This window comes from Thalassophryne amazonica, chromosome 9 (assembly GCF_902500255.1).
Source record: "Thalassophryne amazonica chromosome 9, fThaAma1.1, whole genome shotgun sequence".
In the NCBI taxonomy this organism is placed as follows: domain Eukaryota; kingdom Metazoa; phylum Chordata; class Actinopteri; order Batrachoidiformes; family Batrachoididae; genus Thalassophryne; species Thalassophryne amazonica.
The window spans coordinates 79,992,583-80,064,671 of NC_047111.1; the positions used below are offsets into that span (position 1 = coordinate 79,992,583).

The 72,089-nt window shown below is 41.1% G+C and overlaps 1 long non-coding RNA gene across 1 annotated transcript; it reads right to left on the minus strand.

Annotated features, from left to right (window-relative positions):
- Positions 1-5,565: 5,565 nt before the first annotated feature.
- On the minus strand, positions 5,566-22,232 carry LOC117517489. The gene is made up of 3 exons (XR_004562740.1): positions 22,222-22,232; positions 13,457-13,467; positions 5,566-5,662 (listed from the first exon to the last, which is right to left on the minus strand). It is a non-coding gene; the product is annotated as an uncharacterized LOC117517489 (long non-coding RNA).
- Positions 22,233-72,089: the final 49,857 nt, after the last annotated feature.

Below are 72,089 nucleotides of genomic sequence, written 5' to 3' on the forward strand. Positions count from 1 at the left end.
GCTGTGCTGGCTGACCTGAGTGGATGTAGTGAAAGCCGCCACTGTGGGGCTTTGTGTCATGCCAGAGCTGCAGAATCTGTCAGGGAGAAGACCAGGAGAGGCCACTCCGCATGCTAATTTCTGCTTCCCTCTTTTGTCTTAACCCCGATTGTTGCTTCAGGACACATCTGCTTTCTGTCCTCGTGGGCACCATCTCAGAGTCTTGGTTGGCTCACACTTTTAGGTTGTGTCAGAAGGTGAAATATGTGTGTATTTGTGTTAAGATTTTATGACAAAATACAGGGGGAAAGAAGCCAAACATTAAAATGATTGTAATCACTAAAGTTTTGTAGTGAGTACAATTCCAAACTTTGCTTCCATCTTCTTCACTCTGGAGATTAGCTTCTATAGCTTATATATCACATTTGACTCAGAAATTACAAAATAATTCCTTTTATAGACTGTGACTAAACATTGGAGCAGGTATACTTTCTGAAAAAAAAAAAAAAAATTCCTGTGAGCAGTCTTACACAAACCCAAACCTAATCCTAACCACAGAGTCTTCAGGGGCCTTCAGTGCCTTATGTTGGTCACGATTCTTTCTTCTATAAAAGTTGTTTCCTTGCTGCTTCCACACAAATTAATATAAGGTTGTTTTTTTTACTTCAGAAAAAAAAAGGCTATATATTTCATCAGTTGACAAAAGATTAAGGTGTCTGTACTGCATTAAATTAAGCACTTCAAAAAGCAAGGAAAAGAAAAAAGGTTCCACTAGAATTTGAAGTGAGGTTGTTGAGTTCAGATTAGTCGTTACACCACAGAACCACTATGTCAGAGGACAAAACTTTGTCTTTGGTAAATTTAAAGCTGTGTTCACATTCTAGTCATCTTGTGGTCTGTGCATCACTTTGGTCTGTGGACATTTTTTTTAGTGGCCCCACACTTGTCACTTGATTGCTAGACATTGCTGGCATTAGCCATTTCATGAGCTCAGCTACATTGTCTGGACCTATTTCAGTCTTCATCTGCTTTTTAGAGCAAACCCGACAGCTTCATTTGAAAGCTGTTTCCACAATTTTTTGTTGTTGTTTGTTTTTACATTTTATTTTGTCATTGTTGCACAATTCTGGAAATTTGGACATATACATTATTAGCATTATTCTCTTCTCTAATGTGACAAGCAGCGATTTTATAGATCTACTCCAGTGACCGTAAATTGATCTACATTTCTGTCAAAATGGTGTAGGTGAGCAGTTTAAGCAGACTTGATCTGTGATAACCAGTGTGAGCATGGAGAACAGAAATTCCATATGGAGTTCTTGCTAGCAAATCAATTTTCACCTGGATTAACGTTAGCTGACATGGCTGAATTAGCTGATTTGGCTGATGTAACAATTAGCCGATTGAGCTCTAAAAATGTAATTAAAAATTATAAAAATGTTGAAAATCCATGTGTCCTGTCCAAGAATAAGGGCTAAGGATTAGGCTCAGGGCTAGGGTTAGAGTAAGGTTTAGGGTTACAGGTCATTATAGGTTAAGGGCTAGGGTTAAGGTATGGGTAAGGTTTAGGGTTACAGCTCATTAAGGTTTAGAAATATGCCATTTTTGGCCAAACAATCCACATTATTGCTTGTTTGTTTGTTTTTGTTTTGCCAAAATGTACCAGTACGGAGTATCTAACACCAGATGGTTGTAGTCTGAAATGTACATGGCCGAAAAGTCCTACACGTGCAAAATAATGTATGTTCTGCTGCAATAATGTGAACACATCTTGAGTAGGAGGAAATACAAGGCGGGAAATGTGCGTAGCTTCTGACGTTTCTAACTACACTAGTCAACACAATTTTTCTAGCATGGATTTTTTCATCAGATTTTGGGTGATTTGGGGACTCTGAATTCAAATGTGGTGTTAGTTTTTGCCAATCACATCACATTTTTGAGATATGAAAAGAAAACATTTTAAAAATTGATATTTTTTGATGAAAGTTTAAAAAATTAGGTTGCTTTTAAGCACCCATATATGGAATAATGTTTGTAATGGAAGGCAGCTACTCCTTTAAGAATGCATTTCTAAAACTACGTTTATGCTTGCACCATTTTTTGAGCTTTATAGACCACAGTATACAAATACTAAATAAGTAAATATATATTGAAAAAATACAATCTGAAGCATTATGCTCATCACAGGTAAGGCACCACTGAAAAGCTTTTTTTTTTTCTTAGTTTTAGTGTCTTTCTCAAAGAATAAAAGTTGCAGCTTTAAACCAAAAGCATGCAAAAAAAACACAAAAAGGTAACCCTGTTAGTTTAAAATGATCAGCAGTAAGACTGACTATACAGAGTAACTCAATCTGCATCACATGTCTCATGCACTATATCCTCTTCTTCTTCATCATCATAAGTGAATGAAGACGTGGAAGAAGTAAACTCGCCCTTATCAATTTCTGGGAGCTTGGTGAAAATGGGTACTAATATTTCATCACTGTGGGGAACCGGTTGTATACCAGATGGTGCACTGGGGTATTGCAAGTGTTGTTTGTTTTTCTTATTAAATCCCTTAATGTTTACAAGGCAGAAGTATCGGTCATCTAAGTGGTTTTTCAGTTCTCCCCAAACCTTTGGCACATCAAATTTGAGCTTAGCATTCTTTCTTTGAGACCAGGATCTCAAGGTTTCGACACAAGTTGTGCAAACTTGATGAGACACCCAATTTTTGTCCTGGTCACCAAGTGGTACTCTGAAATAAACAAGGTACACTTTTTTGATAAAAGTATTGATGTTACGTCTTTGAGGTGGTAAAGTGAAGCAACCACAGATATAACAGTGCAACACTTCCTTCGCTTGGAAGTCGTAGACATGTTAGCTACCTTAGCGCAAAGAAGAATCATGGCAAGGTCTTCGCAAAACTGTAAATTGCCAAACCTATCACACAATAACAAACATTCCTGTTAAGAAACTAATGCTGTTACAGTCAAACATACGCGTATGTTTAAAAATGACATGTCTTAACCTTACTGCTTTGTCTGGAAACAGCCATTTTTCTTACTTCGTGGCTACGTCTCGTATCAATCATTGAAGTAAAAGCTGCAGTCTTGCATACCTTTACGACTCTTTGTTCACAATTTGCAAACCTGGTTTAAAAACTATGCCTTTGAAGCTGCTTTTGTGCATGATTAGTGGCGTCAAGCCCATGAGTGAATGCGCAACTTTTGTGTAATCCATCAATTAGATTAGATTAGATAGAACTTTATTGATCCCTTGGGAAGACTCCCTCAGGGAAATTGAGGTTCCAGCAGCATAGTGTAGCAGCACACAGGGTAAGAAGCACACCAAGTATCAAAAGTGAAGAAACCGTACAGGTCATGCAGATTGCAAAAAAAAAAAAAAAAAAAAAAAAAAAAAAAAAAAGTGATGTGATGTGATAGAGGAAATCGGAGCTCAGATCCAGATTCAGCACCCCAAAATTGCTCTAAATCAGTTCTCAAATCCACATATATATATATATATATATATATATATATATATATATATATATATATATATATATATATATATATATATATATATATATGTGTGTGTGTGTGTGTGTGTGTGTGTGTGTGTGTGTGTATAAAATCAGTGCTATTGTACCTTCACAACCATATTTTGAGGTCATAGAACATCTCATAAGACACTTAATAGAAGAACCCGTTCATTGTGCACCCAGATTCCATGCTTCACTTCAGTTTGCTGAATGAAATATTTCTCACAAGTTCCACACAAAAATGATTCATTATTAAACTTTCCAATAATGAACCAGTAAGCTCTCACACAGAAGAACCGTACAGAAGTGATTGAAGATGTGTCTGTGTGGAAAAAGTGTTTGGGACTTGTGTGAGAGCTGAAGTGAGGGTTCACTTGGCCTTTTTGAATGTATTACATAAATTTGTGATTAACTGTGGCACAGTACATTCATTTGCTTATCAACCTCTCAGTTTCCTTGGTAACAGAGCTCATTGGTCAGGAAAAAGAACCACAGATAAATATGTGCAGTCAGATGAGCAGTGAGACTGCATTTAACGCTGTGGAGGATTTTCATTAAAATGTATATCGATTTTGTTGTTATACAAGGGTGGATCACAGATAGCGGCCTCTGTTTTTATAAATTTTTCTTAATTAATGAAAGTGTTGAAACTACGATACATGTTCTTTAGATGGTTTTGTTCATTGTGTTATGCTTCAGTTGTTGTTGTGGTTGACGTTTTGCCTACGCATGGAATCCAAATCGAACAATTTGAAATTACATTTTTTTCTTACCAACCCATATTGTGCTGTACTACAAAGAAATCATGTTTTTTGCTCCTCCCCTCACCCCACCAACAAAAAGTGCCCTATATTTTGGTGTCTTCTTTGCTAATGGTCATATCTTATGTATGTATCACTGTTCATATTAACTGCCTGGACATCAAAGTTTTTATTTCTTCTAAACCACATTCAAATTTCATTTTTCTTTCTATTTTGTGCAAAGAGACGGCTCAGTTGGCTAGTTCAAAAATGGATGCTAGTACAACCCCAATTCCAATGAAGTTGGGACGTTGTGTAAAATGTAAATAAAACAGAACACAATGATTTGCAAATCCTCTTCAACCTCTATTCAGTTGAATACACCTCAAAGACAAGATATTTAATGTTCAAACTGATAAACTTTATTGTTTTTGTGCAAATATTTGCTCATTTTGAAATGGATGCCTGCAACACGTTTCAAAAAAGTTGGGACAGTGGTATGTTTGCCACCGTGTTACATCACCTTTGCTTCTAACAACACTCAATAAGCATTTAGGAACTGAGGACACTAATTGTTGAAGCTTTGTAGGTGGAATTCTTTCCCATTCTTGCTTGATGTACAACTTTAGTTGTTTAACAGTCCAGGGTTTCCGTTGCGCCACACATTTTCAATGGGTGACAGGTCTGGACTGCAGGCAGGCCAGTCCAGTACCCGCACTCTTTGTTGTAACACGTGCAGAATGTGGCTTGGCATTGTCTTGCTGAAATAAGCAGCGATGTCCCTGAAAAAGACGTGGCTTGGATGGCAGCATGTGTTACTCCAAAACCTGGATGTACCTTTCAGCATTGATGGTGCCATCACAGATGTGTAAGCAGAAGCATGTGTGGCAGACATGAGGTCTTACTTAGCAGGGGGGTCTTACAACTCCACATTACATGGAGAAATGTGGCAGGGGTGGGATTTGAACCCGGAACCTTCTGCACTGAAACCACACGCATTAACCACTTGGCCACCACCCCTTCCTACAAGCACACAGTTGGTAACAGTGGATATTTTACCAAACTTGTTCCAGATTTCTGCAGCACCCTCAAAGTGAGAAAAGACTTACTGTAAAGATAGCACAGCCAACATAACTTTATCCAAGAGACTACAAGGTAGATGGGTATTTTATTTTATGATTATCATTGTTTTTTTAATTAAAGTGAAGCAGACATTGTTCATAAAATGGGGTGTTGCAAAGCAAGTCAGATCATTGTTCAAATTATTCCTTTGATACTAGATGCAAGCCGTCTTTATGTGTGTTGGCTTTATGGGTGTTTTTAAGCACAAACGGAAAACAGCATTTAGAACCATCTGTTCATGAGGGTATAATTATCTGCAACAACAAATTGATGTGTTTTCTTATGCTTAGAATGAGCCCTTGATAACTACAAGCAGGAAGTACCTGTATCTCACCAGATTTACGATACGATACACTTTATTGTCCCCTTAGGGAAATTTGTCTTGGACTCATGCTAAGTGCCTTTACAAAAGGAAAACAAACAGATACAAGTAAAAACACAACCACATCTATAACAAATTAACATGACAGGAAGTCAGGAGAAACACCGTAAGTATTGCACAAGTAAAAACCATTAAATGTTTAGCACTAAATTTGTTTGACACTGAAATTATGTATTTGATTTTTTTTATATTAAAATGATATATCTGAATTTTTTTGAAATTGAAAAAATGTATCTGAGTTTTTTTTAACGCTGAACTTTTGACAATGAAATTATGGATCAGAATTTCTCAGCACTCAATTTTATGGCATAGAAAAGACATATCTCTTTTTTGAGTATTCAATTTTTATCTGAATGTTTTTGAAACTGAAATTATATATGTGAATTTTTACCACTGAACTGAACCCAAAGAGCTCTGTTTAATATATTAAGATCTCATATAGCATCTATACTCAAGGTCCCCAAATTCAATGTAAAAAAAAAATTACACCCCAAATTTCACTTTAAAAATTTGCATACATATTTAAGATACTAAAAAAGCAGCAAAGATGTGTCAAACTGAACCAGCATCCAACCAATGAAGTTACATTCCACCGGTCATGTGATGCTAATGACCTACCAAATGATGAATTAATACACTTATCAAAGTACCACGTTTTGTGTGTGCAGTTCAAACCATTAGTATCACATACGTCTCTCTGCAAAATAATTATGTGCTGTAAATTTATACAATTCAATTTCAGACACATAATTTCAATGTAAAAAAATTCAAACAAAAAAAATCTTAAATATAATTTTAATGTTGAAAAATTTTAGAAAAAAAATCCTAAACATACTTTCAATGTAAAAAAAAAAAAAAAAGAACAAAAAAATTCATAAAGATAATTTCAATGTTGAAAAATTCAGTGCTAAAAGATTAATGACTTTTGAATTTCAAAATCTGGTGATATGATTTGTTTACCTGTGGAGGCTGCCATGGTGCATCACCATGTTGATACAGTAGAACAAAACGTACATGCTTAGTCTGTATTTCATATTGTGCAATGTGGCTAGAAGACTGGAGAAAATGAAGAGAAATCATTGGTTGCTCCTGTTTACACTGTCCACTGGTTGCTAGTGCAGGTTGACAAGTTTGAGAACCCACATTTTTGTGAAAATGTAGGATTATACATATTGCTTATCACATGTGAAGGCAAAAGAGCAAGAATCACTGAAGTCAAAGAAGCAAAAACATGAAGGGAAGTAAAATCAATACTGGTGACAGCATAATGTAACCTACAACATCACCGCTAGATGACATTATATAACGGCTGAGTGGATCCTTGTCATTTGATTGGTGGGTTGTATGTCACGTGACATGGATTATCTGTACCATTTGCCATTGTGTTTCATTTACCGTGCAATAGTTCTTTTTAGCGTGCAATTTTGGTACTATATGAAATGTGCTATTGCACCCCCTGACCAACGCGCGTGCTCACACTACTGAGGACAGCGTTTAGCTAAACATGGCGGGGTTTGTTTTGCTGACAGACGATGATTTGAAGGAGCTAACTGACTGTGCTAATTCTTCTAACACACACACACACACACACACACAAAACAAATCCAATACACTGTAAGCCATCTGGAGGCAGGAAGAGCTGTTAGGATGAAGCTAGGATGAAAAGCTGGACACATTTCTGACACGATTCGGTGGAGTGGGGAAAGCAGAGTGCACGGCGTCACAGACTACATCGTCAAAATTTTTTTTTTTTTTTTTACAAGTGACTGAGAACAATTTTGGACTCATGTTGGACTGCTGACGTCAACGCATCAGTGACAAACACCAAAATGTAAGTCCATTTTCTGTTGTTTATAAATTAATAAAATATTAAATGACAAGGATCTGTTTTAGTTGTAATATAAAACATATTTCACCTCATGAAATTTTCGTATCATTGAACTCATAAACATTCATTATTTATACTCAACAAAAATATAAACGCAACGCTTTTGGTTTTGCTCCCATTTTGTATGAGATGAACTCAAAGATCTAAAACGTTTTCCACATACACAATATCACCATTTCCCTCAAATATTGTTCACAAACCAGTCGAAATCTGTGATAGTGAGCACTTCTCCTTTGCTGAAATAATCCATCCCACCTCACAGGTGTGCCATACCAAGATGCTGATTAGACACCATGATTAGTGCACAGGTGTGCCTTAGACTGCCCACAATAAAAGGCCACTCTGAAAGGTGCAGTTTTGTTTTATTGGGGGGGGGGGGTACCAGTCAGTATCTGGTGTGACCATTTGCCTCACGCAGTGCAACACATCTCCTTCACATCATTCGTGAAGAGAACACCTCTCCAACATGCCAAACGCCAGCGAATGTGAGCATTTGCCCACTCAAGTCGGTTACGACGACAAACTGGAGTCAGGTCGAGACCCCGATGAGGACGACGAGCATGCAGATGAGCTTCCCTGAGACGGTTTCTGACAGTTTGTGCAGAAATTCTTTGGTTATGCAAACTGATTGTTTCAGCAGCTGTCCGAGTGGATGGTCTCAGACGATCTTGGAGGTGAACATGCTGGATGTGGAGGTCCTGGGCTGGTGTGGTTACACGTGGTCTGCGGTTGTGAGGCTGGTTGGATGTACTGTCAAATTCTCTGAAACGCCTTTGGAGACGGCTTATGGTAGAGAAATGAACATTCAATACACGAGCAACAGCTCTGGTTGACATTCCTGCTGTCAGCATGCCAATTGCACGCTCCCTCAAATCTTGCGACATCTGTGGCATTGTGCTGTGTGATAAAACTGCACCTTTCAGAGTGGCCTTTTATTGTGGGCAGTCTAAGGCACACCTGTGCACTAATCATGGTGTCTAATCAGCATCTTGGTATGGCGCACCTGTGAGGTGGGATGGATTATCTCAGCAAAGGAGAAGTGCTCACTATCACAGATTTAGACTGGTTTGTGAACAATGTTTGAGGGAAATGGTGATATTGTGTATGTGGAAAAAGTTTTAGATCTTTGAGTTCATCTCATACAAAATGGGAGCAAAACCAAAAGTGTTGCGTTTATATAATGGCTGAGTGGATCCTTGTCATTTGATTGGTGCTTTGTATGTCATGTGACATGGATTATTCATACCCATTTGTGTTGCATTGCATTTAGAGTGCAATTTGGTTCCATTTAGAGTGCAGATTTGGTTGCATATGTGTGATACCATTGCACTCTGCACACACACGCATGCACGCACACATACAGGCACGTGCACATGTACACACATGCACACAATGCGCACGCGCGGGCACATACACGTGCGCGCACATACACACATGCATGCACGCAATGTGTGCACACACACAAAACAAATCCACTGTGCCTAAGCCGTCTGACATAATTTTTATTTTTTTATTTTTTTTGCTGCATTGAGGAAATAAACAAGCACACACAAGCACCTTCCCGCTTGTGTGAGCACACACCGGCTTTTGTTTCTACTGTTGTTTATAAATTAATATAAAATGACAAGGATCTATTTTAGCCGTTATATAAAACAAATAATGAATGTTTTTACATTCTTTCAGTGGAACGAATATTTAATTTGGTGAAAGCTGGAACATACCATTCAACCAGGCATGGTATGTTCCAGCTTTCACCAAATTAAATATTTGTGCCATTGAACTCATAAACATTCTTTATTTGTATACTAAATTATGCACACTGTAGCTTTAAGGATATGCAAAATCTACTAAAGACTTGCCATTTACAACACAAACAAAAGACATAATTAAGGCATTTTTCAAAAACACATTTTAAAAAAACCCGGTATATTCCTTTAAATGTGACTTATTAATCATTCATGGGGGTTGGCTGCATTGCAGGTGAGCGTGGCGTGCTGCTATGTAACAGATGACAGCTAAGCTGTTCCCTAACACCCACCTAATGTATAAGCAGTTATGTGAACAATTCTGTTCCCTCATGGAGGCCCGTGCACTAACTTGTGTTGCATGTGGGTGAAGCCGCCGAATGGCAGTGAGCAACACATAGCTGAAACCAAACTGAACTTTGGCACCCATTGTGTGCACACGGCTGCCGTTAGTTTGAAGAGCAGCAGTTATCTGAATATGGTGTGCCAACACTGCTCTTCTCAGCTACCTCCAGATCTTGAATAGGTTCCCAAATGAGCCACTGTGCTCAAGCGGTGAGTTCATCTGGATTGCGTGTGTTTGAAAAGGAGAGTACTATTTTGTAATAGCAGCTGTGGCAGAATTTGTGCAACTCTGACAACAAGGAGTAATAAAAGCAGCTTTTTGTATTTGAAACAGATATGAAATAAAGTGGCTTTCTTGTCACTGTAGAAATTTATGCAAAAGAATACAATTCCTTCTCTTTTATGAAACAACAGTTATTGCTGTTTATTTGTAAAGTGACATTCACTGAGTGGTAACACGTCTTCTCAGCTGGCATACAGCGGTGGATCAGGAGGTTTTTTTCTTGGTGGCAGTAATTGAAGGTCATTCAACACAAACAGTGAAGTGGCAGTTTTGTAGTTATCATACAAATATGCCTTTTAAAGTAAGCAACTAGGCAGCACGGTGGCTTAGTGGTTGGTATGGTTGCCTCACAGCAAGAATGTCATGGGATTGATTCCCACCTGTGGCCTTTCTGTGTGGCGTTTTGGTGTTCTCCCCGTGTTTGCGTGGGTTCCTCCCGGGTGCTCCGGCATATATATATATATATATATATATATATATATATATATATATATATATATATATATATATATGTATATATATATATGTATGTATATATATATATATATATATATATATATATATACGAGGTCTATTAGAAAAGTATCCGACCTTATTATTTTTTTCAAAAACCATATGGATTTGAATCACGTGTCATTACATCAAACATGCTTGAACCCTCGTGGGCATGCGAGAGTTTTTTCACGCCTGTCGGTTACGTCATTCGCCTGTGGGCAGTCTTTGAGTGAGGAGTCGTCCACCCGCTCGTCGATTTTTTTCATTGTTTAGGAATGGCTCAGAGACTGTTGCTTTGTTTGATAAAAAATTTTTCAAAACTGTAAGGCACAACTGAGTGGACACCATTCAATAAATTCAGCTGGTTTTCGGTAAAAATTTTAACGGCTGATGAGAGATTTTGGTCTGGTAGTGTCGCTTTAAGGACGGTCCACGGCGCCTGACGGCGATCTGCGCTTCGAGGCGGCAGCGTCTCGCCGTTTCAAGTTGAAAACTTCCACATTTCAGGCTCTGTTGACGCAGTAAGTCATCAGAGAACAGAGAACTTTCAGAAGAAGTCGGCATGAGGAGTTTATTCGGACATTCCATTGTTAACGGTCATTTTGTAATGAAAGAACGTGCGGGCAGAGTCGCATGTCGGGCTGGACCCGACCGCGGGGGGCCGCGGCAGGAAAAACACCTCCGTGCTGGAAATCTTAACGGGCAAGTTGGAACATGCCCAAGCTGTTAAACAATTTCTCAGTTACTCACTTGTTGAAAGCCATTAAAAGCCGCCTGAATTCTACAAATGGTTTTCAACACGGAGGTGTTTTTCCTGTCGCGGCGCACACAGATTTGCCGAGTCATCACGGAAACGACTCGGCGAATTTGCGCGTACGTCCGCATAAATTCCTCATGCCGGCCTCTTCTGAATCTTCTCTGTTCTCTCACGATGTCCTGGGTGAATTAAGCCTTAAATTAGGATGTTTTCAGCTCGAAACAGGCCGACGACAGCGCCTGGAAGCGCTGCAGGACGTCCCGCTCCGTGGGAAGTCCTTACACCGACAGAAACACCCCATAATCTCTCATCAGCCGTTAAACTTTTCACAGAAAACCAGCTTAATTTCTCGAATAATGTCCACTCGGATATTCCTCACAGGTCCAGAAAAATTTTTGATAAAGCAACGCGCGCCGTCTCGAGCAGCGTGTGAAACAAAGGAATTCAGCCGAGAGGGCGGGACCACATCTCACTCAAGGCCTGCCCACAGGGAAATGACGTCACCGACACGCGTGAAAAAACTCACGCATGCGCACGAGGGTTCAAGCATGATTGGTGTAATCGCATGTCATTCAAATCCATATAGTTAAAAAAAAAAATAAAAGGGTCGGTTTATTATCTAAGAGACCTTGTATATATATATATATATATATATATATATATATTCATTCATTCATTCATCTTCTACCGCTTAGTCCAATTAAGGGTTGCGGGGGGCTGGAGCCTATCCCAGCAGTCATAGAGCGTGAGGCGGGGTACACCCAGGACAGGACGCCAGTCTGTCACAGGGCCACAAATAGACAAACACAGACACACCCACACACACACCTATGGACAATTTTAAAGAGTCCAATCCACCTAACCCGCATGTCTTTGGATGTGGGAGGAAACCGGAGCACCCGGAGGAAACCCACGCAAACACGGGGAGAACATGGAAACTCCACACAGAAAGGCCATGGGAAATGAACCCACGACCTTCTCGCTGTGAGGCAACAGTGCTAACCACTAAGCCACCGTGCTGCCCTATATATATATATATATATATATATATATATATATATATATATATATATATATATATATATATATATATATATATATAAAATGTTATCTTCTCCACACAGATTGCAATAGCCAATCACAGCTTAGCCTTTCTGTCCATCATTTACCTGTATTTTCGCATGCTTGGAGCCAGAAAGTTATGTTGGATCCAAAAGGATCCAAAAAGGCTAGGACCAAAAGTTGTATTGGAACGGTTCCCACTGACCATTAGCATTAGAGCTTACTGCCAATCAGAGCGCGGCATATGAAGGTCAGGAACTAGCTGACAGACGCTGGTTGAAAAAATGGCAACAAACATGTCAACAACACCAGAAAATTGTCTGCCAGCGAGGTTTGCTGAGTTCACAGAGGAGTAACTGGTGGAAATATTGAACTCCAAGGATGCTAAAAACACTAAGAAGGTAGACAAGCACGCTACTGATGTTTTAGAAGCATTCATCTGAATCAGTGATATGCTGTTCACAACAAAATTAATTGATCTAATTTACTTGACTCTTTGTTGTTTGCTTAATTTTGGAGGGGGAGTGGAGAACATAACAACTGATGGATCGCAAGTCGTCCAATATAGAGAAATATTGGATGAAGAAAAGTTATATTGGACGAGGCATAGCCAAGACATCCAGGATGTCTCTGTGTATGTGTGTGTGTATATATATATATATATATATATATATATATATATATATATATATATATATGAGAGAGAAAGAAGATCCACCACATGTGCGTGCACACACACGCACACACAGTAACAGTGAAGCAGGTGAATTGAAGATGAAATGTTCCTCAAGGTTCGTAGATATTTTTCCCAATGAATGCATAGAGTAGTTCCAGCTAGAAGATTTTGAAGAATGAGTCCTCATGAGAGTAGCACGGTGGCTTAGTGGTTAGTACTGTTGCCTCACAGCAAGAGGAGTGTGGAGCTTGCATGTTCTCCCGTGTTTGCGTGGGCTTCCTCCGGGTGCTCCGGTTTCCTCCCACATCCAAAGACATGCGGTTAGGTGGATTGGAATCTTTAAATTGTCCGTAGGTGTGCGTGCGGGTGTGAATGTGTTTGTTTGTCTGTTTGTGGCCCTGTGACAGACTGGCATCCTGTCCAGGGTGTACCCCTCTATAGGCTCCAGCTGCCCGTGACCCTTAATTGGACTAAGTGGTTGAAGATGAGTGTGTGTGTGAGTCCTCATGATTTTGGTTTCTAAGCCGCATTCTGCAGCTCTGGTGTGAAAACATTTTGTTTTTAATCCAAATTAGAGAGGTGAGTCAATGAACGTGAATGTGCTGGTCTGTTAAGTTTTTATAAAGGCCTTTTGTGCATTTTTGTTTCCATTGAAAGCCCCCCCGAGTCCATATTATTGAGTTCTTTAATTTGTTTTATTTGGTTTTATTTATTTCTTGTAGTTCTTTTATTTTTACTTTCAAATTCAAGGATGTACTTGCATTATGAGTGGCATAAAAAGTCTTAAAATGACAGTAGTATTGTTTTTAGCAGTTAATTCTGGGACTATATTTTGGCCATCAAAAGTAGTTATCATGACAGGGCTGCATATACAACGACATCTCTCCTCCACCCCGAACTCTGGCACTCCTTTACCGTCACAATAATCAAATCATTCACGATATCAGCTGTAATATTTCATTTTATAGGGACACTAGTGCATTGAGTCTGAACCCAAAAAGTCATTCTCAGAGGAAAACGAACTCCAGAACACAGTGGCTTATGATATTCTTTAATCTGCTAGAATGGTAGCAAGAAATGATCCATCAAAGAAGTCACTTAAAAATAAACCATCACATTGGAATTGCAGTTCTCCTCTCATCTGTCGAATTAGCTGTTTTTAAAAGCTTATGTAATTTTCTCTTTCTTCCTACACTTTGACAAAAACTTAATGAAAACTGCAACATATAACAGCATTACTGTTATGTGCAGACGCGAGTTGAGGAGCGCGACCAGCGTCTGACTGAACCCAGCGCTAAAATAACCAGAAAGCGGTTCCAAAAACAAAACAAATTTATTTTCCTTCTGTGCAATAACTGTGTACAACATAAATGTGCGGTTATCTGGTGAGGTGAAGGACGGCGCGCTCTCCAGCGCCCAAATGGATCGAAGCCCGACGCTTCTGGACCCAGACTCACCGCTGAACACCCCCCAGGTGGACACGACAAACTGACTCTGTGAAGGATGGAAAAGGTGAGGTAAGTCAACAGCTACAACAAATATCCTTCACAGGCACACACTATCAGCAACACATTCAGGTCTGAATTTAAGCTTTATGTAAATGAGCAGCTTCTCACAACAGGTGGAGGATCATCAGTCCGTACGCCACGGCAGTGAGAAGCAAACTGCACAATTCTCATCAATGTTCAAATATACTGCGTAACAAAATGCCAAATTACTATTAACGATCATTCAGACAATAATCACCGCTGATGTGTGCTGACAGCATGTGTCCCTCACCCGTCCTCCTTCACAGGCACGATGTGTCAAACCCTGGCGCGGTCCTCAGCGTCTCACAAACGAACGTCACAAGGTCGAGTTCCCGGCAGTTCTGCTTGAACCACTCATGGCTTAAATGCAGAACGCCATCTCATTATCTGCTTCAGCTGAAAGTCTTTAAGTTTACACGTGAACATCATCCACAGGTGCAGCTAATAATGCTGATGAGGATGAAGGACTCTTCTGCCAGCACCTTCTCCACAGACAAAAACCAGTTTGCATACCACCTGGAGAGCAAAGAAAAGAAAACAACACCAAAATGTCCAGCCAAACCCCCAACACACAGCAATTACATCACACAGAAGCATCATTACATAACATTTAAAGCAGAATATTAGGGCGTATGGAGTTGTTTAGACGCGGTTGGATTTATATTTGGTGGCGATTCTGAGTGTAAATGACGCTCAGAATCCGGTTCGCACTGAGTCACAGCGATGGCTTGACGTTTGTGAGAGAAGCAATAAAGATGTGCAGTAAAAGCGATTTGAGCTCTTCAAGTGACTAATCTTCCTGCTGCTGTGATGTAAGCGAGCGTAACTGAAAAACTATTGCAATAAGAAAATAAGACATCTTAACACTGAGCATATTATTTTTTGTTGCTTGGCATCTTTTGGTTATCCACTCGAGTGCTGTTGTTTCCATTTATTGTCCTCTGTTTTTTCCTTCTCCATCCTATTCTGTCACTCTTCTTGACTTACTCTCTCTACCTTTCTGCCCTTCTTCTCACCACATACCATGTCTCCCTCATCAGTGCATCTTCAAATAAATTATACATTTGACATAATGTAGTCAGCAGCTCAACATGCACATCACCAGCTTTGTGCACGTGGCTGCATAATCTCCAATATGAACATTTTTAACGTTTCAGCACCAACATTTGTGATTAGATTCTGCTTCAAGATGGTTTATATGAATATTTATATGTCACACGTGTGCAGACGTGGCTGATGACCACCGCATTGTGCTTCAAGGTGGAGTTAAGCTCCACTCGCCCCCTGTGAAACGAAATAGATCCTCCTCAGGTTTCATTCAGCTCCACGACTCTGCTCTATTCGACAAGTGTCCATTCGCTGTACCGTGGGGAGTCTGGATGCTGTGAGTTGGGATTAGTGAGCTGAGGCTCAGATGATCTTTGCTCAAGGGCGCATACAGCCTTTCACCCAGAAGGCCTTTGTATGCAGTCACAGAAACACTGATCTCGCCAAGTTGCTCCCTGACCATGAGTGAAGTGGGGTTTGCCCTGGTGAAAGCATGATGTCATAATGCCAAAGATCTGATGGTCTTGACAAACAAAATCAACATCTCGTGCGGTGCATTTGCAAAAGGTCACTTAAAAGCTTCCGCCCACAGGTCATTTGATGTAAGCTTTGTTGCCAAGCAAGACAGGAGGAGAGAAACGCAGATGTAACTAGAAGCACTCAGCGAGTGCAAACCTTCGCCAAGGCCATGGGGTCACTGACGCCATAACATTTACACGCTGTGGAATCATTGAACCTAAAAAAGTCTAACAATGATGTTTGCTCAGTAGTAAAAAAAAGTTTCATTTATTCATTATTCAACTAAACTGCAAATATATGAATTTTTTTAACATTTATGGAACACTTCTCTAAACAAGGCCATAAGGTCACTGACCCTAAAGAGATTCCCTCCTTGGCACAGTGATCTGTTTCTTTTTGTCTCTTTCTCTAAAATTGTATATAATAATCATTAGATTATTAACATATAAACAAAAATAAATTTAAGAAATATTACAATTTGAAAACAAATGCACCCGAACGTGATGACAGCTGCAACTGCTTAATGTTAACTTTTAACATTGAAAATGCCATAGACATGCTAACGCATTAGCATCGGGATCCGGCTCGTGATCCGGATCACCACTAAAATTTAATCACTTGTTCTTCTTGTCATTTCCAACCACTCCACAAAATTTCATGAAATTCTGTTCAAACCTTTGAGTTATCCTGCTGACAGACAGACAAACAAACAAACGCGACCAAAAACATAACCTCTTTGGCGCAGGTAAAAATGGCTATATGCTATGTGTAACGGAGGCCAGCAGGTGTCGCTGTGCAGATGTAGTTAGTAAATCTCACTCCCAACAGCTCAAAAGGATTCTCTGGTCACAAGGCCAGAGCCCTGGGTTTTAGCCTTCTGGTTAGAGAGCCCGACTTCCATGCCGGAACTCGTGAGTTCGCGTCCCGAGGGGAGTGAATGGGCGGAGTCATAACACAACGCAGAAGTGCAGCCGCTACATATGTAACTGTTGATCTAACACAGGTTGAGGTTGTGATTTTACACTTGTGTCCAGAATAAAATTAGTCTTTATGCAAAAGTCAAATTGTGCATTTTCCGGTGTTTATCTTATGAAGCTCATATGGGGTGTGCAGCCAGTATACCCTGAGTGCTGGTCCCAAGACCGGGGAAATGAGGAGGGTTGCGTCAGGAAGGACATCCGGTGTAATACAAGTCTACAAAACCATGCAGAGTACAAATTGTATTTCCATACCGGATTGGTCGAGGTTAGGGCCCCGTCACACTACAGCACGAATGACATACGAACAGTGATGCCGGTAATGCGTTATTCTAATCTAACCACCTTTTTTTAGTAACGAGAAATCTAACGCGTTAATCTTTCCAGATCAGTAATCAGATTAAAGTTACTTCTCCAAGTCACTGTGCGTTACTATTATTTTTGCATTGTAGGTCAATAGCAGCATTAAACTTGGTGCGTGGGCAGGAGGTCGGGGTTCGACTGAACTGCCCACTTTAAGCGAGCTGTGCGCTTTTCATCCACGGTTTTCTGCAGCAGCTACGACTCGTCGTCACCTCTTCAAGCACAGTGACAACAACACACCTGCACTGAGCTTTACAAAGACATTTTTATGCTTTTCCCCTCCTTTATTTAGAATTCTGAGCTGAGCCACTCCGTATCTGCTCGCTAAAAACAGCTGATCCTCAGCTCATCCTTAGTCAACAACTAACACTATTTTCCACTCAAATGCACCTAAACTGTTGCGAAAGTGTAGGTACACGGACCCACAACAGGGGGCGCAAATGAACGGACAATGGAGTAGGTCAAATAACAACACTTTACTGTTGTGAATGCGCACAACAAATACAACAGATTACAACAATGGTCAAAAGTCAATTCTCAAAGGTGTCGTGTGGGCAGGCTCGAAGATAGGAGACGCCTCTCCAAAGTAGAACCGGAACCACACGGTTTCCTCCGCCACCAGACCCCGGGAATACTGGAGCCGCCAAGTCCCGAACTCCCAGGTGGCCACTGCCTCCGCGTGTCGGACCTGGTACTGCTGGCGAGGAACAAAGAACAATTAAAGGAGGGCGCGTTTGCACCCAGGAATCCGAACGGTAGGAAAGCTACCTCCACCTCTCGTTGGAAAAGTAATCTCCGGAACAATGCACAAAATCCAAAAGGATACAATCCGTCAGCTGAGATACGTTACCTTCTAGGTAGAAACGATATCTCGGCAAAGAGGTGGAGACGTCGTTCTGCTGATATACTCCTGCCGATCAGATGATTGGTAACAGCTGTTGCAGGTGATGTGTGACAGCTGTCACCCTGGCTGCTCCTGTGAGGCGGCTGCGCCCTCTGGTGCCGGGAGCCCGCACTCCAGACAGGGCGCCTTCTGGTGGTGGGCCAGCAGTACCTCCTCTTCTGGCGCCCCACACAACATAAACTCTCTTTCTGAGGACCACATGATGTGAAAACGCAAGAAAACTTTCTTACCTGTAAATCTGGTCATGTTTACTGCATAAATAAACGTTATCCATTCTTTGTGATCAAACACCAAAGCAGGGGCGAATCCAGATGGAATGGGGGCATTGGGCAAGGATGTGCCCCCCCCCACAACACCCCTAGATTAAAGGTCCAGTTTTGAAGCCTTTTTTTTTACTACAACTACTAATACTACTTAAAATAATAATAATTTTGACAACTAATATGTTTAGAGAGAATTTAAATGTTAGAAAAATGTTAGAAAGAATTTAACAGTTACATTTATAAACAATATAGGTTAGAAATAGCAAGTTTTACTGTTACAGTGCTGTCAACAGTTAAATATGAGGTCAAGAAAGAGGTCTTTATTTTACTTTTTATAAAACAAGTATTTATTTTCATTGAAGTCAAGAAAGGGTGACTATAAAGTGAGTTTTGGCAAAACAAGTATAATTGTCATCCCTGGTTCTCAAGACCAGGCACCTAAGTGGCTCTACTCTACTCTTTTCTACTCTCCTGTTTTACTCTTCCTTTTTAGATATTTAGATATACCTTTGTATACTGGCATAGTTCCACCTTAGAATTGGAATATAATATACCTTACTGAATTTTCATGTTGAGGTGGTAGAGGGTTGTTGTCGGCAGCTGGGGAAAGTAACTAAAAACGTAACTAGTAATCTAACTTAGTTACTTTTACAATTGGGTAATCAGTAAAGTAAGGATTCAAGGATTCAAGGAACTTTATTGTCATACCAACTCACATTTCCATGTTAGCGGTACGAAATTTGTACTCAGGTCCCGGTTATTTAAAAACAGAAATAATAATTAAATATAACCTGTTAAAATGAATCAGAATAATAACCAATATTATGACATTTAATACCAAGTATAGATACATAACTATGATATTGTACTGGGAATGAATAAAAACCAATATTGCACATGTGTTGCACACAGGAAGTTTTTGCATATGGACAATTAAAGTGGTTTAGTGCAGTCTATATATATGAAGATGTAATTCTTATAGAGCACAGCTCGAGTTCAACAGCCTTACAGCCTCAGGGAAGAACCTGTTTCTGAGCCTAGTAGTTCTGCTCTGAATGCTCCTGAACCTCCTGCCTGAGGGAAGGAGCTGAAACAAACTGTGTGTGGGATGGGAGGAGTCCCTTAGAATGTGGAGAGCCCTTCCCCTACACCGTAATAAGTAGAGATCCGAGGTGGTGGGAAGGCTGCCCCCTACAATCCTCTGTGCAGCCTTTACCAACCTCTGCAGAGCCCCCCTCTCAACAGCTGTGCAGCTGCCATGCCACACAGTAGTACAGGTGCAGAGGATGCTCTCCACTGCACAGTAATAGAAGCTCCTCAAAATGGAGCTCCCAAGTCCAGCTCTCTGCAGCTTCCTAAGGAAATAGAGGCTTTGATGGGTTTTCCTGACCAAACGAGAAGTATTGGCACCCCAGGTGAGATCACTAGATATGTGCACACCCAGGTACCTAAAGCTGGAGACCACTTCCACAGCTGCTCCTCCAATATACAAAGGAGAAGGAGGGCCCTTGTTCCTCCTAAAATCCACTACCATTTCCTTGGTTTTCTTCACATTGATGCAGAGATTGTTATCTCTGCACCACTGCACCAGATGTTCCACCTCCTCTCTGTATATGGACTCATCATTGTCCTTGATGCATCCCACTACTGCTGTGTCGTCCGCAAACTTCACTATATGACAGCTAGGATGTCTTGCTGAGCAATCATATGTTAGCAGAGTGAACAGAAGGGGACTCAGCACACAGCCCTGAGGTGAGCCAGTGCTGAGGGTGATAGAAGAGGAGATGGTATTGTGGATCCTTACAGTCTGTGGACGATTGGTCAGGAAGTCCAAAACCCAATTCCCCAGTGTGGAGCTCAGACCAAGGGAGCAGAGCTTCTGCACCAGGGTCTGTGGGATGATGGTGTTAAAAGCGGAAGAAAAGTCCAGAAAGAGCAGGCGGACATATGAATTCCTGCTCTCCAAATGGGTGAGGGCTGACTAAATCAACAATGAAATGGCATCATCAGTGGAGCGGTTCCTCTTGTAGGCATACTGGTGAGGCTCTACAGTGACATCAATGGAGTCTTTGATATGGGCCATGACCAACCTCTTGAAGCACTTCATAACTACCGGAGTTAAAGCTATAGGTCGATAGTCATTCAGGCTTCTCACTGTAGAACATTTGGGGACGGGGACAATTGTGGCAGTCTTTAAGCAGGTGGGGACGGCTGCCAAAGTCAGTGACGTGTTAAAAATGTCTGTCAGCACCTCAGACAGCTGGTATGCACAGTCCCTCAATACCCGCCCCGGAATATTGTCAGGACCTGCAGCTTTCTGGGGGTTAATCCTCTGAAGGGTCTTCCTTACAACTGCTGTGGACACACTGAGGGGCAAAGGGAAAGGGAAAAAGTAACTAAGTTATTTTTTCGAAGGAGTAATCAGTAATCAGTAATTGGATTACTTTTTCAAAGTAACTGTGGCAACACTGCGTACAAATCACACGATTTGGAAAAAATAAACAGAATTCAAGCTGCATTTGGACAGGACAGACATTCGTACAGCCGTGTACAAATACCCAGAATGTAATACGAAGCCAGCTCGAATGATTTGCTCAGTTCGGAGTGCAGCAGCACCTCAGTCCAGGTCGACTACACAGAGTGCAGGTTGAATAAACCTTCCCCCATGAAAAAGTAAAAACAGAATAAAATAAAAAAGACAATGAATATAAACAACACAGCACGAAACTACACAATGCCAGCGACACCTGAGACAGACGAACAGACAGACATGCTAATCACTATGTCCCCCTGTATTTCATACCGGGGAGATAAAAAGGAAGGCACTCAGGGTGACAAATAAGAATAGAGGAAGGTGCACACAGGTGGACTAGGTGGTGGCAGGAGAGAGTGTAGCTAGACAGCATGGGATGGTGGTTTGTAGGATGACTTCAGAAGTGGACAAGAGGAAGAGAGTCAGAGCTCAACAATGGATCAGATGGTGGAAGCTGAAGGAGGAAGAATTTATGTGGAATTCAGTGAGCAGGTGAGAGAGGACAACTGGAAAAGAACTGAAGATGTGGTGAGGGAGGCAGCTAGGAAGGTACTGAGTGTGACATTTGGATAGTGGAAGGAAGACAAGGAGACTTGATGGCGAAACGAAGCTGTTCAGGAAACCATAAGGAGAAAGAAGATGGTGACAAAGCATTAGGATAGTCAGAGATGAAGAAAATAGATAGGAGCACAAAAAGATGCAGCGTGAGGTGAAAAGAGAAGTGCCAAAAGCTAAGGAAAAGGCATATTGCAAGCTGTACATGAAATTGAACAGTCAGGAAGGAGAACATGACTTATTCAGATGGTAAGGTGCTGACAAGCAAGGATAGTGTTTTGAGAAGGTGGAGGGAATATTTTGAGGAGCTGATGAATAAAGAAAATGAAAGAGAGAAAAGGATGGATGATGTGGAGAGAGCAAATCAGGAAGTGCAAGAGATTAGTAAGGATGAAGTGAGGAGCAGCTATGAAAAGGATGAAGAGTCGAAAGGCAGTTGGTCCAGATGACATTCCCAGAGCTCTCAAGTTGAGATACGCTTGTCTTGGATTAGGAATAGGTATGGTTGGGCCTACGTCACTTCCGCGTAGTTACGGCTGCCATTTGTGTCACCGTTGAAAACAAACTATACGCGCACTCACAACTATTGTTGATATAGTCGTCTTTACCGCTGTTTATTCGCAAAGGCCTGGTGATTTGGTCATGCCAAATGGCGTAGGTACAGTCGGACATCCGGGTCCCTGATGTGCGCGCACATAGCAACACACATATTAAGGTATTAAGGGCACTGCGCTGCGGTGGTTTGAATCATATTTGTCTAATAGATTACAGTTTGTTCATGTAAATGGGGAATCTTCTTCACAGACTAAAGTTAATTATGGAGTTCCACAAGGTTCTGTGCTAGGACCAATTTTATTCACTTTATACATGCTTCCCTTAGGCAGTATTATTAGACGGTATTGCTTAAATTTTCATTGTTACGCAGATGATACCCAGCTTTATCTATCCATGAAGCCAGAGGATACACACCAATTAGCTAAACTGCAGGATTGTCTTACAGACATAAAGACATGGATGACCTCTAATTTCCTGCTTTTAAACTCAGATAAAACTGAAGTTATTGTACTTGGCCCCACAAATCTTAGAAGCATGGTGTCTAACCAGATCGTTACTCTGGATGGCATTTCCCTGATCTCTAGTAATACTGTGAGAAATCTTGGAGTCATTTTTGATCAGGATATGTCATTCAAAGCGCATATTAAACAAATATGTAGGACTGCCTTTTTGCATTTACGCAATATCTCTAAAATCAGAAAGGTCTTGTCTCAGAGTGATGCTGAAAAACTAATTCATGCATTTATTTCCTCTAGGCTGGACTATTGTAATTCATTATTATCAGGTTGTCCTAAAAGTTCCCTAAAAAGCCTTCAGTTGGTTCAGAATGCTGCAGCTAGAGTACTGACGGGGACTAGCAGGAGAGAGCATATCTCACCCGTGTTGGCCTCTCTTCATTGGCTTCCTGTTAATTCTAGAATAGAATTTAAAATTCTTCTTCTTACTTATAAGGTTTTGAATAATCAGGTCCCATCTTATCTTAGGGACCTCGTAGTACCATATTACCCCATTAGAGCGCTTCGCTCTCAGACTGCGGGCTTACTTGTGGTTCCTAGGGTTTGTAAGAGTAGAATGGGAGGCAGAGCCTTCAGCTTTCAGGCTCCTCTCCTGTGGAACCAGCTCCCAATTCAGATCAGGGAGACAGATACCCTCTCTACTTTTAAGATTAGGCTTAAAACTTTCCTTTTCGCTAAGGCTTATAGTTAGGGCTGGATCGGGTGACCCTGGACCATCCCTTGGTTATGTTGCTTTAGACGTAGACTGTGGGGGGGTTCCCATGATGCACTGTTTCTTTCTCTTTTTGCTCCGTATGCATCACTCTGCATTTAATCATTAGTGATCGATCTCTGCCCCCCTTCTCGGCATGTCTTTTTCCTGGTTCTTTCCCTCAGCCCCAACCAGTCTCAGCAGAAGACTGCCCCTCCCTGAGCCTGGTTCTGCTGGAGGTTTCTTCCTGTTAAAAGGGAGTTTTTCCTTCCCACTGTGGCCAAGTGCTTGCTCATAGGGGGTCGTTTTGACCGTTGGGGTTTTTCATAATTATTGTATGGCCTTGCCTTACAGTATGGAGCGCCTTGGGACAACTGTTTGTTGTGATTTGGCGCTATATAAGAAAAAAGTTGATTGATTGATTGATTGACATAGTAATGAGCGAGCTGCTGAAAACATCCGCTGTCACGTTTATTTCCTACTTGACATCCATTGCGCTGTCATTGTTCTGTCACATTTTTTTCTACTTAATATACATCAGTTTTCACAGCGAATGCAGCGAATTGTGTGTGGAGCGCTACAGCCACAGCCAAAGCAGAAATGTGAAGCGTCTCCGCCAGCCACGCCCCAGGCCAATGAGGACAAAGTCGAAGCTTCATTTTGGCTCACCTCCTGCAGCTGCCTCTCTTGGTGAACCTGCTACAGCAGTAACCTCACCCAGACTGTTCCTGCCTCCAGCTGACCTGAGTGACCATGAGGACTTGCCTTGTCCAATGTCACATGATTACGTTGACATGGAACAGTTGTCCTAAAATGGAAGAGTTGGAAAGCCTGAAAGCGGAGAACTCACAGCTGAAGACAGAATGCGTTCCTGCGAGCCGAGCGGAATGAAGAGAGAAGCAGAATGTGGCGCTTTGGGAGTTCAAAAAAAAAACACACTTTTTGATCTTTTAACTTATCATGGTTGGGACAGCCAACTGCAACACATGATCATGGCATTCTCTGTGAAACTGGTGTATATTAAGTAGAAAAAACCGTGGCAGAACGATGGACATCAAGTAGAAAATGAGTGCGACAGCGGTTTGTTTGCAGCGGCTTGCTGGTTACTATGCGCATTGCTATGTGCACGCACATCAGGGACCCGGATGTTCGACCGTACCTATGAACATATTAGAGGGACAGCTCTGGTGGAATGGTTGGGAGACAAAGTTAGAGAGGTGAGATTGAGATGTTTGGACATGTGCAGAGGAGGACCCGGAGTATGAGGTCTGTGATGAAAAAAGCGGTCCTTTTTATTTTTTCCAAAAAATAAATGGATTTGATTCATATGTTTTGACGTCAGACATGCTTGAACCCTCGTGCGCATGCGTGAGTTTTTTCATGCGTGTCGGTGACGTCATTCGCCTGTGGGCAGGCCTTGAGTGAGGAGTGCTCCACCCCGCCCGTCGGAATCTCTTTGTCTGAATAGTCGCTGCGGACGGTGCGCGTTGCTTTATCAACATTTTTTCTGGACCTGTGAGGGATATCCGAGTGGACACTATTCGAGAAATTAAGATGGTTTTCGGTGAAAAGTTTAACGGCTGATGAGAGATTATGGGGTGTTTCTGTCACTGTAAGGACTTCCCATGGAGCGGGACGTCGCGCAGCACTTCCAGGCACCGTCGTCGGCCTGTTTCGACCTGAAAACATTCTAATTTAAGGCTTAATTCACCCAGGACGTCGTGAGAGAACAGAGAAGATTCAGAAGAGGCCGGCATGAGGACTTTATGCGGACATTCCACTGTTTTTTAATGAAAGACGTGCGCGCAAATTCGCCGAGTCGTTTCCGTGATGACTTGGCGAATCTGTGTGCGCCGCAACAGGAAAAACACCTCCGTGTTGAAAACCATTTGTAGAATTCAGGCGGCTTTTGATGGCTTTCAACAAGTGAGTAACTGAGAAATTGTTTAACAGCTTGGGCATGTTCCAACTTGCCCGTTAAGGTTTCCAACGGAGGTGTTTTTCCTTTCGTGACCCCCCGCGGTCGGGTCCGGCCCGACATGCGACTCTGCCCGCACGTTCTTTCATTACAAAATGTCCCTTAACAATGGAATGTCTGAATAAACTCCTCATGCCGACTTCTTCTGAAAGTTCTCTGTTCTCTGACGACTTACTGGGTCAACAGAGCCTGAAATGTGGAAGTTTTCAACTTGAAACGGCGAGACGCTGCCGCCTCGAAGCGCAGATCACCGTCAGGCGCTGTGGGCCGTCCTTAAAGCGACACTACAGACCAAAATCTCTCATCAGCCGTTAAAATGTTTACCGAAAACCAGCTGAATTTATCGAATGGTGTCCACTCAGTTGTGCCTTAAAGTTTTTGAAAATTTTTTTATCAAACAAAGCAGCAGTCTCTGAGCCATTCCTAAACAATGAAAAAATGACGAGAGGGTGGGCGACTCCTTACTCAAAGACTGCCCACAGGTGAATGACGTAACCGACAGGCGTGAAAAAACTCTCGCATGCCCACGAGGGTTCAAGCATGTCTGATGTAATCACATGTGATTCAAATCCATATGGTTTTTGAAAAAAATAATAAGGTCCGTTACTTTTATCACAGACCTCGTATATAAGGAGAAGGATGCTGAGGATATAGCCACCAGGCAGGAGGAGAAAATGGAGGTGAAACAGGAGGTTTGTGGATGTGCTGAGGGAGGACATGCATGTGGTTGGTGTAACAGAGGAAGATACAGAGGATAGGGTGAGTTGGAAACAATTGATCTGCTGTGGAGACCCCTAACGGGAACAACTGGAAGAAGAAGAAGAAGAAGAAGCTCAGCCGATGTTTGTTTTCATTGCTTGTTTTATTTCATTACTTGTTTTATGTTTTATTTCATTGTGTAAAATTTCTCCCTTACTTCATACTATCATTTCAAATTATTGACATTTATTCATGAACTGCTTCTACTTAAAACACTGTGAATTTACTGTGAAATATATTAATTAACTGCAAACATGCATGTTCACTGTGCCATTTGTCATTGTTTTGTTAATCAAAATCCTGCCAGAGCTCCAGTGGTGTGCACAGCTAACCAAAAAGTTAGCTTCGATAACAGCTAATCAGCTAACTGAAAAGTTATCTTTTATGAAGCTAAACCGACGAACCACCCAAAAATTTATCAGAAGCTACAGTTAACTGAAACTACTAACAAGCTGTCTTTGAGTTTTAACACCACGATCGTTTCTGGTAGCATCACCAAAACAATGAGTCAGCACTTCTGTCTGTGCACTTCTGTCTTTGTGCACTCTGCCCACTGCTAGAGGCTCCTGTTTACTACATATTCTGCAGCAGTGAAGCAGTTAAGAAGAGCTAAGCTCAACTCTACACACAAGCCATTATTCCTTAACAGGATATAGCAGTGCCACCGGCTTGGAAAATAAAGCAATTTTGACTTATGGTTTTGAATTAAAATCAAATTATTCTGGATAGAATAACTCCATTAATGTCAATTCTGTAATTTGTACAAAGTTAAAATATAACACATATCTTTTAATTTTAAATAATGCACTAATTCTGAAGTTTTGTTACAAACACAGACAGATGCCAAAGGGATTATGGGTAAATGAGCCTCCACTAACACTGATTGGTTGACTCATTCATTCTATGTAAAAACCAACACTTTAATGTGATGTGACGTGTGTGTTGGTATTTAAATGTGCGTTTGTAAAATATGACATTTTATTCATATGTAAAAAAAAAAGCCATTTGCAAAAGCCAAAAGTGAAGTTGTGATTTGACAACGTCTGATATAACCGGGGTAAAAATGCATAGAACACATCTGCTGGTGCTCAGACGCTCAGACCCTTACCCAAAATCCTTTGCGTACCAGTTTTTTTTTTTTTTTTTTTTTGGCGCCAGAGTGTTCTGCAGTTTAAACAACAGAATCCACGACTACAATTGTAAATGAACATTATACAACCAAAATGTACATTTTTATTTCTTTAGCTGCAACAACTTTCAAGCCATGTTGACACCACACATGACGCGATCGACGGCAGCGACAGGTTGCCATGTAATCCCTATGGAAGCCACGCAATGCGACATGATGGACACAAATGAAGCGATGCAAATGAAGCAATTTTGAGCGATTGGCGCATTTGTGGCGTGATATCGCGTCGCGTCGCCCTCCTCCCCAAGTTGAAAAATCGGAACTTTTTCGTCTTGTCGCACCGCGATGACCAATCAGGGACTGGATATGTAGTGACGTGCAGATGTCTGGAGTTTATGCTTGATGTGGACAGGTCCTGTGTCTGGCAGCCAGCCTGTGAGCAGGACCTATGACAGAGTTTGAGGGGAGAGCGAGCAGCACCGCAGCAGCAGTTAGGTTTTTTTTTCACGTGCACGCGTGAATCATCCGTGAAGATAATTTCATTCACTACACAGATGTATGATAAAACAAATGGTGACTGATTTATAACACAATGATGAGAGAGTTGAGGGGAGAGCAAGCAGCAGCACCACAGCAGCAGCAGCAGCAGCTAGTTTTTTTTCTCATGTGCGCGCGCAAATGAATCGTCTGTGAAGATCATTTTATTAACTACACAGATGTATGATAAAACAAATGGTGACTGGTTTATAACACAATGATGACAGAGTTTGGGGGGAGAGAGAGAGAGAGAGGAACTGCAGGGGCAGCCACTTTTCTTTCTCTTTGTTCACATGTGCACACGTGAACAGGACAGGAGGTCCTCAAACTGGGTCCTGGAGAGACAGAAGTACCGCTGAAAGCGGCCATCATCCAGACGCAGCTCCTGCAGCAAATTATAAAACTCCCCGAATCAGTGGCGGCACCAGGAAATCTTTATTGGGGTGGCTGAGGGGGGGCTGGGGTAAAAGTTGGAGGAGCTCCACAAAATGTCGTTGAAATGAACAATATATAGTAAATTGCTTTATAAATACCAAGGTATATGTTTTAGTCACCCGTGCTCCTCTAAAATGTGGTGTCAGTGCACACACACATCACTTAGAATGATTGCAAGTTCAGTAAACTTGAACATAGGTATACAAACTGAATTCATTGAAATGGTTCTCAAGACAATGCATGGAATCAACCTTACACAAATCGTCTATATCAAAGATTTATTGCCAATTCACATTATTGGCAGAATTATTGGGGGGCTGAGGCCCCCCAAGCCCCCCCTTGGTGCCGCCACTGCCCCGAATTGGGAACGTCTCATGAGGATATTGTGAACCCAGCTACGGCGCCGCTGGCGACGTTTCTCAGCTTTCCACAACAAATACAGCACAGCAACTTGCTCCGTGTGATCAAGCTCTGCCATGTTGACTCGACGGCGAGTGGAATGGAAGCTCCTCTTATTTGATGATGCAGGCGAATTTTCGCAGTGAAGGTTTCCGCCCAAGCAGAGTGACACACCGATGGCGATGGTGGCGCATCCATCACCAGGCGAAGGAAGCGAATTTGTGGCGTCGCGTGTGGTGTGAATGCAATGCGGTGTCAGGCGCAATAGATTATGGGATATCTCAATACTTAGGGCGAATATTGTCAGGGTGGGCGGGAGCCCGTCACCAGGAGCGGCTGGACCCGCAATACAGACTCCCAGACTTGACTTAGGTGTAAGAGAAAACGTGGTCTTTATTTCAGGCACAGGTTCGGTACACATGGGGTCAGTCAGTGTGGCAGAGGTACAAACGGGATCAGGCTGAGACGCAGTCATAAACAAGCAGGGGTCAGAGGCACAAGCAAACACCGACATCCGGGATGAAGCGAGAGGCATGGTCAAAGAATACAGAGCAAGGTTCAGAACAAGGCAAGACAAAAATCAGGATTGTGAATGGGTGCTGGAAAGTGTACGAAGACAACAATCTGGCGAAGAAGTGAAGGACTGTGGAGTTTAAATACTTGTGGACTAATTAGTGAGACACGAGGGACAGGTGGTGTAAACAAGGTGCACGTGAGGAACAATCTAGAAGGGGTGTGGCTTCTGGCTAAAGAGTAAGACAGGGCGAGAGTGCAAGGAAGAGAGTAAGCAAAGTGGCGTGATGTAATAGACAAAGACACGGGAGCAGGCGCAATAGTGTGAGCGAACGGAAACAAAACAGACTGCATCAAAGTGAGGGAAAACATAATGGCAGGTGCAGGGCGTGGAGTGAACAGAAGTAACTGGGCGTGAGACCAGGAATGAAGACATGATGGGAGGTGCAGAGTGGAAACAAACAGCAAAAGCAGGACAGAGCTAAAATGGAAATCATGGTCAGAATGTAATACAACAACAGGAACCAAAATCAAACATGAGCATGAGTACAAAAGCAACTAGAACTGATCAGGAAATCAATACAAAAGCAGAATTAAACAGGAACAGACTAATAAACAGAAATTAAAACCTGATATAAAAGAGTAACAGAAAACATATACAGATGAAAGCTAAATGATAAACAATGAAAACACAAACTGGCTGAACAAAACTAGAACAGAACTGGACAATGGCTAAAGTATGGAAAGTAACAAAGTGATAAGAAAAATATAACAGAATAACTCATGATGAAAATAATTACTGATAAATCAAAGCTGAAGCAGACGGAGAACCACAACAAGGGGAAAAACAAGGGCTCAGTGCCCAGACCCGGCCAAATCCCTGACAGAATACTGCCATGAACACTACTAGCCAGTAGATGGCAGTAGAGACTGTAGAGCAAACAGGAAAATAATGGAGAAGCAACCTGAGCTTCTTATGACAATTAAAACAAACACACAATAGCAACATATATAAACCCAGAGAATATATTAATGAGAGTTTTAGGCACAATATACAAAGAGTTTAATGCTGCTGTCCGTGTGGAGCCTGATCAGAGTGTCTCAAATGCATTTCTCCTGTCATGACTGTCCTGAGATTACCCATAATGCACCTGGACACAGCATGTCCACACTAAAACCTTCAAAATTAGTGCAGTACTTTAAAACTAAAACATATAGCTGATATTTTCACTTTATAAAACTTCAGAAGTGACGTTAATTTAAATAACATGTCCGAAATTAGTTTGGTTAAACTTTTAACCATACGTTAAAACTGTATGCCTCTGGATGACTTGGGTGATATTGCCTGTGAGTCAGTATGGTGTCAAGAGGACTTATCTTGTCACCAGTTCTACTCTGATTGCAGATGGAGCAGTTTCTTCTGAAACCAGTTTTTCTCTGTTGACAAAGAATAGAGCTGATTTTCTGCTACAAAACATTTAACAGGTACTGTAAGTGCTAAAATCTTTGATATCAGACTTAACAAAGGTTTTTAACTGTTAATGCTTTATTCACTTCACCTGCAAAAACATATTAGCGATCTAAAAGTTATTAGACCAAAATTTCAGCTAGAAAACTGCTGCATCCTGGTAAGACCAGAATACTACTGGAATGAATTTGAATAAGGAAAGTTGTTTTTTTTTCTCACCTAAATGGATGCTGCACTCACTCCAGTTTATTGTCTGGAATAGTCCCAGATTGCATTTCAGAGCTTCTAGAATTCAAACATTTTCGTGCACGTGGTGTTGGGGGGTAATTTTGGGTTTCAGCTTTTTTTGTTTTTCACCACTTTCATCCCTGAATATGTGAAATCGTGAGTCACTTTTGCAGATTAAAGTTACTAACTAGGACTCCTGTCTTGTTGTGAGAAAGAAACGAGAATCGTCCTCCGTTCTGTTCACACAGCTCCAAATGCTGTGCGGCTCTCTGCCGAGTCCAGTCAGAATTAATAACTTCAAAGCAAAACACTGTTTTGTTTATTTTTATTTATGTCAGAGATCAAGGATACAGCCATTTTCCTCTTTTGTTCATGAGGTTGAGTCAGTTTTTACAGGCTCAAGCTACCGCGTGCGGGGTAATCGGGAGAGTCAGGAGTTTTCCCGGTGGGCTGGTCAAACCTGGGGCCGTTGTGAGGGGGTGTTTATATATATGCATACATATATGACCACCATTAACTGTTAGGCTACACAGCAAGACACTTGGGCTGCTGTATCTTAAAGAGAAGACATTAAGTGTTATAAATGTTTTGCAATCATGAAAATTCACAAGAAAATAACTCAAGACTGCTTCTTTTGCAACGCTGTTATCTTTTCCAAAGCCTAAGGTAGGGACATACCATTACACGTTTAACACCCCTATGCATTCATTACAGTTAGTTCAGTCCAATCAAACCCTGTGCGCTCAGATGGGACTTGTGCTACTAGCAAGTATAGGAGTGTCCCGTGAGTGAAAAAATGGACAGAAAAAAGGCAGGTGGAGCTGAAAAGGCTAGATTAAGAAAAAGAAAAGCTTTGGAGGAAGATGCTGCCAAGTGTGCAAAGCTCACAGATATTTTTTCAAGAAGACAGAGCGAAGAAGGAAATGGTAAATAGGGCCGGGCATAACAGGCTACATGCCTGTTGATGCCAGGATGTCAGCCGTATCAACATTTGGTGGTCCCTCGTTCATCGCGGGAGTTACGTTCTAAAAATAACCCACGATAAGTGAAATCCGCAAAGTAGTCAGCGCTATTTTTTACAATTATTATAGATGTTTTAAGGCTGTAAAACCCCTCACTTCACACTTTATACACTTTTCTCAAACAGGCATTAACATTTTCTCACTTTTCTCTCCTGTGTAAACGCTCTCTTTTTTCTTCTGGGCGCGAAGATTATAAACATACACACGCAGAACACAATGCGCATGCTCTCCCTTCGCTCACTGCCTCCGGGGGTACGGATGCGGGACCCGCAAAGAATCCAAGTCCTCTCTCAGTGGCCACAGAGCTCTGCAGCTGTGGTCAACATCCACATCAAAACAGCGAGCGTAGTCTCTGGACCTGTTGCCAGAGCTGGTCACAGCTCTGCACAGCAGACAGGAGGGCGGTGTGAGTGGCCCGCTGCGGTGTTTACCGAGCCCGCAGACTCAGTAAGCGCATCGGACGCAGTGAGAGCAATCGTGGTGATGCCGACCGGTCCGCGACCGGCCCGCCTGATAAGGACGCAGAACACAATGCGCTGTTTTAAAAAAAAAAGCATGCAAAATTGCACAAAAAAAATAAAAAATCTGCGAAACTGCGAGGCCGCAAAAGGTGAACCGCGTTATAGCGAGGGACCACTGTACCACCTCTTCCAGCTACTTACAGTATTGGACTTCACTGCTTAGGTGGTGTACTGGTGAGTTAACAATACCGTTCTTGTTTTAACTAACTAACTTTTACTTTCTATTATAAGCCACCCAATTTTCACAGTCAGTCAGCACATAGATGCTGGATTTAAATGCCACAGCAGAACTCTTATTATCTCTGTGCGCTGGCGGTTTGTGGGCCGGTTGAATATGAAACTGCCGGGCTGAAAAATGTTCCCAGCACGCCCCTGTGCTCAAGAAAATGACTTTTGTCTGCAGTCAAGAAACTTTTATTATAATGTACTAGAGTTTGGTCACTGATTCGGATAGTGTTTGGGTGATTTGCCGCAAAAGCTGGTGTGACCAGATCTTAATTCTCGCTGCCCACTTTCGGTCCACTATGTCTCAAATAAATCATAAAAAATAATCACTGTCCACCTTGAAAAATCACCCTTCATCTCTGGCTTCTGCATGTTCCCTGACATGGAGCAATTACACCCGCCCCCCGCAACACACACACACACACACACACACACACACACACACACACACACACACACACACACACACACACACACACACACACACACACACACACACACACACACACACACACACACACAAACAAATGTTGAAATCTTTCTACCTGCCTCTCAGTCTCCTCACTGTAAAAACATTTTGCAGAGTAAAATATACTCTGCCAGGATAACATTTGGTCCCAGTCCAAACAGAGTTAAATATACTCTATCACAGTGCTAAATCAATTCCACCACAGGGTAAAATCAACTCTATCATGTTGTGAATGACTCTTACTGGAGTTGAAAATTTGATTTGACAAGATGGTAGAGCTGATTTCACTATAGAGTGTATTTAACTCTATTTGGACTGGGACCAAATGTTACCCTGGCAGAGTATACTGTACCCTGCAAAATTTACTGTGTATTATTATCATTATTATTAGTACTATGTCATGAAGTACGACAGCGTTTTAGGGCCACATTGAGGTTTTTTAAGACTTTGAGAATAAAGTCATAATATTACGAGAATAAAGTCATATTTTTATGAGAAAAAAACTCATAATATTACGAAAATAAAGACGTAATTTTATGAGAGAAAAACTCAGCATCTCATAATGAGATCTGTGGAGCACTTTAAGATGTACTTCAGTATAGCTTTTACAAATAAGGAAAAGACACAGAGGTTCTTTTTTAACATTGGTAGCCAATGAAAGCCAACCCACAGCACATGTCTCTCACTCCTCCCCAGCACTCCTGTTGAAAGTGCCAGTTGGGAGCATGGCTGCAATCAAGATTCGAACCCGGATCGCTGGCATCACAGGCCAACATGCAAACCATTACGCCACCACTTCCCGACGTACTTTATCTTTTGACCCATCTGCAGCACATTATCATTAGTATCAGAACTATGAAAAGAATATGCAAGAAAATGTGTCTCTTACACAGGAGGAACCAGACGAACTTCGCCTGTACTTCCAGGGATTAGTAGCTCCTGAAATCGGCTCTTTCGTGGAGTAGGAGATGGCTGGAACGAGTTTTTTCTTGTAAAATTACAACTTTATTCTTGTAATATTATGAGTTTTTTCTCATAATATTACAACTTTATTCTCAAAGTCAACAACCCCAATTCCAGTGAAATTGGGATGTTGTGTGAAATGTAAATAAAAACAGAATAGAATTATTTGCAAATCCTCTTCAACCTGTATTCAGTTGAATACACCACAAACACAAGATAGACAAATAGACTTTTTTGTTTTTGTGCAAATATTTTTTCATTTTGAAATGGATGCCTACAACACATATCAAAAAAGTTGGTAAGGGGCAACAAAAGACAGGGAAAGTTGATGAATGCTCAAAGAACACCTAATTGGAAACAGGTGAGTGTCATGATTGGGTATAAAAGGAGCATCCCCAAAAGGCTCAGTCATTCACAAGCAAAGATGGGGCAAGGATCACCACTTTGTGAACAACTGCGTGAAGAAATAGTCCAACAGTTTAAGAGCAATGTTTCTTAATGTTCAATTGCAAGGAATTTAGGGATTCCATCATCTACAGTCCATAATATAATCAGAAGATTCAGAGAATCTGGAGAACTTTCTACAGGTAAGCGGCATGGCCGAAAACCAACATTGAATGCCCGTGAACTTTGATCCCTCAGGCGGCACTGCATTAAAAACTTACATCATTGTGTAAAGGATCTTACCGCTTGGGCTCAGGAACACTTCAGAAAACCATTGTCAGTTAACACAGTTCGTCGCTACATCAATCAATCAATCAACTTTTTTCTTATATAGCGCCAAATCACAACAAACAGTTGCCCCAAGGCAACAATTGCAAGTTAAAACTCAAATATGCAAAGCGAAAGCCATACATCAACAACATCCAGAAATCATAGACATCGTGTCATCCGGACAAAAGAGGAAAAAGACCATCCAGATTGTTACCAGCGCAAAGTTCAAAAGCCAGCATCTGTGATGGTATGGGGGTGTGTTGCCCATGGCATGGGCAACTTACACATCTGTGATGGCACCATCAATGCTGAAAGGTACATCCAGGTTTTGGAGCAACACATGCTGCCATCTAAGCAACATCTTTTTCAGGGACGTCCCTGCTTATTTCAGCAAGATAATGCCAAGCCACAGTCTGCACGTGTTACGACAGCGTGGCTTCGTAGTAAAAGAGTGCGGGTAGTAGACTGGCCTGCCTGCAGTCCAGACCTGTCGCCCATTGAAAATGTGTGGTGCGTTATGAAACGCAAAATATGACAATGGAGACCCCGGACTGTTGAACAACTGAAGTCATACATCAAACAAGAATGGAAAAGAATTCCACCTACAAAGCTTCAACAATTAGTGTCTTCAGTTCCCAAATGCTTATTGATTGTTGTCAGAAGGAAAGGTGATGTAACACGGTGGCAAACATACCACTGTCCCAACTTTTTTGAAACGTGTTGCAGGCATCCATTTCAAAATGAGCAAATATTTGCACAAAAACAATAAAGTTTATCAGTTTGAACATTAGAAGTCTTTGTGGTGTATTCAGTTGAATATAGGTTGAAGAGGATTTGCAAATCAGTGGATTATGTTTTTATTTATATTTTACACAATGTCCCAACTTCATTGGAATTGGGGTTGCAAAAAACAAAACAAAACAAAACAATGTGGCCCTAAAATGCTGTTGTAATAAAGAAATAGTTGTTACTTTTTTTCTTTTTTTTTGGTCATTCACAATTCAGGTTAATCTTTCAGTACATATTGCAGCACCCACCCACACATGCAGTGTCTTTGTTGCAAGAAAGGCACATACACAGCACTGGCACCAACTGCCATCCCTCCACCAGTGGACTCTGCACTGGGAATTGCAACAAATCCTTTGACAGAATGACGTATTTGTTGTTATTTTTTGTTGTTATCTTAGAAAATTTGTCAGGTGTAATTTAACTTTAATTGAAGACTTTATCTTTTGCTATATTTGAATGACTGAACTTGTCATTGGCAGTTACTGCAGAAATTAAACAGAAAAATCTGCATCATGTCATGCAAATGAGTGGTCAAAGTGGTGTTGACATTGAGAAGTAATGACCTGAAAAATATATTCAGTGCATAATAAGAACTCTCATCAGATATGTCAACCTTGCACTGAAAATGAACTGTATTTATACAGTGCATAGCTGATGCGGATGCTCACAGTACTTTACAGCAATATGTTACATTCATCCATTCACACACGTCCGTTTGCTGCCGTGTAAGATACCCCACTGCCGTGCTCAAGCACATCGTAGTGATTTTCCTGACTTTTTCAGAACATCAGAACAGTCAATTTACACTGTAAAATAAATCAGCCGGCTGAGGGTTTTTTTGTTGGGGGGGGGGGGGGGGGTACCGGCGGCTATGGTTGCCAGTATTATTCTGTAAAAAGTACAGTAAAAATACACAAATGCCTTTACAGAACAACCTGTAAATTTTATGGTATAAAGCTAGCTGTTACATATTTTGAAAAATTTACATTTTAAAACAAAAAATCCAACAGCATATTGTTTTTGCTAAATTAACATTATCATGCAGTTTCTAAGATAATTATTTCAATGCAGTTGGTAATTATTGTACTTTGGATTCCAGTCGATGAGACTTTGTTTTGCTGCTGCCATTTTGCTCAGGGCCACCACAGCAGGTGTGACATGGGATCCACTAATTTCTAACACCCCTCCAGCTGTGTAAGGCAAGTGGGCTTTAGGCAACCTTGAAGGTGGGATATTTTGCTTGGGAGACAAGCATACTATGCTGTCATACAATCGGAACTCCTCTGAAAATAATATAACTAAGGCAAACCCTTGGACCAAACATCGACATAGGTTGATGTAAATATATTGTGTCGATTGTATGTAAAACACCACAGTTCAAAATTGCTTAGGTGTATGAAGGTCTTGAGATGAAGGTACTTTAAATAGGCTGATACTCTTTGTTAATGATAAGCTATTGTGGGCTTTAATGGTACATACATGTGGGTTTACAGGGCCCCTTCACACATAACACGAAAGACACAGAAACTGGAAGAAAATCTGCAAACTAAACATGAAATGGGGAACCACGAAACATTCCACCTGCTGTCATGTGGGATGCACGGTCGCACAGGCATGCACGGTCGCACAGGCTTGCACAACACACTGGTGACTGTTTTGTAAACGCTCGTGTGCGTCCACGAACACAGTGCAAGCAGCTGGAATGTGTGCACCACATTGCACCACTGATGTAGAGAAAATAAAAAAAATAAAATAAAATCAGCTGGAACATATTGCACCACATCGTGTTCTGCTGTGGAGAAACAGAAAATAAAAAAATAAAAAAATACATGCCTCCCGTGGGATTCAAACCCGCAATTTACAAAAGCTCTGATTACCAGATAGAAACTTTGCCATTGCACTACCATCACTGTCCTATAACAGCAGTGTAAAATGCCTAAACTCAACAAGGAGATGAATTTTTTTTTTTTTAAAGAGAAATTAGACGATGCAGATGAAGAGGAAGTCTTTAATTTTCGCCGGAATGACTGACAAAACAGCTCAGTTTCACTTTTTTTTTCATGCTCAGGAAATGATTCAAATTTTTGTGACGTGGGTTTTTTTAAAACTCACTATTACTAACCTTACTCCTACCCCCAGCTCTAACCTTAACCATAACCTAACCCTACTCCTTCCTCCAACCCTAACCGTAACCACCCCTGACCCCCCTGCTTCACTTTTAATTTTGTGCAGCCATCACAGATTGTATTAGAATGAATTTGTGCTGCCGTGACGAAAATGTGGCACGTTTTGTCACAATATCACGAACCTATAGATTAATGTATATTTCGTCCTGCTGAATCACGACTTGCTGTGAGACTGGGTTGGACAAAATGGTGTTTGTTACAGCGTATTGTTGGTGATATGTGACTGAAAGTGGCGTATTTGTTACATTGTTGGCTTGTGGTCTCTGTGTCCTTAATGTTACATCTCGTGTGCACTGAGCCGTCATTTTGCAACTGTCACTGAGTCCCTGGCCAGCGATCAGCTCAAAGGCAGCTCGCTGTGCTGTGTGCGGCCAGGCTGGCCGCTCCCCATCTGTACATAAACATCAGCATGTCATGCAAGTGTGCTCCCCTGGAGGGGAGGATGAGCGTGAGACACACGCACCCACGTGTTGTGGGGAGGAGAGCGGGGGAGTGAGCACAACACACGTGCGATACACACACACAGCACATGTGTTGAGGGGGGAGCCAACACTCTGGCACACCACATGTGTGTTGCTTGGCAACTCCACACCACAGTCGTGGGGGCACTTAGACAAATTCCAGAGCCAGCTCAAAGTGGTCATGTGCTCACTATTTTTGTGCTAACAGTGCGAATGGCCACACATTTTCTAAGTGTCCAGCGAGCGGTATTGGATGTTTGTGTGTGTCACCTGGAATTTGGCCGACACCTGCTGTGAGAGGGATCGCGCAGCGCATTTGCTGTCTTTCGGCCGTTTGTGTGCATGAATGTTGTGGCGACAGGTGTATGAGGCATTAGAGGCAGCTCCGATTTTTCACGATTGGCTTTGCTCCCCAGACCCCCAACCAGGGCTGTCTTGACCCCCTGCCATTTTAAGCATTTTTCTTTATTTGCCTCTCACATGCCTGGAAACTCCTCATCATCTAACATATCATTTAGGTCCTTCAGACTTTTTTCAGTAAAATGGTTCTGGGTACCATTAGTATGGCTAAAACCCTTTAGCCCTAACCAGGGCACTCTTGCCCCTCACCATTTTAAGCATACAAAACACACATATAATAAAGTTAAAACAGCACATAAAAACAAAATATGTCACAGCACCACTAAGTATTAAAAACCAACTTAATTTTTTGTTGTTTTTTTCTTAAATGTAAATAGTTTGGGCACTACCCACTACTTGACTGAGAAGTGTTTTCGGCCCATTGATTCAGTTGTACATCTGGGCACACTGTCTGTGAGGTTTTGCAACGTGCTTAGCCAGTGACTCATCTGTATGCAGAAGCAAACCGGAAATGATGTTCCGTGACAGTCTATTTTTTTTTTTTTTTTTTTTGCCACGACTGAATTAATTGTTCCCAAACGCTATTTTCGATCACATGTGACCTTCGGTTCTTGTGGTCCTTAAGGTTGATGAGGCGGACACTGATCTGTCGCAGAAGCAAACCGAAAGTGATGCCGCCACAACCAGGTCCTCATGGCAGATGAAACAGATGGCATGACACATGTGACCATTCAAAATGACAGTGCCTATGGTTTTAGGAGTCCTCATGGCAGATTACACGGATGGCCCAGTTGAATTTAGTTATTTATTTATGATTGTTTAGATTATATTTGATAGAAATGTATTAATCCCTTAGGAAGACTCCTTCAAGGAAACTGAGGTTCCAGTAGCATTATATAGCGACACACAGGGTAAGAAGCACACATAGCATCAAAACTGCAAGTAAAAAAAAATTGCAAATATAAATACACAAATATAAATACCAGATCTACTGGTTTACTGGCTACTACTGTTCCTCTCCTTCCTGTCCTCTGTCTTCTTGTTACTCCTCTTCCCCCCAAGTGAGGAGTTGTACAGTCTGATAGCCTGAGGGACAAAGGAGTTTTCAGCCTGTTGGTCCTGTACTTCGTAAGGAGCAGTGTGTGGCTGAAAAGGTTTCTCTGGTTGCTGATGACTCTGTACAGAGGGTGACTGTCATCGTCCATAATATCTTGCAGTTTGTCCAGTGTTCTCTTCTCTGCCACCGTCACCAGAGAGTCCAGCTTCATGGCAACCATGGAGCCAGCCCACATGATCAGTTTGTCTGGATGTGTGATTGTTATGTCTTTTGAATGGTAAATGGACTGCATTTATACAGTATAGCACTTTTTCCATCTGCATCAGACACTCAAAATACAGTACTTGACAATAATGCCTCACATTCACCCTGATGTGAGGGTGCTGCCATACAAGGTAATCACTACACACCGGGAGCAACTAGGGGATTAACACCTGATTCCCACTTTGCGTAAGTTGGAATTTATAGTAGGAAGGCTTTGGAGGCTTTATCTTTTGTGCAAGTGATTGATTGATTATTGTTTTTTTGTTTGATCATTACGGTACTTCAGTATAACAAATGTATTTTCAAGGTGATTTCTTCTACCTTTGCCTATATATTGTATAAAATTGTTTCTGAAGTTCAAGCAAAATTTACTTTAAAAAGGCAAGTGCAGCTTTTAAATTATTTTATTTAGAGAAGCAAAGGGTCATTACTTACCTGCTGGATCTGCTTGAAAAGGTATTTGTTCCTTAGCTCCTCAATCCATACATCTAGCAGTGTTGTGAAAGTGTAGTGACACGGACCCACAACAGGGGGCGCAAATGAACGGTCAATAGATGAGCCAAAAAGTAATTTAATGTTGTGAAGGTGCACAACGAATACACAGACAATCTCAGAATCTGATAACAGTCAATCCACAAAGGTGACGTGTGGGCAGGCTCGAGGATAGAAGACGTCTGTCCTGAGAAGAGCCGGAACCACACGATTTCCGCCGCCACCGAACCTGGTGAATACTGGAGCTGCCAAGTCCCGAATTCCCAGGTGATCACCGTCCCCGACTGTCGGATCTGGTACTGCTGGCGAAGAACAAAGACAGTCAAGTGTGGGTGTGTGTACACCCCGTAACAACAACGGTGGGAATGCCACCTCCACCTCTAACACACACTCGTGCAGCGTCTGTTTAACCACTTATCTGACGGACGTAGGACGAAACAGTCGCGACCCACGCCGGTCCTCTGGTTGACAGCTGCAAAACAATAGCTTTTGGAATCAATTAATACAGGCAGAGAAAGTTACCTCCATAGAAGTACGATATCTTGGCAATGAGGTGGAGATGACGTCTGGTCTTTATGGAGTGAGATGCTGTAGAGTAGATGGGTGACAGCTGTCAAGAGATAATGAGTGACAGCTGTCACCCCCGGCTGTGTCCGTGGCGGCAGCGCCCTCTCGTGCCTGAAGCCCGCACTTCAGGCAGGGCGCCCTCTGGTGGTGGGCCAGCAGTACCTCCTCTTCTGGCGGCCCACACAACAAGCAGATTGTATTGATACTTGGGTTCAGCTGGTCTACACACATCATCACTTAATTAGAACTGTTTCAGTAGCATGAATGTGGCTGAAAAGATTTTACCTGATTGTGTGCTATGCTAAGGTAGGAAGAAATTACAACAGAAGTGAGAAAAAAAAGGTGACTGAGGTACATTAACAGTTTAACAGTTTATTTATTTAGCGCCAAAAAATGTAACAATCTCAGGGTACTTACAATCTTTAAATGATTAAAACATAACAAAATTAAAATAATTAGAGTACAAATAAAAACCAATAAAAATGCGAAAGAAAAACAACAATACTGAAACTGACAGAATACTTGCTTAAAATAATGTGACTTCAATTGTCTTTTGAAATTGTCCAAATCAAGTAGTTTGATATGACTAAAAATAGAGTTCCACACTTGTTCTGTGAATGGTCAGAAATGTATTTCTAAGGTTCTGGGGCTCTGAAGCACCACAGTGCAAACCATTTGTATCTACCAAAGCAGAACACTTCCAACAAGTAACCAACATTCCGTATTTCCTCTAAGAACCCATCAATGACTCAACCAGCCAAGTTACAAAAGAGCAAGGTACAATATCCAAGGACCTGCAGGACTACAGGCCTCTCTCAGTGCTACAAATGCTGTGTTCCATTTACCTTGGAAGTCAGTCGCAACTCACAATGACTTTACACAAGCGGTAAATGAGGTCCAGTTTCCACACAGCACCACAAGTTGGAAAATAAACTAAGCACCTCCAGGTTTTTGGATTATAGAGTGCTACAAAAATATGCAGTCCACCAAAGAAACTTCATGGAAGAGAAGAGGCGGTGCAGAAGTTATATTAGTGTTTTAATTTACTGCTCAGGTGGTAGCCATTCATTATTAGCAACGTTTACTGGGTTAGCCAATATTAGTGGCAACAGTTGATAAAGAGCACATTACATTGTGTTTAACACATAAAAAAGACCACAGCATCATGTCTACAGACAGTAGTTCATTAATGTGTGCATAATGTGTGCATGCATATATAATATATACCTTACTGAATTTTCATGACTTGTTAAATTGGACACAAAAAAGACAGAAGTGCTAAAATACATAAAAAAAACTACAGTTTTCACTACGGTTGCTGCTGGGGGCAGCCATCTTGGATCATGAACTCTGGGTATATGGGATTCAAACAAGTTGATAAGTTGGAATTCCGACTTCAGGGACATTCTTTGAGGGGTACGTGGGAATTCCAACCTCTGAGTACAAATGGAATGCACCAAAAGACACTGGGTGTGGGGGGTGTGCTTTGAGAGTGGCCTGATGAAAACCACTACTTTATCCAGTAGAGCATAAATGCTCTTCTAAATATGGTTACAAGAACTTGATGATCCTCAAGTCTGTTGGGAGAATATTCTATGAACTCACAAGTCTCGAGTGGAACTGTTTGGGAGACAGGGCCCCTGTTACGTCTGGGATATCCCAAACACAGTATTCTTTAAAAAGAAATTTATTTCTACAGTAGCATGGTGGTGATTATGTGCACAACAGCCCTCAGGTTCATGTATGAATGGTTCAAAAGAGGAAAAAAAAGTTACTTTTTTTTGTGCACTTCAGTCAAAGTCTTGACTTGAACCCTGTGGCAGGAACTTAAATGGGTGCTCCAGTCTTGAACTGTGGTTGAACTAAAGCAGTACTGTAAAGAAGACTGAAGTAAAACTCTGCCCCTTTTTTTATTTTAAGTTTAAGGTGCAAATACATTTTCACATGAGTGATATATACTCACCAAAAATATAAATGCAACACTTTTGGTTTTGCTCCCATTTTGTATGAGATGAACTCAAAGATCTAAAACTTTTTCCACATACACAATATCACCATTTCCCTCAAACATTGTTCACAAACCAGTCTAAATCTGTGATAGTGAGCACTTCTCCTTTGCTGAGATAATCCATCCCACCTCACAGGTGTGCCATATCAAGATGCTGATTAGACACCATGATTAGTGCACAGGTGTGCCTTAGACTGCCCACAATAAAAGGCCACTCTGAAAGGTGCAGTTTAGTTTTATTGGGGGGGATACCAGTCAGTATCTGGTGTGACCACCATTTGCCTCATGCAGTGCAACACATCTCATTCGCATAGAGTTGATCAGGTTGTCAGTTGTGGCCTGTGGAATGTTGGTCCACTCCTCTTCAATGGCTGTGCGAAGTTGCGACGACGAACTGGAGTCAGGTCGAGACCCCGATGAGGACGACGAGCATGCAGATGAGCTTCCCTGAGACGGTTTCTGACAGTTTGTGCAGAAATTCTTTGGTTATGCAAACCGATTGTTTCAGCAGCTGTCCGAGTGGCTGGTCTCAGACGATCTTGGAGGTGAACATGCTGGATGTGGAGGTCCTGGGCTGGTGTGGTTACACGTGGTCTGCGGTTGTGAGGCTGGTTGGATGTACTGCCAAATTCTCTGAAACGCCTTTGGAGACGGCTTATGGTAGAGAAATGAACATTCAATACACGAGCAACAGCTCTGGTTGACATTCCTGCTGTCAGCATGCCAACTGCACGCTCCCTCAAATCTTGCGACATCTGTGGCATTGTGCTGTGTGATAAAACTGCACCTTTCAGAGTGGCCTTTTATTGTGGGCAGTCTAAGGCACACCTGTGCACTAATCATGGTGTCTAATCAGCATCTTGATATGGCACACCTGTGAGGTGGGATGGATTATCTCAGCAAAGGAGAAGTGCTCACTATCACAGATTTAGACTGGTTTATGAACAATATTTGAGGGAAATGGTGATATTGTGGATGTGGAAAAAGTTTTAGATCTTTGAGTTCATCTCATACAAAATGGGAGCAAAACCAAAAGTGTTGCGTTTATATTTTTGTTGAGTATAGGTATATTGGGTAATTGTTTCACTTCATTAAATAAAATAGTCATTGAGTGACTGACTATTTGGGATATACTGGGGTGGACATTGGTTTTTTAGGTTTTTACCTCTCACCCTACAGGCTGAAGGAATATTGTCATCACCCCTGGTTGGGTGGGTGGGCAATGGACGGCTTCAACAATTGGCTTTTTAGTGTGATTACTCTTGAATGGACAGGATCTTGGGTCACCAAACCTACATGAAATATGTATAAGGTCAAGACCTCAAGCTCACAGGCTAAAATGTTTTGGTAACACTACAGGAATTCTGCCACCCGTGGATTTCACTGCCATGAAGGCTGAGGGCTAGCACTGGCAGCCACCAGTATTTTTGAATATATGTAACAAAGTTTATATAGACACTTTAACATAAGAATGGACCAGCCCTCGTAGGTTGTTTTGTTAACCTCAGTTGCTGTCCACAGTGAGTACTGGCTCTATCATTTAATTTAATTATTTTTACCTGTCAGCATCACTGTCCATCCTGAAATTGTCCATATGACAGGTGACAGGTTAGATCCAATCCATCATTGGGAGGTTTGGACTGCTCCAGCCCCCCGCGACCCATAACTGGATTAAGCGGTAGAAGATGAATGAATGAATGACATTTAGATGGACCGCAAATGTGCGAGCTGCCAGTGGTGGAACTTTTATGGAACACCACAAATAAATGAGAAATACCAAAATAAATAGAGATGATATACATTCAGAGATGTAAATTCAATACAGGAAAGGTCAAAGGGCAGCTTCTCATCCGTGCTTCTTCATCCTGTGTTGAAACCATGTGAGCACAGTGAGTGTTACTCACTGTGTTTGTGCATGTGTGGTGTGGGTTGAGCACAGAAAATTGGAAAGAAGGAGGGAAGAAAATGACAGAAGCACGGATGACAAGGACAGGAGCACTGATATCATCGATATGAATAGCACATGTTTGATGAGCCTTGCAGATGGGATCAGATTTTCTGGCAGTGCTGCATTCATACATTTTGGAAAACAGTGCACAATGACACCTTGTGGTGTGTTAACAAACTACAGGAGTGGAGTTCATGAAAATCTGTTATCATGCTGACCAGGAAGATTCACTGTATCCTGTTGCCTTATGAACAGAAAGGGGCACCAGTTATTCTGGTCGCTCTCATCTGAAACACACAGAGATGTTTAAAGAAACTGTCCAGAATACCAGGGTCTTTGAACGGTGTCGCTGTCATACATACGTACGGGTCTTGTTTAGAAAAACAACAGAAATGAAAAATGCAACGTGAGCTGATGACAGTTAGCCTGGAGCTCGTAGTCCACACAGTGCACGGATTTTTTTTGTAGTTTGTTTGTCTCTGGCTTTGTATCTTCATGTTCCTCTTATAGGTGATGTCAGTTGCCTAGCAACCAAGTAATCAGGGCCCGATTGTTGCCATGACAACATAGCAGGGGTATCATCATGGAGAGAACAGAGATGAAAGGAGGAGGGAGAGAGTGAGAGATGGTAGGAAGTCGGGGGGGCGGTGAGACCCTGCCTTTGAGGGATGCTGATAACGCAAAGCCTACAGCGAGCAGGTAGGAGGGTGACCTCCATGTAGGCGGCAGCAGAGCATTCTCATGAACGTGGGGGATTAATGTTTAATGGTATGCAGCTGGATGCGAGGCTCCACGCCGTCCGACAGACTTGATTCCAGCAGGAAATGTCAGAGTGTGCTCCAGTTGTTTTTAGTTACAGATGGCAGAGATGATGCATAACTACAGCTCAGTGTGTAACTTAGGTCCAGAGGGTGCTGGCTGTACCCTCAGCACATCTCAGAACCCTCCATCACCTCACAGTGGTACACTGTAAAACAGGTCAGTGGGGGTCATGGTGTGTTTATGGACTCGTTCATTTTGATCCTCCACCTCAGAACAGTGTGAAACCTGACAGAATTAACGAGTGTAAACATGAAGTGTCTTTATTTCAAAGGTAAAAACAAAATTATATACAAACATTAGAAAATGATAGCAAAAGGACATCATAATAACGAGAAATACAAGATTTTTGACATCCGCCAATGATTGACCAGGACTCAAAATAACAGATATGTGATTCACATTGTGACCTGGACTTTACCTGGATCTGAGTTCTACAACACAATGCAATAACTGGGGAGGTGAGTGGTTAAAGTGTTGGGCTTGAGACCAGAGGATCCTTGGTTCAAATCCCAGCCTGACTGGAAAATCACTAAGGGCCCTTGGGCGAGGTCCTTAATCCCCAAGTTGCTCCCGGTGTGTAGTGAGCACCTTGTATGACAGCACCCTGACACTGGGGTGAATGTGAGGCATTATTTGTAAAGCACTTTGAGCGTCTGATGCAGACGGAAAAGTGTTATGTAAATGCAGTCCATTTACCATTTAATAATTGCATACTGATCCAGAATGGTCCGACTGATCAAGATGTTGCAATCTGATATTTAATTCACACGATGAGACAAAATAGTCTTCCTGATCTTGGTTTTACATCGTGATGTCGTGTCCATTAAGTAGTTTTGACGTAATCCTTAAACGTCTACAAAGTGAAATTCTGATCCAGAATCCAGATCCAGATTACCTCTAAAACTTAATGGAGCAATTTGGGGATTAATCACTTTGCCCAAGGGCCCTTCATGATTTTCCAGCTAGACGGGGGTTTCAACCAAGGATCCTCTGGTCTCAAGCCCACTGCTTAACCACTAGACCATCACCTCTGCACGTGTATATGCGTGCCTGTGTGTGCATGTGTGTGCGCGTGCCTGATATCTATGCTACGAGGAAGTGTTCTTCATTGTCCCTGAGGACCATCGGGTGTTGGTAGAGGAATGTACTCTGCAAGTACTCTCTAAATTCAAAGGAATTACTGCCATCAGTGGATTTCCTCATGAAAGAAAAACACTGTGTGCTGCTTTTGCATGAAGTTCAACTCTAATGAACTCTGTCACACAAATTGTAGACCATTGACGGAGCTGATGGGGCAAACGGGCAAAGCTTCTTGACAGTGTTGACCTTCAGTGAGACAAATGTAGATAACTCGAGCTCCTCTCTGATGTGGAGAATACCGTCACAACCTTTTAACCACCATTTTCCTCCTCTGAATAGGAAGCAATAGATGAAAATAATTGTTTTTGTCCTCACATTTTGTCACAAGAAAACTTTGCCAAAACCAGATAGTCGCTGTGAGACGAGTGAACAGTCACTGTGCCAGTATGTGCAAATTTAACTCCAGTTGGCACTACCGATTCACTTTATAATACTAATTTTATTTGTATTGCACATATTGGTGTAGATTATGCATTTCAAAGTGCAGACTTTAATGTTCTTTAGTTCCAAATACATTACTTATTGCTGGTACGGTAAATTCCTGCTAACTCATCAGACCAGGTTTTTGAATATACACATCAACATGGCAAAGCCAGCCCATCACTTAGGGGTTATAGACAAATGCTTGGGGGTGACAGTGAGTCATATGGACCCTAAAAAAAGAATATTTTGTTTTGTTTTTAACATGGCAATTTTTGCTTATACTATTTTGATATTATTACTGGAACATTTAATGATTAATATTACAAAAAAGTGCAAGTACAGGGTAATCACCCCCCCCCCCCCCCCCCCCAAAAAAAAAAATAATAGCAGAACCCATAAAAGTTGTAATAAATCATACAAAGGTCAAGCAAATGTCTTGAAATTTGCTAGACTTATTCAGTCCGTGTACCCCCGCCCCCCCCACCCCCCCTGTATTCCCCAAAGTTTCAGTTATCTCGGCCGCTTTGCATGAAAGTCATGTTCTTTCAAAATTATGCTCCAAATGGCATGATTTGTTGGTGAAATACAGTAGTGTTCAGAATAATAGTAGTGCTATGTGACTAAAAAGATTAATCCAGGTTTTGAGTATACGAGGTCTGTCCGTAAAGTATAGGTCCTTTTTATTTTTTTCAAAAACTATATGGATTTCATTCATATGTTTTTACGTCAGACATGCTTGAACCCTCGTGTGCATGCGTGAGTTTTTCCACGCCTGTCGGTGACGTCATTCGCCTGTGAGCACTCCTTGTGGGAGGAGTCGTCCAGCCCCTCGTCGGAATTCCTTTGTCTGAGAAGTTGCTGAGAGACTGGCACTTTGTTTGATCAAAATTTTTTCAAAACCTGTGAGACACATCGAAGTGGACATGGTTCGAAAAATTAAGCTGGTTTTCAGTGAAAATTTTAACAGCTGATGAGAGATTTTGAGGTGATTCTGTCGCTTTAAGGACTTCCCACGGTGCGAGACGTCGTGCAGCGCTCTCAGGCAGCATCATCAGCCTGTTTCAAGCTGAAAACCTCCACATTTCAGGCTCTGTTGATCCAGGACGTCGTGAGAGAACAGAGAAGTTTCAGAAGAAGTCGGTTTCAGCGTTTTATCCGGATATTCCACTGTTTAAGGAGATTTTTTTAATGAAAGACGTGCGGGCGGATTGCAGCGTCGGCTCGCAGCCGCCGCGACGCTCCGTCACAGGAAAAACACCTCTGCTGGAAGCCTTAAGGACAAGTTGGAACATCTCCAGCTGATAAACAATTTCTCATATACTCACTCCACTGAAAGCCATCAAAAGCCAACTGGATTTTAACAAATGGTTATCAACACGGAGGTGTTTTTCCTGTGCCGCCGCACCGCGTCGGCTGCGTCCCGACGCGCGGACCCGTCCGCACGTCTTTCATTAAAAAAATCTCCTTTAACAGTGGAATATCCGACGTCTCGCACCGTGAAAAGTCCTTAAAGCGACAGAATCACCTCAAAATCTCTCATCAGCTGTTAAAATTTTCACTGAAAACCAGCTTAATTTTTCGAACCATGTCCACTTCGATGTGTCTCACAGGTTTAGAAAAAATTTTGATCAAACAAAGCGCCAGTCTCTCAGCAACTTCTCAGACAAAGGAATTCCGACAAGGCGCTGGACGACTCCTCCCACAAGGAGTGCTCACAGGCGAATGACGTTACCGACAGGCGTGGAAAACTCACGCATGCGCACGAGGGTTCAAGCATGTCTGACGTAAAAACATATGAATGAAATCCATATAGTTTTTGAAAAAAATAAAAAGGACCTATACGGACAGCCCTCGTATTTCTTATTGTTACATGGGAAACAAGGTACCAGTAGCTTCAGTAGATTCTCACAAATCCAACAAGACCAAGCATTCATGATATGCACACTCTTAAGGCTATGAAATTGGGCTATTAGTAAAAAAAAAGTAGAAAAGGGGGTGTTCACAAAAATAGTAGTGTGGCATTCAGTCAGTGAGTTCGTCGGTTTTGTGGAACAAACAGGTGTGAATCAGGATGTGTAAGGATGAAGCCAGCACCTGTTGAACATGCTTTTCTCTTTGAAAGCCTGAGGAAAATGGGACGTTCAAGACATCGTTCAGAAGAACAGCGTAGTTTGATCAAAAAAGTTGATTGGAGATGGGAAAACTTATACGCAGGTGAAAAAATTATAGGCTGTTCATCTACAATGATATCCAATGCTTTAAAATGGACAAAAAACCAGAGACGCGTGGAAGAAAATGGAAAACAACCATCAAAATGGATAGAAGAATAACCAGAATGGCAAAGGCACACCCATTGATCAGCTCCAGGATGATCAAAGACAGTCTGGAGTTACCTGTAAGTGCTGTGACAGTGAGAAGACGCCTGTGTGAAGCTAATTTATTTGCAAGAATCCCCCGCAAAGTCCCTCTGTTAAATAAAAGACATGTACAGAAGAGGTTACAATTACATCACCTGGCCTAAAGAGAAATGGAGGAATATTCTGTGGACTGATGAGAGTAAAATTGTTCTTTTTGGGTCCAAGGGCCGCAGACAGTTTGTGAGATGACCCCCAAACTCTGAATTCAAGCCACAGTTCACAGTGAAGACAGTGAAGCATGGTGGTGCAAGCATCATGATATGGGCATGTTTCTCCTACTATGGTGTTGGGCCTATATATCGCATACCAGGTATCATGGATCAGTTTGGATATGTCAAAATACTTCAAGAGGTCATGTTGCCTTATGCTGAAGAGGACATGCCCTTGAAATGGGTGTTTCAACAAGACAGTGACCCCAAACACACAAGTAAATGAGCAAAATCTTGGTTCCAAACCAACAAAATTAGTGCCTCGCAGATGTGAAGAAATCATGAAAAACTGTGGTTATACAACTAAATACTATTGCTAAAAAGCTGTTTGAACATAATAGTTTTGAGTTTCTAGCGTCAACTGCAGATGCTACTATTATTGTGAACATCCCCTTTTCTACTTTTTTTTTACTAATAACCCAATTTCATAGCCTTAAGAGTGTGCATATCATGAATGCTTGGTCTTGTTGGATTTGTGAGAATCTACTGAATTTACTGGTACCTTGTTTCCCATGTAACAATAAGAAATATACTCAAAACCTGGATTAATCTTTTTAGTCACATAGCACTACTATTATTCTGAACACTACTGTAGACCTCCAGGCAAAATGTCCTTTCTTTGGTTGACCAAGGCATGTTGGGGACGACGATTGGAACAATGGTCTTCCCCAACATGCTTCCACACCAACATGGCTTCCACCATCAGCTCTGACTCTCTTCTCTAAAGTCATCCTACAAACCATCACCCTATGCTGTCTGGCTACACTCTCTCCTGCCACCACCTTACAGTCGCCAATTTCTTTTAGATTGCATCTCCTTCAAATTATGTAGTCCATCTGGGTGCACCTTCCTCCACTCTTATATGTCACCCTGTGCTCCTCCCTGTTCCTAAAGTAGATAATTCATCACAGCCATTTCCACCCTTTTTGCAAAATCAACAACGATCTGCCCTTCCACATTCCTGTCCTTGACATCATATCTACCCATTACTTCCTCATCACCTCTGTTCCCTTTGCCAGCATGCCCATTGAAGTCTGCTCCTATCACCATTCTTTCATGCTTAGGCACACTCTCCACCACCTCATCTAACTCACTCCAGAAATCTTCTTTCTCCTTCATCTCACAACCTACCTGTGGGGCATATGCACTGACGATATTCATCATCACCCCTTCAATTTCCAACTTCACACTCATCACCCTACTGGACACTCACTTAACCTCCAACACACTCTTAACATACTCTTCTTTTAAAATGACTCCAACACCATTTCTCTGCCCATCCACACCAATACAACCTTGAACCCGCCGCCTATGCTCCTGCTCTTACTTTCCTCATACTTGGCATCTTGCACACACAATATGTCTACCCTTCTCTTCTCCATCATATCAGCCAGCTCTCTCACTTTACCAGTCATACTGGCAACATTCAAAGTTCTGACTCTCACTTCCACCCTTATTGTTTTCTTCTTCTACCGCTGTCTCTGACACATTCTCCTCCTCTTCTTCTTGGTTGTTGTTAACCCAGGCCCAGGCTGATCTGGTATGGAAATTCAATTTGCGCTCTGCATATTTGTTTTGGCATGTTTTATGTCGGATGCCCTTCCCATCACAACCCTGCACATCGAGCTGATCTCCCCATAGCACAAATCGACAGTTTTGTGTGCCCAGTTGAGTTCCCCCATCGAGCTGAGCTCCCTGTAATCTAACGACAATATTCTGCTTTAAAGACAGTGTGTACATGCAAGTCTTTACTTTTTTAAATTGAAAATTATTAATTTTATTAATATTATTATTAATAATTAATTAATCATTAATATTATTAATGTATTTTTATGTAAAGACAAAAGTTACATGGGTTTTCTTCGGTCGTGGGACTCATCTTGACTGGTGACTGTGTCCCGTTGAGATGAGCTCCACCGCGCTACTCCACATACGCACCTCACCTGTCGAGTTGAGCTCACCCACCAAAGAAAAGTAGAAAACCCACGTAAGGTTTGTCTTTACATAAAAATGCAGTGATGTGTCTTTTCAATTGTAAAAAAGTAAAGACTTGCACGTATACACACACTGACTTTAAAGTAGAAAATTGTCGTTAGCTGACTGGGAGCTCATCTCGACGGGGAGTTGTGCATGAGCAGTTGTGTGGTAAAGAGAGGTAGATGAACTCGATGGGGGGAGGTGTTAAAGTCCGGGTTAGAGAGCGTGCGCAAGCGCAATTGCGCAGTGAAGATCCTCTCGACGGGTAGATTAACCTGTTTTGCCCCACTGGCAACAATTGTTGCCGAAGTGTATCACTGTCATTTTCTACTCACAATAAAAAAATCTCAAGGGTAGTAATGCAACTTTTTCCACTTATAAAAACAATCTGGGCATAAACGGGTTAACTCATCGGGACACTGGCACTCAGGATGTACTAGCTACACACCCCATGTGGCTGAGTTTTGATATAAATTAATTAAAAATCTAAAAGATGACAGGTTGCATAAATAATGGACCCCTTTGGTATAACACCTGTATATCATCAGTTTTATGTCTTTGACTTTATTTACAATTATGAAGAAATACAAACCGTCCGTACGGCACTCTTTGGTAAATCTGTGTGGAGTAGATATTTCTCAAAAACTGAGTGACTGTGCAAGAAAGAGAAGCATGAGGAAAGCCACCAAGACACCCAGACAATGCAGAAGAACTTATAGGTTTCTCTGTGATTGGAAAAATTGTGCATAGTAAATGCTTTGCATTTTGTATGACCACTTGTACAGCTTCATGATGAAATGGAGCAAAGAAGGTTTTTTCTTTCATCAAAACATCAAGTCTAGGCTTGCATCTCAGATGTACCTTCTGGCAAATTGTAGCTGAACTTTCAGGTTTAATAAAATCCAGAGCAAAGCCAACTGGCTCACACAGCAGAATCAAAGTGACTCTTAATTTTATTCTTCATGTGCAAATTCCTTGATAGCCTATTCCATCTGTAATTATTTAACAGGTGTTCTGACTCACATGTGAAGCTTAGCAGAACAGGGGGAAAAAAAATCCAGATCTGTGATTATCACAGCCTCAGTGCTGGTGTGATATCTCAAGGTGTTGATGGTGTTGCACAATCCATGTCGTTGTGCAACATGGCACTGGTGTACTGTCCACCCCTGGGCACCGGATATGGAAAATGCAGGCAGCTGGCAGGTTTTCTTCTTCCATCCCTACTGTGAGGCTGTCACGTTGTCTCCACCCTGTGGTGTCCCATAACTCATCCGAGACATGCATCTACAAACTTTAAGTAGAAGTCCAACATGTCAAGACAAAAATTGTAGCATCGATGAGAATTTGCACCAAGCTCTGCTTCAACAACTCGATTTTAAACACTATATGTAAGAGGATCAGGCAACAACACCATAATATTCAGTAAGCCTTTTCTAAACAGTGAGCATGTCAAATGAGGACAGGGGGGTCAATGAGTTTACCCTGTAACATATATTTGATTCAAAAAAAGACAACAATTTAAAAAAAAAGCAGGGTTTCTTCAGACTGTGTCTCCTCGGCTGCTCTCCCTCCCTCACGCTGTGACAAACATATTTTATGAGTCACAGCTCAAGCAGTCTGCCAGTCGTCTCCGTTCAGACCTTTGTCTTTAATATCAAGATATATCCAACACCACTCGGGCTTCCAGGAAAACTCTCTCTCTTCGTCCGCTACGCCCCCATCCTCATCCCTCTCTCCCCCTCCCTCTTTTTTCATTTCCCCTTACCCTTTCCCAGCCTCCCGTCTCTCTCTCCCTTTTCTCCCCATCCCTCTCCTCCTCTACTGCGGGTGTCTGGGAGGCTGTTTTTCCTCTGTCTCTCGCTCATGAAGGGCCGCACTAAGCTCCCTTCTCTCTGCCCATGTGTGGTAGGTAAAAGGAAATCAGCTCTCCGTTTGTGTCATTCTTCTCTTTCCATCTCTGTGTTTTGCCTCTGTTTTGCATGTTTGCTTGAAGTCAGCTGGTTGATCTGGGAGGTTCTTTTTTTGGGGGGGGGGGTCCCTTACATGCATCTGTGGATATTGCATTGAACATGCTGGAAATCTCCACTGTCATGGATTAATCACAAATATGTTTGCGATGGATACACAGCTGTCCTTCTGTAGTTCGTCTGGGTGTTTTTATTCATGCGTATGACGTATGAACATTGCATGGCATATGGGAGTGTGTATGTGCACGTAAGCATGGAGAAAGTGTTAAACTCCACCGGACTTGTTGATTAAATGATTATTGATATGCGATCTCTTTGACTGACTGTATTTTCTATGCAGACTGATTTCTATCTACATGTTTGAATATCATTTAGATTTTATGCATTGTATCCTTATGACGTGTGAGGACAGTCAGACACTCAGCAAAGTGGGCTTTTAATATGTAATAAAAACCCTCCACTCGGGGAAGAAAAATCATATCCCTTTGATAAAAACAACAATGTCACTTTCGGGGTTGAAATCAGGCCTACAACAAAAGTCAGGGGAAAAGAATGAGCCTTTAGGGTTAGAGGAGAAAGAACACATTTTCTACATGTGCATGGGGTGTAACAAGTCCTATTAGGGTGAATTTTTGCACTTGCATGATTGCGTTTGGAGAATGAGAATAAAAAAACAAGTGATAGATGTGCTCTTCCGGCCTGAATTAGCTGAGTGGACATGATAATGATCCTGCTCTGGACTGGTTCATCATTATGGCACCAAGATGCCACTTCATGTAGCTCCACACCCATAAACCAGTGTGTCATCCACCAGCACTTTGTACATTGGCTACTGTGGCGTAAATTAAGATCCTATCATTTGTGTTCATGCGTGTATGTGTGTCTCTCTTATTCTGCACAACAGAGTTCAGCCATATTTTCTGTGCTGTATATTTGTAAGTGGCTCTGGTAAAAAAAATGAAGCGATTTTATTTACTGGCTTCATTCATGGAAAACACAGTGCAGTCAGCAAGTATTTGGAAAGTGAAATATTTATTTTGTCTCCTACAAAGAAATTAAACTGATGGTGAGGATAAAGTGCCAATTCTTGTTTGTTATTTGAAATATTTCTAACAGGAGTGTTGTGTGACTGAAAAATTAAGAATGATGTGCAGGACCGAGATGAGCAGTGAAGGGAGTGCAGGAGATGATGGATGTGGTTGAAACATGAATGCTGAGAGTGACGTATGCTGTTACAATGATGGAAAAAAATAGTATATATGAGATTCAGAGATAAAAGGAAAATATTGTTGGAATGCAGTGAAGGCACTTGGGATCATTCAGGAGTCTCCATTGATCTCGCATCCCCATCTCTCTTATCCATTGATTTGAAAGAAGGTTTTGACCAGTTATTTAAATTTAAAAACAATTACCCTGAGGGCTAAACCACCGCTCAGAGATTTAGTAAACAGAATCAGAATTTAACAGAATTTGAGTATAACAGAATGAGTAGGATGAATCTGATCGTACGCAGACGTTCTGAGGGTCCCAGGAGCTGAGAGCTTCCAACCATCAGTCTGTTGTTCCAGCACGCTTACAGCAAAAAGCAACCCCAAAAAGTGGGCTGGGCTCTGTTTTTATACTCTATGCTAATACAGTGTTTTATGCTAAACTTGGGTGTCGTCCTTCATCTGAATGGTCTTCATCCCTCCACTTCGTGGCATGGTCCCGCCCACACATGCCATGCAGTCTTCTTGTTTCCTCTTTCTCTTGATGTGACACCTGTGCCTAAACATAAGAAATTGTTTTGAACCGAAAACCACTAACTGGAGGACTGTCAGCAAGTCTCATCACCACAGTTATACCACAAGAGTATTTGCACATCTCAAAATTGCACAACAATCTGACAAACAAGTCTAATCATACCCGCGTATCAAGTTTATTCTCCTTATCTTGCAGACTGTGGTCAGTAGTGGCATCCTGTTCCATATGCTGTTTGCAACATATGGATGTTTCTCAATGTATCTTTCAGGGCCTCACCGAAACAGGGACACATCACATTTACAACACTTTGAAAATGATTATATAAGTGAATCATCTTTATAACAGCATGCTAAGAAACTAAACTAATATTTAAAGCAAAAGCAAATATAATCATAAACATAACATACCTTTAATTTGGTACACAAAATACACAATTAAAAAAGCATTCAAACATATATTTCAAAAGTATTTAAACATATAGATATCATGCGATTAACCTTAGCTATTGATTACATGAAAATTCAGTAAGGTATGTCTTCTATAATATATTCCAGTTCTAAGGTAGAATTATACTAGTGTATGCTAAGGTATATCTAAATATCTCAAAAAGGAAGAAGAGAAGAGTAGAATAGAGTAGAGTAGAGCCACTTAGGTGCCTGGTCTTGAGAACCAGGGATGGTAGGTTTTAATGTTTAATAAGTATAATAATAATAATTATATATATATATATATATATATATATATATATATATATATATATATATATATATATATATATATATATATATATATATATATATATATATATATATAATTAATAATAATAAATAATGTGTAATAACATGTTTAATAAGCATTGATAATTGTTGATCACTATGCACATATGAGTAATACATCCTTCAACAGCAACAAGCTCTATTAAAATGCAAATGATCACTTCCAAACATTAGAACACACTCATAAATGTAACAATATATTCTTAGCTCAATAAAAGATAAAGCAATATAGGATGATTCTGAATGGGGAAAAAGCACAAATGGTTAATGCATATTTAACCACATTTAAGATATATTCCTTCAAGGCAATGATTGTAAATATTTCTTGATGAGTTTCTTTTTGTTTTGTTCTAACACAATGACACACTGTGCGGCAAAGTCATGTCATAATTACACTTAATTACTCATAATTTTCAATTACAGTTTCAGCAGTGTTATAGTGACTTTTTGAGTTTGTCAACATTGTGAAACCTTTTTGACATATGAAAATATATTTTCAGCACTAAAGAGAGTACTTTCACACTGTACAGATTTGCACTTTAACATGGTTTGTAGCTATAAATGTAAAGGTTAATAGGAATACCACCAACATTGTATTGTCCATTAATTTTTTACCATACTTGTGTTACTGTGTCGAGGTGCGGGGAAATACATACCAAAGTCATATACAAGTTACATATACAATGCAGAAAAGGGCCATTAGACTGCTAAATAATGCAGGATATAGAGATCACACAAATGAACTCTTCTTAAAAATGCAAGCTTGAAAATTTCCTGATTTGATCCATTTTAAAACAGCACAAATAATATTCAGAGCAAGAGAAATGTTTACTTCCAAATAGTACTTAAAAGGATTTGTTTTCAGAAAGAGACGGGCAGCATGATTTTAAGGGGGAAACTCAAGCTAAAAATGCAGTATGTCAGAAAAACTTGTATGTGAAAAAAGTATGTGTCTTTCAGTATCAGGGGTAAAATTATGGCATAGCTTAAAGAAAAGTAAAAACATCAACCAGTTTAAAAAAAGGTATAAAATGCAAAGGTTAAATGAATATAAGCTTAAAGAAAAACAGGTTAATCCAGCACAGTAATGATGGAGTGTAAAAAGCCAGAAATATGAGGTCTATTAGAAAAGTATCAGACCTTTTTATTTTTTGCAAAAACCATATGGATTTGAATCATGTGTGATTGCATCAGCCAAGCTTGAACCTTCGTGCGCATGCGTGAGTTTTTTCACGCCTGTCGGTTGCGTCATTCGCCTGTGAGCAGGCTTTGAGTGAGCAGTGGTCCACCCCTCTCGTCGGATTTTTATTGCGAATAAAATGTCTGAACGATTTGGAGCTTTGCTGCATCAAATTTTTCCAGAAACTGTGAGAAACCTCCAGGTGGACACCATTCGGAAAATTCAGATGGCTTTCAGTGACGATTTTATGGGGATTACACAGATTAAGGAGTGCGCCAGCCGGTTTAAAGATCGCCCACAGTGTTTGAGAGTGCGGCGCACTCCGAGCGCCGATCGACAGGCTGAAACCCCGCTGAAACAACCAGATCATGTCCTGTGAGGCTTCATCACGGCGTTGCTTTGCGCCATGCGGAAACGTTCCGATGCGCGGAATTCCTCCGCACGTCTGTCTCAATGTGCTGAAAAAGTGCTGATGTCCACGTCTTCCGCAATTTCTGTATTAGTCAGACGACATCCCGGATCAACACAGTGTCCAGTTTGGAAATGAACGGCATATTCCACTGTTACAGGAGTTTTTGTCATGGAAAGAGGAGCGGAAGAATTCCGCGCATCTCGGCGGAGCCACATGGTGCAAAGCAATGCCGTGATGAAGCCTCACAGGACATGTTCTGGCATGTCCAGGTCATCCACAATTTCTCGGATAGTCACATGACTGAAAAGCCACCGAAAGCCATCTGAAAGCTGTCCTGTGAGACCAACACGGAGGTGGTTTTGTGCCACGCCATGAGCGTGGTGCATTCCTCCGCTCCTCTTTCCATGAAAAAAACTCCTGTAACAGTGGAATGTGCCGAAAAAGTGCTGATGTCCACGCCTTCTGCCTTTTTTGTGGAAATCAGACGACGTCCCGGATCAACAAAGCTTCACGTTGGAAATGATGTGGTTGTTTCAGTGATGTTTCAGCCTGTCGATCGGCGCTCGGAGTGTGCCACACTCTCAGACGCTGTGGGCGGTCTTTAAACCGGCTGGAGCACTCCTTAATCTGTGTAATCCCCATAAAATCGTCGCTGAAAGCCATCTGAATTTTCCAAATGGTGTCCACCTGGAGGTCTCTCACAGTTTCTGGAAAAATTTGATGCAGCAAAGCTCCAAATCGTTCAGACATTTTATTTGCAAAAAAAAAACCCGACGAGAAGGGTGGACCACTGCTCACACAAAGCCTGCTCACAGGCGAATGACGTAACCGACAGGCGTGAAAAAACTCACACATGCGCACGAAGGTTCAAGCTTGGCTGATGCAATCACACGTGATTCAAATCCATATGGTTTTTGCAAAAAATAAAAAGGTCCAATACTTTTCTAACAGACCTCGTATTGTTATATAGAGTTTCGAATTTTTTTGTGACTTTTTTACTTATTTCGTCTTTTTTGTCCTTGTCTGTGTGTGCGTGGAGAGAGGCGGCCGGGGGGTAGGGTAATATACAGTGAGGAAAATAAGTATTTGAACACACTGCGATTTTGCAAGTTCTCCCACTTGGAATTCATGGAGGGGTCTGAAATTTTCATCTTAGGTGCATGTCCACTGTGAGAGACATAATTTAAAAAAAAAAAAAAAAATCATAAACCACAATGTATGATTTTTTTTTAAAATAATTTATTTGTATGTTACTGCCGCAAATAAGTATTTCAACACCTGTGAAAATCAATGTTAATATTTGGTACAGTAGCCTCTGTTTTCAATTACAGAGGTCAAACATTTCCTGTAGTTTCTCGCCACGTTTTCACACACTGCAGCAGGGATTTTGGTCCACTCATCCATACAGATCTTCTCCAGATCTTTCAGGTTTCGAGTTTCAGCTCCCTCCAAAGATTTTCTATTGAGTTCAGGTCTGGAGACTGGCCAAGACACTCCAAGACCTTGAAATGCTTCTTACGGAACCCCTCCTTAGTTGCCCTGACTGTGTGTTTGGGGTCATTGTCATGCTGGAAGACCCAGCCATGACCCATCTTCAGTGTTGTTACTGAGGGAAGGAGGTTGTTTACCAAAATCTTGCAATACATAACCCCATCCATCCTCCCTTTAATATGGTGCAGTCATCCTGTCCCCTTTGCAGAAGAGCACCCCCAGAGTATGATGTTTCCACCCCCATGCTTCACGGTTGGGATGGTTTTCTTGGGGTTGTTCTCATCCTCTAAACATGGTAAGTGGAGTTGATTCCAAAAACCTCTATTCTGGTCTCTTCTGACCACATGAGCTTCTCCCATGCCTCCTCTGGATCATCCAGATGGTCACTGGTGAACTTCAAACAGGCCTGGACATGTGCTGGCTTGAGCAGGGGGACCTTGCTGCCCTGCAGGATTTTAAACCATGACAGCATCATGTGTTACTAATGTAAGCTTTGTGACTGTGGTCTCAGCTCTCTTCAGGTCATTGACCAGGTCCTCCTGTGTAGTTCTGAGCTTTCTCAGAATCATCCTTACCCCACAAAGTGAGATCTTGCATGGAATCCCAGACCGAGAGAGATTGACAGTCATCTTGTGTTTCTTCCACTTTCTAATAAATAATCATAACAGTTGTCTTCTACCAAGCTGCTTGCCTGTTGACCTGTAGTCCATCCCAGCCTTGTGCACGTCTACAGTTTTGTTCCTGGTGTCCTTAGACAGCTCTTTGGTCTTGGCTATGGTGGATAGGTTGGCGTGTGATTGATTGAGTGTGTGAACAGGTGTCTTTTATACAGGTAACAAGTTCAAACAGGTGCAATTAATACAGGTAAAGAGTGCAGAAGAAGAGGGCTTCTTAAAGAAAAATTAACAGGTCTGTGAGAGCCAGAATTCTTGCTGGTTGGTAGGGGATAAAATACTTATTTGCAGCAGTAACATACAAATAAATTATTAAAATATTATACATTGTAATTTACGGATTTTTTTTTTTTTTTTTTTTTAGATTATGTCTCTCGCAGTGGACATGTACCTAAGATGAAAATTTCAGACCCCTCCATGATTTCTAAGTGGGAGAACTTGCAAAATCGCAGGGTGTTCAAATACTTATTTTCCTCACTGTAAGTTCATACTTCTGCTTCCTCCTTTTCAAACATGGCAATGTGAAGATGGAAATATTGTGAATGTGGTCAACTTTGTGGTTGCACAAAATCTCTTTTTTCCCTCTCACTGACAGAGTTAAGCTTACTCCTTGAGAGAGTTGCATTCCACTCATTGAGAGTTTAATCAGCACTCATATATTTGACTCATATCTATTGCTTTGTAGCAAATATCCCAGAGTCCACATGTTACTGATGTTTGTCGACCAGGATTGGGTTTTAGATGGTCTAAAACCTATTTTTGTCAAGACACTGGCAAAAACCTTTTAAAAACCAGTTGGAGCCAGTTTAGTGCGCCTAAAACTAGCAAAAACCAGCAACAACCCATTCCTTTGTGAAAACCCATTAAGTTGTGTTATGAACTTTAATTGTCATGTAGTTACTGTGTAACCCTCATTTAATGTACTACCACCTACAGAGGTTGTTTGATAATTGTAGACTGGTTTACAGACTATTTATAATGTTGCAAAAACACAGATAATATGGCAAAAACATTAGTTTGGTAGCAGCATGTGAAGAATTTGGGATATGGGGATGGAGCAAATTGATAACACTTGTTTTAGAATGTTTTATTAAACCATTAAAAAAAAATAGAAGTAATGCAACATTCCAGTCTGATTTTCTACCATAGGATTTCTAAGAAATCACCAATCAAAACGGTAATCCCAATTGATGATAACAGCTCTAAGTACTGTTGTCAAGGTGTATGACAGCAGATGTGTCTTCTGTGCATAACCAAATGAAACTGATTTTTGTTGTCAAATTAACCCATGTTTATACTTGGATCAAAGGGTCACACCTCTTTTGAAGTAAGTGTCAGAGTAAAAATCAAAGACCAGTTTAATTTTTCACACTCTATGGTAGATGGAGGCACAAGCCGATAATGGCACAAAAATTCAGTCCCTGTGGAGAAAAGGCCACAAACCGGCGGACAACATTGTTGTAAAAAGTCGTAAAAAGCCACAAACCGACGGTAGACGGACATAGACATAAAGAGGAGTAGACGCCGCGTTGGTTGCTTAAACCCTGCCGCTCTCATTGGACCGACATCTCTGCTATTTTGGAATTGTGGGATAGCTCGTACCCACAGATTAAGCTCGCTGGATTACTTTCACCACCCTGCTCAGCGTGCCGCTCTCGTTGAAGCAACAACACACAGAATGTGTCTCTTTGTCCCAGATAGATCTCTTTTAGTGCAGCTTCTTGTTCTGACTTTAATACAAAGTTAACACCCAAGTCTTTCATCGCCAACTTAGGGACCTCGTAGTACCATATCACCCCAATAGAGCGCTTCGCTCTCAGACTGCAGGCTTACTTGTAGTTCCTAGGGTTTGTAAGAGTAGAATGGGAGGCAGAGCCTTCAGCTTTCAGGCTCCTCTCCTGTGGAACCAGCTCCCAATTCAGATCAGGGAGACAGACACCCTCTCTACTTTTAAGATTAGGCTTAAAACTTTCCTTTTTGCTAAAGCTTATAGTTAGGGCTGGATCAGGTGACCCTGAACCATCCCTTAGTTATGCTGCTATAGACGTAGACTGCTGGGGGGTTCCCATGATGCACTGTTTCTTTCTCTTTTTGCTCTGTATGCACCACTCTGCATTTAATCATTAGTGATCGATCTCTGCTCCCCTCCACAGCATGTCTTTTTCCTGGTTCTCTCCCTCAGCCCCAACCAGTCCCAGCAGAAGACTGCCCCTCCCTGAGCCTGGTTCTGCTGGAGGTTTCTTCCTGTTAAAAGGGAGTTTTTCCTTCCCACTGTAGCCAAGTGCTTGCTCACAGGGGGTCATTTTGACCGTTGGGGTTTTACATAATTATTGTATGGCCTTGCCTTACAATATAAAGCGCCTTGGGGCAACTGTTTGTTGTGATTTGGCGCTATATAAAAAAAATTGATTGATTGATTGAACTGTAAATGGTAATCAAAACATTTCAATCGTATCGTTCTGAACTCTTTCGCATCAAACTCCATCGTGTCAGTGTTGACAATGTGCTTGAGCAACAACAGGTGAAGGTGCTCATAAACTTTAAGTTTCTTAAATATTTATTACGGCCACTCTTAAAACTGCAGTTATCTTTATAATTTTATTTCTGGTAAATTTTAGAATTGATTTAGATGAGATATACTCATTATCTCATAGGAATATATCACAATTATCTGGGAGCTACTTTTTGCGCAGGAACTCATCAAGCACGTCGGCCGTGGGCGCGCACTAACACAGAATACCCAGAAACTGACTAGAAGTTCGGCCAAAAAAAAGAGTGTCCACTTTTATCTTACCATAAGCTAAGCTAGTAGCGCTCGAGAGAGAGTGTGGGTTGCTGAGGCGCAAGAAATGCAGCCGCCATCTTGGAGCTGTCATCGTAGTGATTCTATCACAAGGCACTGTGAAGGTTTGATTTTATAATCTTATTTTCTTTTTTAATCTTTCTAACATAATAGCTGAAAGGTTTAAGCTATGCTCATACTCCACCGAAGCATTTACTCAAAGAAAAAACAAGTCTGAAGGACCTAAATGACATGGTGAGATGCTGAAGAACTTCACTCGTCATGTCCGCGACATATACATATTTAACTTTTCTACAATTATATTTTCACATTATGTTTTTGCCACATACTGGAAAGTACAGAAGGAATTTTGCTGAGTAAAATTTACTCTGCTGGGATAGCATTTGATCCCAGCCTAAATAGAGTAAAGTACAATCTATCACAGAGTGAATCAGCTCGACAGTTTTCACAGACTGAACAGTCCCCCCCCAAACATTGGTCCGCCCTGCCTCCACTGTGCATGTGTCATGTTGGAGCCCAGCTGCCCGTCTGATACAGAGTCTCTCCACCCAACGCGATCAAATGGATTAATGGGATTATTGACCATCAGGTGACAAGATAAAACCTCTGGAATCATTCTAAAGTCAATTCTTAGCAGAAACGAGGCCAGTTTAAGCAGAAGCGAGGTTTTAAATGGTGACGCATTGAAATGTCGGACGCGCAGTGAATGCATCAGCTAACAGCTTGTGCACATGGAAATAGAGACTGGAATGGACGTCACGTGACTAGCATGGCGGCCATTACTAAGGGTGAAGAGAGCGCCTTGAGCCTGTTAAACAGAAGAGAAATGAGAGGAAAAAGGCAGCCAGTGCTTCACCATCAACTGCACCAACTACAAAAACAAATGATCGAATAATAAAATGAACTGTACAGGAGCCTTAGTGTAATTATGTAAAACAAATGTCTATTTTAAAGTCGTTATGTCGCAATTTAATATCAATATAATGAGACTATAACTCAGCGCCTAAGTTCTTTTCATTAAGCTGCGTTCACATGCATACAGATATGGAAACAAAAATGTTTAAATATATTTATGGCTATATATATACTTGCAGTTGTTTAATATGATATGTACATGGTAGTCACAGGCGGCATTTAAATTTTAACAGTGTGGTTGGAGGGTATGGAGGAGGTACTTTTTACCCAGACTGAGGGTCAAAAGTGATAAATTCTGAATTTATATCTACTTGTAATACAATGCTAGTAAAAATCATATATATGTTGTTGTCATTAAAAGACTAGCAGTAATATTACAGTGGAAAAAGCAGCAAGGTAAATGAGCACAATGGCAAGGCATACTTCAGATTTATATTTTAATACATAAGGATTGTTTATCCAGGCATGTATAGGTTCATTAGAAAGATCAATTAAAGGGCTTTAAAACAAGCCTACTTTTATTAAAATCTGTTAACAAATAGCGACAATAGAAAGAGAAAAGCAGCACAATTTGTCATAATTTCCCCAAATTTTTTCACCCACACATGCATGGGTTCATTGGAAAGAGCTTTCAAATGGCTTTAAAACAAGCCTACATTTAGTAAAATCTGTTAAGAAATAGCGACGCTAGTGCAAAAAAAGTGGTCACTTTATTATTGATGGTCTGCACATCTCCACCCTTAGTAATGGCGCCTTCCTGTCCTGAGCGACGCTAATAAATTAAGGCGCGCACGTCCATTCCAGTCTATATTTCCATGCTTGTGCAGCTGCACCGCTCTGATCGCTTCCTCCGTCTGATATTATAGAATAATGCTGAATTTATCCGGACAAGATTGTTGTACAAAAGCTTCAGATATCACTCGCTGAGACAGATGATGACTGGAGTGCAGTTTTAAGCAGAAACAAGGTGATTATCAGTGAACTGTGGCTGATGACGTAAGCGCAGTGAAGGCAGGGCTGATGGGAGACCGTTCAGTCTGCGACCCCATCTGTTCAATGCAAGTGGTTTTACTCCAATAAGAGTTCATTTTACACTGTTTTGAGTTGATTTAGCTCTGTGATAGAGTATAATTCACTCTATTTGGACTGGGATCAAATACTATCCCAGCAGAGTAAATTTTGCTCTGAATCCCAGAATCCTTTGTGCGCTGGGGAGGGAGGCTTGATAATGGCTCAGGTTAATGCTAACTTTAACATTGAAAATGCCATAGACATGCTAAGGCGTTTGCATCGGTCCCATTTTTAAATTATAAAATACTTCGATCAACTGTTTCAGAAGACCATAACAGGCCAGTTTAACATATAAAAGGTAAATATTACTCACAGACATATGCTCTTTAGATTTTAGCAGGGAAAAATTAAGATAAAGCGAAGTAGAAGATCGAAGCACTGCTTCATTGGTTCATTGTTCAAAGCAAAGCCATGCTGCAGAAATGGTTGATTATATAGACCCGCTGCAGGGTCTGTAATGGGTCTGAAATGATCATTTTCCTGACAAACACCCCCAAAAACAATGCCCACTCTGAAGCACCGATAAGGGAATCGTTAAGCAAAAAGTGTTAAAATACTCTCGTCAAATTCACTTGTGAAAACAACTCCATCCTTATACAAAATTTAACTTTCAGAGTGTTAAAGCTAAAAAGCTCAAAAGGACTCACAAATCTGTATGAAACAAACAATATTTGAATCAAATCTTAGCACTCCCAGTTTTGCAGTCATTAAAATGAAATTTCTGAGGAAATGAAAAACTTGCTATAGTTACGATGTGTAAGAATCAATTGTTTTTTACACTGTTAAGAAGAAAAAAGAGAGCACACGTTGAGCTCACAGTTATGAAGAAGCCGGTAGCCCGCCAAACACTCATGTGGTGGATGGCAGAGGAACAGTAGGAATGTTGAGGAAAACCCCTTTACGACTGGCAAACAGATCAATAAGACTCACTCGGTTGTAGCTGACATCAAACACAACAGTGATATAAGATCTGAAGATTCCCTATATGATGAAAACCCCCGCTATCCCTCAACACCAGGAAAGACTGGTAAGATTTGGTAACGAAGGGCAGCACAGCTCATCAGACATATACTGATGTTGGAGGAACACTCTCACCTGTATTCATCAGTCATGATACAGTCAGGTACACAAGTATTTGGACAGTGCTGCAATTTGTGTAATTTTGCCTCTACACACCACTACAAAGAAGGTAAACTGAAACAATCAAAATGTGCATGTAGTGTATATTTTAAATTTAATTCAAGGGGTTTAACATAAATATTGTATTATCCAGTTAGGAATTGCAACATTTGTATACTTAGACCCTCAATTTTCAGAATTCATATGTAATTTGATTGAATTTACCATAGAGTACTGTACTGTTTTAATTCCTTAATGACTGAGATGACGGAAATCCAAAGCATATTCATTGACTTGGAAATGTTCATGTATCCATCCCCTGATTAGGCAAAAGAAGTGTCAGGATGGCCGAGTAGTCTAAGGTGCCAGAACTCAAGGCAAAAACTCTTCCAGTAAAATTTGCTGTAACACTGATTACTTGTATTAACAATAATCCTCATATTTAGTAAAAGTATGTCCCTTCAGCTGCTCCCTCGTTTGCACTTGGGGTCGCCACAGCAAATCCAAGGTGGATCTGCATGTTGAATTGGCACAGGTTTTACACCAGATGCCCTTCCTGAAGCAACGCCACACTACATGGAGAAATGTGGCAGGGGTGGGATTTGAACCTGGAGCCTTCTGAACTGAAACCACGCGCATTAACCACTTGGCCACCACCCCAATAATCCTCATATTTAATTTGTCCAATTAATAGACCTTTTCCATGACATAATTTCACCTGTTATACATAGTTAAAAGATAAATAAATAAAGTGTAGTTAATAACATTAAACGTGGCAGTTAAGTTACATGTTACCAATAATGTCAGTCGTTGCACATGCTGTTGTTGCTGGTTATATTTTCGGATTGTTAGACTGGGAATGGTCCAGCGAGGTAACACCCTCCGTCAATGCTATGCTAATCAGAATGCTAATGTCTTGTAGCTTCATGCTTTTGTTATGACATACAAGGTAAAAGGAAGACAAACCACAACTTTAGAGTCCTTCCCTCAGTACAGGTTACACACAAAAGTTTAAAACAATGCATTTCTTTCATACCATTTAATTTTTTTCTGTAAGATTCAGTGTAAATTGCAAAACAGACTTTCTGAACTTTAAGAAAAATCTGCCCGATTTACATGATGTGAATAAATACCTTTCAGCACCTTTTAAATCACTTTCAGCATTTCACAGAACAGCCTGGTTCATGCTCACTATACCCATCCAAAAGCTTTTTGAGGATAATCTAAAGAGGTGATGGTCCAGTGGTTGAGTAGTGGGCTTGAGACCAGAGGATCCTCAGTTCAAACCCCCGTCTGGCTGGAAAATCACTAATGGCCCTTAGGCAAGGTCCATAATCCCCAAGTTGCTTCCGGTGTGTACCTTGCATGGCAGCATCTTGACATCAGTGTGTGAGTGTGTATGGGTGAATGTGAGGTATTACTGTAAAGCCCTTTAAGCTTCTGATATAGATGGAAAAGAGCCATATAAATGCAGTCCATCCCAATCTGATTGGTACTAATAATGGCCACGCTGCCTCTGGGCCACATTGCAAACTGAAGTTAAACAACTACAGCTATGTTCAACCAGTTGCAATAAAAACCTGGGAAATGTGCTTTCTGCTTGAAGAGAGGTAACTTTAGTGTGCATATATAAGTGAACTTTATAGAGTACAACTTACTTAATGCTAATCTGTTACTCAACCGCTCTGCTAACAAGTGTGCTTTCAACTAATGACACAGCAAAAACAGTTTATTTAGAAAGCTGCATCATTAACATTTTACATTTTCAATTCAATTTCAATTTATTTTCATTTATATAGCGCCAAATCACAACAGAGTTGCCTCAAGGCACCTCACACAATAATACATTAAAGTATTATGAATGTATTATTGGTTTAATATGATTGCTTTTCATTTTGGTTGATCTCACTTACAAATGTGCATAAAGATAAGAAAAGGAAAAGGTTACTTTAACTACAGGGAATTGCAGTTAAACAAAGGAAATCCTCAGTGATGAACTTATACTCAGGCATTTCATCCCTTCAGCGATGTGCTACAAATTACAATACTTTACAGTGGAAGGTACGCTGCCGGCGTGCAAACATGAAAGTGCCAAACTGTGTGAGACATTGAGCAGGTGCCGCTTGGCTTATTGGATTCTGGCAACATCAGCAATGAGTTAAATCAGGAAAAATCATGTCTAAATTCTCTTGAATATTTGAGCATCATTGAGTCTAAAACAATCTCAGCATGTCAGTTTTTGTGTGGGGGTTGTTGCCATTGGGTGTGTGACTGGGGTGTGTGAGAGTGCACCATTAATGTGGCCAAAGTGGTACCATCAAGCATTGTCCTGTCACTGCCCATCTATTTCTCAGCTCACCGCATAGTTTAATACATTAGAAGATGGCTTCAGAACAAGGTTGAACATATTTTTGACAAATGACCATGACATTAATAACGTCTACATGGTTTATCGTTTAACACTGATGTGTTTTGACGATGGAAATGTGTTGAGTTAGTTAACACTGGCAATAAGAAACTTGCACTGGGCTTAGCTACAGGTGTACTGCTTACACTTCACATTCAAGTGTACGTTGAAAAGTAAGTTTTATTATAACATTATTTCAGATTTTATTTGCAGACACCAGACTGGTTGTTAGCCTTCAGCATTAGCTGGTTACAGAGTAGAAGCTGTCAGTGGTAGCACAAGCTAGTAGGTGCCTTTGCTTTAAAAGTAACATTGAAAATGCTCTTTGATTCTAATGTGTTCAAAGTCTGAAGTACAAAACCACGGGAAAAGACCAGTTTATCCATGTTATTGGGGTTTCTCATCATGCTAGTGTCATTTATTAAGGCTTTATTGTGCAGAGCAGGTAGCTTGGTGAAATAAAGAGGTGGGCTACAAATATGTAGACCTGGGGATGACTTCTGCTCTATGGAGTTAAAATTGTCTCATTAATATTTGTAATTGCACGCAGGGTGATCTACAAATAATCATTGATTTGCAAATGTGTTCATATATCCACCAATGCAAATTTCAGATTTGTAACTTGTAAAATGGTCTTTGCAAATAATGTTGTATTTGCAAATATAAAACTTAATTTGTAAAAAAAAAAAAAAAAAAAAAAAAAAAATTGTAAATTGGTCTTTGCAAATAATGTTGTATTGGCAAATATAAAAATTTGTAAAAAAAAAAAAAAAAAACATTTGTAAAACTGGAAATTGTATTTGTGAATTGAGTTTCAGCATTTGTGGATCGCTTTCCTCTGCGACGTCATTTTGAGACATTCTTTTCGCGAACACAGATCCACAAACAAATGCCGACGGATTCACAAATGCACACTGGCTATCCACTAGATGGCAGTGGCGGGGGTGTTAGCACAGGCATATATATGAATAGACCCCGCATTGGTTGCTGTGGCGCAAGAAATGCGGCCGCCATCTTGGAAGGGGCGTCCTACCAATTAGTCCTATTGTAAACAAAACGAGTCCACAAAGTCACAGAAGATGCCTGACCACTGTGCGGCCTATTTTTGTTCACATAGGCGGACTGTTGGCAGCAGGGATGGGGGGATTACTTTTCACAAGTAAGATTGAACATTATTATTGTATTTTGTGAATAGAATATTACTTACTGTACAACGTTGTACAGTAAGTAACTATAGTTTAGTGCCGGAGGCTAACTGAGACATAACAGCTATATTACAACTGACAAAATAATGCTCCTGTCGAAATAAAAATAAATATTACAGGTATAACAATGATCAGCTAATTTTACACAGGTGGCAGAGACTGCATTATTCACATGTAGCTAATTATTTCACTTTAAAACAGTACAGGCTACCTCTCGTGTCTCAAACCCACCCACTTACATCCTTAAAAATCCTGAAAACAGAATATCTGATTGTAGAATAGTTTGCAAAACAAGTTTACTCACAATTTTCAGCAGCTTTGGTTCATTATCTATAGATATGCATTGAAATAGGAGTTTTGTTGAGGAAAGTAGGAGGAAGTAAATAAGTAAACATTTCTACAGTGTTTTTTGTAGACTCTCCAAAATTGGCCATTTTTGTTTTGAAGGTTTCCCAAAGACAAAGATGTCCAGAAGAAATGGGAAGTAGCAGTAAGGAGAGAAGGATTCACTGCAAATGATTCTTCTGTGTTGTGCAGTGAACACTTTAAGAATGATGATTTCGACAGGACAGGTCAGATTGTCTGACTGCGGGATGGTGTTATTCCATCCATCTTCAGCTTCCCGGTTTACCTCCAAAGAGTAGGTGTGGGCTTTAGTGTTAAAAATGTGCTATATATATATATATATATATATATATATATATATATATATATATATATATATATGTGAGTGTGTGTATATGTATGTATGTGTGTGTGTGTATGTCTGTCTGTCTATCTCTCTATCTTCATTGCATGTGAGTTTGAATGATTTGTCTATAATACTAAATACATGTCCCACTTTAGGAAAAGCCGAATGGGTTGTCTGAGAAATGTTGGCACTCTTACTATAAATGGTCTAAGTATTTCATTCTGGAGTGTGAGGTCTACATTTTCTTTTTTATTTGAGTAGAAAACAAAGTAAGGATTACAAAAATGTTATTGAGTGTATATATCGTCAATTGAATTCATATCACAATTTACTTCAATATTCTGAAATGCAAAAAATTAAGGCAATGCACCCTATAGGTATATCAGAATATATTACTTTTAACCCACTATAAATATTAAAATTACATACATTGAACCATGTGCCCTGCCTCATGGCTACATGCATAACGTTTGAAACAAACAAAAAAAAAAATCGTGAAAATCCGTTGTGTATACAGCGAGTTATGATTGATTAAACGCACTGACACTTCATTGCGCCTGTCAAATAGATGACACTGAGCGGAGCGGGTGCCCCTTCCAAGATGGCGGCCCTACGGCTCGCCAGTAGGAAGCAGCGGCCCCCTTTCCCATGATGAAATCCGCGGATTCAGCTTGCCACATCAATGAATGGAACCACACTGCCATCTAGTGCCAGTGTGCATTTGTGAATCCGTCGGCATTTGTTTGTGGATCTGTGTTCGCGAAAAGAATGTCTCAAAATGACGTCGCAGAGGAAAGCGATCCACAAATGCTGAAACTCAATTCACAAATACAATTTCCAGTTTTACAAATGTAATTTTTTTTTTTTTTTTTTACAAATTAAGTTTTATATTTGCAAATACAACATTATTTGCAAATACCAGTTTACAAGTTACAAATATGAAATTTGCATTTGTGGATATCTGAACACATTTGCAAATCAATCATTATTTGTAGATCACCCTGCGTGCATTTACAAATATTGAGACAATTTTAACTCCATACTGCTCACTCTACCTGTCTGTGTCCTTAGACAATACACTTCATCTGTCCCAGTCCACTTAGCTGTAAATGGGTACCAGCCTTGAATGGAAAAGTAACCCGAATCAGACTGGGAACCAACGTCCTTAAAAATAATAAAGGTTCATGGCCCTATCATGATGGTCTCGCAAATGTTGATGGTGTAAAGTGCATTTTGTATTTGTCTAGATCCACTCTGCTAAGTAAGGTATAGAGCACAAAGGGGATTATTTCATCACTTAATTAATCATGGGTGTGTTTTGAGGGTTAGCATCAGTTTGACCAATGAGACTGTTATCTGTCATTGCCGTTAAGACCAGTGTGCACTTGAAAGTAGTGCATTGCTCTTTAGATGGTGGACTCAAGTAAGAGGTCTTCTGCCAAGGAAACAGAGCTGCACAGAAAATGTAATACTGTGCGACTGGATCATTTCAGGCCCCTTCACACATTTGGCTGAATTTGATCGAATTGCGCATGAAGTGCACATGAAGCAGGAATTGTATGCAATACATGTAAAATTGTAGCTGCCTCTAACGCCTCGTACACCTGTTGCTGCATGTCTTGCGCCGTACACAAGACATGCATGTCAGGCAAGACACGTGCATGGGGCCAGCTGGACATGCCGCCAGCAGATGTGGACATGATAAGA